Here is a 72,089-nt window from a genome sequence, read left to right on the forward strand (position 1 = left end):
TATGATGCGTTGCTGCAGTGTAACCGTTTCATTGGTGTGGCGTTTCATTCTTACGTGTGACATTGCTGCTGCATACCTGCGGTGTATCTGCGATGTTCACACTGTGCTTGTTGTCATTCATCAGAGTCAAGAAAGCATCATGCCAAGAAGAAGTCAGGACCCAAGAAGGGCAAGGGAAGAGGGAAGACATCAGCCGCATCCACCCAGCCAGCCCCGGAGCCACCTTCATCAGACACATGTCAACTAAAGCGTTCGCACGGCGTAATAGGTGTCTGAGCAACGTTCCTGCTGCATCACTGCTGCGTAGCTTTCATTTTTATGGCATACACGTGATGTATGTGTGATGTATCAAAGCTGCTAACTATGTGCTACAGATTTTTAAGTGCGGACTTAAAAATGCGCCGCACCCTGGCATGCAAGGAAATCGTGTTATGCATCCTAGAGTATTAGCTACGTAAGCTAGCGATGCTGTGACATTCCTTTCTTATTGCCACATATCCTCATAGAGTAGAGTGGGGTAATACGCCCCCGTGGGGTAATACGCCCCCGGCCTGTTTTACCCAAAATAACCACCAGATGGCGCAAAGTTACATTTCTATTGTTGCTTTGGACTGGCTTGACAACGGGGATATACAAATATCCACTGTGGATCGCATATCAGCAACGCAGAGGAGAGAAATCAAATTTCATGGTAAGTGATATAATTTTAGATAGCTGCTATTTCGTCAGATATCACAGCTGTGTATGTGGTATGAGTAGACAAGTCAGTACGTTAAAAAAAATACATTAGGTATAAAAAGTTGAATCACATTTTGAAAGTAAGACCCTTTTTTGTAAAAGTGTAGTCTGTGGGGTAAAACACCCCCTTAATGGCGGGGTAAATGGTCCCCAGGGGGCATCGTTTCCTTTTATCATAATTACTGTATTTCATACATTTCTGAATAGCAGATACATAGTTTTTAATAACATCTTGCTTACCTGGTTGAGTAAAGCAAGTAATTTGAACTTAATATTAAAAATAATTGAAATTTTAAAAAAAAATTTAATTAAAATGCGAAATATAATAAAATAATGCATCTATTCATTAATTCAGGGATATTTTCTTGTTTCTTTCACATTATAGGCTTAAGTAAACACTTTTGCTATCCAAACAGCTTTTTTTGAGTGAGGGGGCCTATTGCCCCACCTCAGGGGGCCTTTTACCCCACTGGGGGGGTAAAAGGCCCCCAATTGGCACAATGTTTGTTTTTGTTAAAAAAAAAAAATTAAGTATTAACTTTAGGCAAACTTTAGGTGGCATTATTGTTCATGTCACTGTTGTCAAAAACTATGATTAAAACTAAACACATGGTTCATTTCAACTTGGAGAAAAACTGAATTTTCCTTAAGGGGGGCTTTTTCCCTCACTCTACTCTACGCCGTACATACGCAAGGCTGAAACGCCAATGTGTGAACCAAGCATAAGACACAGTGTTTAACACACCTGGACCTGATATACTCATCCCACACACACACTACCATGTCAGTGCCACAGCTGTACTGAGAAATAAGATCTGATCTTCAGTAGCCCTGTAATTACTAAAATAAAAATGCTTAGCTACAGTGGTGCTTGAAAGTTTGTGAACCCTTTAGAATTTTCTATATTTCTGCATATGACCTAAAACATCATCAGGTTTTCACACAAGTCCTAAAAGTAGATAAAGAGAACTAGGGCTGCACAATATATCGAAAAAGTATCGATATCGCGATATCATAGTTTGCGATACACATACCGCAAAAATTACTTAAATTTCGATAAAAGGCACATTTTTCTGTGCCGTCCAATCACATTTGAATGTCAACAAGCGCCGCGGGATAACTCCGCCCCCTATTGCAAAACAAGTAAAAGCCTCGTGGTGATGGCGGAAGGTGGGAGCGGTAGCAAGTGTGGTGAGACAAACTTGTGTGAGGAGGAACTGGTTTCCAAAAAAAAAAAATGCACGTCTGCTATTTGGAAGTACTTTGAATTCAGGAGGGATGACGTACTGCAAACTCAGGTACTTTGCAAGACATGTACCTGTAAAACAGTGGTGGGGCGGCTCACTGGGACAAACACTGATGTACAGCAGCATAAAAACATAAAACCGCACTCTCGCTCACTCTCTCTCTCTCACACACACACACACACACTACTGCTCGCTCGCTCACTCACACACACACACCACTGCTCTCTCACCCGCATGTGTTATTAACAGATTGTGTTTGAGTTTATGGTGAATCTGTGTCGCTCACCTTCATCTCCCGGGAGCCGCTGAAATTGCCATTTCGAATGCTTTATGTTAATGTAATGTAGTTTTCAGTTTTTTGTTTACTTCAACTTAAGACATTTTCTGTTGCGCTCACAAAAATTAAGAGATTTAAAGATGATTGATGGACACCATTGCAGGTGTAGCCATGTTTTTCCAATAAAAAATAATGTTGGAATGGAAGCGATGCATTGGGTGTTTTTAAATGCTAGATACAGGGCAGAACGGCGAGTAGAGGTAAGAAAAACAGTATATATTTAATTATCGTGATACATATCGATATCGAGATATTCAGTCATGTTATCGAATATCGCATATTTTTCTGATATCGTGCAGCCCTAAAGAGAACCCAGTTAAACAAATGAGACAAAAATATTATACTTGGTCATTTATTTATTGAGGAAAATGATCCAATATTACATATCTGTGATTTCAAGACCTCGGTCACCATATTTCACGATACGGACCTCCCAGCTGGTAAATAATATATATGTATTTGACTTACTCTTCAGGAGAGTGACTCATAAGTCTGCAAGTATTTTTCAAAATAATGATTTTTTTTATTAAAAACAAACAAGTGTTTTGCTTAATCTTCAGTAAATTGTCTCATAAGCCTGCAAGTATTTCTCCAAATATTGATTTAATAAATAAATAAATATGATTTTCTTTATCCTCAGTAAATTGACTTAGATGTCTCCAAGTATTTCTCCAAATAATGTTTTTATGAACAAGCAAACAAATTAATCAAATCAATCAATAAAATGTGTCTTACTTTATGATAGCTCTGCACTGAAGGATGTTGGAGATGATTTGCGAATGTCAACCTCTGACCCTCAGAGATTCTGCCTCATGGATCGATCTGGGAGCAAATGGTCACTGACACACACACACAGCCGCTCAGAGATGTTCCTCAGTTTATTGTAGGACAAACGTGGGTATATATCCACATTCAAGCGTGTGTTATAGCTCTGTCATTTGATGATGATGACGATTTAAGAAGCTGAGTTGTCTGCGTGACAGAGTCCATCACTGGTTTTGACGAAACTACTTTATGGGAGAAGGACATGATGGACAAGATAACCTTCATGAAGCAGAATGTGGAAGCAAACATACTGTAGATCTCAAGAATTTAACAAACCAAAACAATGAGCACTCAGGACAGTTTGTACCAGAGAAATTTGAACAGTCTGTATCAGATTCGAGCATGAAAAACAGGTATCTTTATCATTCCCCAAATCTCCAAAGATAACTGCCCTCTCCATCATCCTTTCATGTTTTTAATATCTTTTGTTTAAAAAAAAAATTCCGACTTTAGTTCATGAGCAGATTCGGTGATAAACAATTTCATTCATTCATTAGGTACGTTCCCGTGGGAGAATTTATCCAATCACAGAGCAATAAAAGTGATTCACATGTCCTGTTGTTGGATATTTCTCAAAATAACACTAGATTGCATTTAAACAAACAAACAAACAAACAAATAAATATCCGAATATGTATGTGGGTCCAGGAATTTTTTTTGTCTGTTCAGAATCAGAATCAGAATCACTTTATTAATCCCCAGAGGGAAATTAAAATTTACAACCAAGCTCCTGAATCAAAGAAGTAAACATGTCTAAAAATAGAAGATAAAATAGTCTTTAAAAAAACCATAAAAAGTAGTGAAAGGATTTTGATGAAATTTTGAGGAAAGGTGGGCCAAGGGCCATTTAATTAGATGATATTGCAAATCTGGATATGTGGCTTAGCAGAGGTATGCACTCTACCGAGTGCCCTTGGCACCAAGTGCCCTTGCCCTTGGAGGCAGCCATGGCCTAAGAGAAGCAGCCTTGGGCCCAAAGGGTTGCTGGTTCGATTCTCCTGTTGACAGGAAAAATGTGAGGGAGGAGAGTGAATGACCAGCACTTTCCGCTCCCTCTGGATCATGGCTGAAGTGCACTTGATTCATGTTCTAATCCCCAACTGCTCCCCAGGCGCTGTAGCAGAGCTGCCCACTGGTGCGTGTGTGTGTGTGTGTTTGCTGATTCAGATGGGTTAAATGCAGAGGAGGATACATCCATTATCTGTAACCGCTTATCCTGTACAGGGTCGCGGGAAAACTGGAGCCTATCCCAGCTGACTATGGGTGGGAGGCAGGGTACACCCTGGACAAGTTGCCAGATCATCGCAGGGCTGACACATACAGACAAACAACCATTCACACTCGCATTCACACTTACGGTCAATTTAGAGTCACCAGTTAACCTAACCTGCATGTCTTTGGACTGTGGGGGAAACCGGAGCACCCGGAGGAAACCCACGCGGACACGGGGAGAACATGCAAACTCCGCACAGAAAGGCCCTCATCGGCCACCGGGCTCGAACCCAGAATCTGTGCGGTGACAGTGCTAACCACTACACCACCATGCCACCTTGAGTGTACATGTGACAATAAAAATAAATAAAGGCTTCTTCTTCTAGTTGTTGTTAAGCCAGGTTCCAATAGCACCTAGTAGGTTACTAAATGCACTTTATACATTTGGCCACCAGATGGCAGTGCTTTAAAACAGAATAATTCTGTTTAAAACAGAATAAAATCATTCTTTTTTGAAAACTTTTCTCATCTCATCTCATTATCTCTAGCCGCTTTATCCTTCTACAGGGTCGCAGGCAAGCTGGAGCCTATCCCAGCTGACTACGGGCAAAAGGCGGGGTACACCCTGGACAAGTCGCCAGGTCATCACAGGGCTGACACATAGACACAGACAACCATTCACACTCACATTCACACCTACGCTCAATTTAGAGTCACCAGTTAACCTAACCTGCATGTCTTTGGACTGTGGGGGAAACCGGAGCACCCGGAGGAAACCCACACGGACACGGGGAGAACATGCAAACTCCACACAGAAAGGCCCTCGCCGGGCACGAGGCTCGAACCCGGACCTTCTTGCTGTGAGGCGACAGCGCTAACCACTACACCACCGTGCCGCCCTTCAGTGATAATCTAGCTGTTTATTAGGTCTTGTTTATTTAGAATTGACTTGTTTTTGAGTTAAGTTCTGGAATAAACCTGTTCAATTCAAGTGACCAGTCAAACAGACAAATAATAATAATAATAATGCAGACATAATTAGAATAATATGAAGTGGTGACTTCCACCATGGTTACAAAATAAATAAATAAAAACCCTAACCCCTTCAACTTCTCAGAACTTCACCTTGAGAACCACAGTTTTTCTACAGGGTTTGCAACATTTTGAAGCAGTAGTCTGTTCTTTCATCCTGTTCAGGAACATCATGGATATTCAGGAATACTTCAGAAGGATCGGGTTCAACGGGATGTTCGAGAAACCCGATCTGGCCAAGCTCCGCACCATCCACGAGCTGCATGTGATTAGTATTCCCTTCGAGAATCTAAGCATCTATTGTGGAGAGTGGAACACCATGGACCTGCAGATCATTTTTGAGAAGATTGTGAGAAACTGTCGTGGAGGATGGTGCTGTGAAAACAACCTGCTCTTCTCCTGGGTGCTGAAAGTGATAGGCTACAAATACATTACACTGGGCTCTAAAGTCTTCAACCCGATCAAAAATGACTTCAGCCCCTTGGATTCACACCTCATTAACCTGGTGAAGATTGAAGGCAAGCTGTATATCACTGACATGAGCTTTGGAGTATCATGCCAAATCTGGTACCCATTTGAAATGATCGCAGGGAAAGACCAGCAGCAACCAGCAGGAATCTTCCGCCTACTGAATGATGGTGAGAAGTGGACGCTGGAGAAGACTGGAAGGAAGCCACTGGTTCAGAATGAAGCCTTCACCAATTCCAGCCTCATTGACAAACGCCTGACGAAGACAATATACTCGTTTGTGTTTAACACCACGTGGAATTGACCATTTTGTGAGCACAAGCGAGTACCTGCAGACCAACCCTGAGTCTCTGTTCACCCAGAAATCCATCTGTTCCCTCCAGACCCCCACTGGATTCAGAGCTCTGATTGGTTGGACCAACAGTGAAGCCATCTTTAACCCTGAGGAAGACATGAGCATCATAGAGATGAGAGATGTAGCTGACAGTGAGATAGACACTATACTCAAGGAAAAGTTTAATTTCATTTTAGTTAATAATTTGACACCAATAAACAGCAAAGCTTCATATAGACTGTAGGACATTTATATCACATATACCAAAAAACCTCGATCAGGGTGTTACAAGATCTTTGGGCAACCCCAAATGAATTTTCTGCCATCCCAAGCCTTGATTGCTGGACATATTTAAATACATATGCTGGAAAATAAAATACTTTTCATTAATTGTCTTACAGGACTAGCATTAGCATTTCAACATTTTATCATTTTATATGTCAGTAAGATACAGTATGTCTAACCAAAGTGACTGTACGAAAATGAAAGTATGAAGGGTGAGCTTACCTTCCTTGACACAACTTTTCAAAGTCAGGAGGTTTGTTTGAAAGGGGGCATCTCATTAACATCAAGGTTCATGTCGTGAGAATCCGCAAAAATGACCAACCTTTAAAGTGCAAAGAAATTTCTGCAGTCTAGTTTTGCATTGCAGCAAATATTTGTCTGTTTACCAATATGTTTGGAAAGCCATATTCAGTAACTGTTTCAGCCCATGACTGTGTTCATATTGTTGACTCCTGTTGTTCCACTGAGTCAAAGTCATAAGGCTCGAGTGGAGGTAGGTGGACAGAGAAATTAGTCCATGTGTATAGCTGAATTCGTACCCTTGCGCAGCATGTCAGTACAGAGACAAAAATTCAAACAGAATCAGAATCTCAGTATTCACCAGCACTTGTCAGGTCCAGAAATTTCAGTACATGTGCAAGCAGAAAGAGAGATAGTACCTTGCCTCTAAATTTTGGTGTCTGACTAATTAGTGCAGGCTGGATATAAAGTGGTATACAAAGTTCAAATGAGATTCAGTTTGTACCAGAATGTAATGAGTCCAAGAAAGTTTTAATTCCAAACTCAGGAAAATATCTCATCTCATTATCTCTAGCCGCTTTATCCTTCTACAGGGTCGCAGGCAAGCTGGAGCCTATCCCAGCTGACTACGGGCGAAAGGCGGGGTACACCCTGGACAAGTCGCCAGGTCATCACAGGGCTGACACATAGACACAGACAACCATTCACACTCACATTCACACCTACGCTCAATTTAGAGTCACCAGTTAACCTAACCTGCATGTCTTTGGACTGTGGGGGAAACCAGAGCACCCGGAGGAAACCCACACGGACACGGGGAGAACATGCAAACTCCACACAGAAAGGCCCTCGCCGGCCCCGGGGCTCGAACCCAGGAACTTCTTGCTGTGAGGCGACAGCGCTAACCACTACACCACCGTGCCACCCTCAGGAAAATATCAAAGTGAGTAATTTCAAAGGTCTTTTTTTCTTGGATAATTTTTTTTTTTTTTACATTGACAACATAACAAGCTACACACACACACCGGCCACTTTATTCGAAACACCCATCCACCTGCGGTTTGATGCAGTTCTCGAATCAGCCGATCCCTTGATGCATCAAATCATGCAGATACAAATCAAGAGCTTCAATTAATGTTCACAATGTTCAAACATCAGAACGGGAAAAACTGTGATCTCAAAGCGTGACTTTCTTTCACTGTGGTATGGGTGCTGGTTTGAGCCAGATGGACTGGTTTGAGTATTTCAGAAACTGCTGATCTCCTGGGGTTTTCACACACAAACAACAGTCTCTAGAGTTTACACAGAATGGTGCAGAAAACACTGAGTGAATGAGGGACGGTTCTGTGGGTGGAAACAAACACCTTGTTGAGAAGAGAGGTCAGAGGAAAATGGCCAGCTATAGGGCATAGTGACTCATATAATCACTCTTTACAACTGTGGTGAGCAAAAAAGCACCTCAGCATGCAACAGCAATACAGAAGACCACATTGGGTTTCACTCCTGCAGCCAAGAACAGGGATCTTAGAATCAACAACAAGTTCCATATGTATATATACACACATACCGTATTTCTACACATACACACACATACATACACACAATACTCATTATGATATAAGTCATATATTTTTTCACCAGCCAGCCGGACTAGTTCCCTTCCAAAGTAACTCGCCAAACAGAAAATCAACTCACCAAAATTTGTTCATGGATGAATTTTACTTCTGTCAAAAATAACACAAAAGAGAGTAGTTACCACTGTTTATGACTAATGTGCATTTATTTCAAGACCCGAGTATTTTGATACTGGGTTTTTTGCACACTTTACAAACTGGCATTTGCTGTTCCACATCCTCCTCACGATATCCAAAAAAAATGCCGGATGACTGACTCCTTACTAGTTCTTTTAGGAACCAATTCTATTCCATTTTTTAATTTGTCGCTGAAATTGACTGAGCTTACACGGTAGCCTATGCAACACCAGCGATTGCACGAACTGAGTCAGCACCGGGGCGGCACGGTGGTGTAGTGGTAAGCGCTGTCGCCTCACAGCAAGAAGGTCCGGGTTCGAGCCCCGTGGCCGGCGAGGGCCTTTCTGTGTGGAGTTTGCATGTTCTCCCCGTGTCCGCGTGGGTTTCCTCCGGGTGCTCCGGTTTCCCCCACAGTCCAAAGACATGCAGGTTAGGTTAACTGGTGACTCTAAATTGAGCGTAGGTGTGAATGTGAGTGTGAATGGTTGTCTGTGTCTATGTGTCAGCCCTGTGATGACCTGGCGACTTGTCCAGGGTGTACCCCGCCTTTCGCCCGTAGTCAGCTGGGATAGGCTCCAGCTTGCCTGCGACCCTGTAGAAGGATAAAGCAGCTACAGATAATGAGATGAGATGAGATGAGTCAGCACTGTAAACTAAAACCAGTGTTGCCAGATCCTGCTGATATTTTCCAGCCCAAAATATGTTCAAAATGCACTTAAAACCGCCCAAAATGTACTTGATGCCTATCTTCATCTCATCTCATTATCTCTAGCCGCTTTATCCTGTTCTACAGGGTCGCAGGCAAGCTGGAGCCTATCCCAGCTGACTACGGGCGAAAGGCGGGGTACACCCTGGACAAGTCGCCAGGTCATCACAGGGCTGACACATAGACACAGACAACCATTCACACTCACATTCACACCTACGGTCAATTTAGAGTCACCAGTTAACCTAACCTGCATGTCTTTGGACTGTGGGGGAAACCGGAGCACCCGGAGGAAACCCACGCGGACATGGGGAGAACATGCAAACCCTGCACAGAAAGGCCCTCGCCGGCCACGGGGCTCGAACCCGGACCTTCTTGCTGTGAGGCGACAGCGCTAACCACTACACCACCGTGCCGCCCTGATGCCTATCTTGTAAAGTAAAAATATGCAGCTAAAGACCAGTTTACTATTTGCAAATTGAACAATGTAAACAACTTCTAAATGGCAGCATGAGCCCATCAGTGCTGGAGGTGAAAAATCTGCTGTCTGGTACTCGGCTCCGTGTGGTTCAATCAGATTATAACTCTGCAATCATCTGCTGTGTTCTGAATCCTACATGCACCAGTAGGTGACGCACACGCATAATATTATGTAGGCTATGTTAGGCTATGATGCATATCTAACATCTGCATTGCTGAGGTTATTTATTTTTTATTTGCCTTTTATTTATTTATCCTGTTTGTTTTATTAATTTTATAGGCCGAGTTATTCTGCTTCATTTATTTTTGTCTACATCCATGTATTTTCTTTATCTGTTATCCTGATTTTTGTGGATTTGTTAGATTGTACCTGTTTTATATACTTCAATTAAAAAAAAAAGTTAGGCTACGATGCATGGCTGAATGTAACATGAGAAGAGAAAATGGAGAATGGATTGCGTCATTCTTATTTACTAGTTTATGAGTTCAGTTTCTGCACTACATTACACACATTCATATTAGTCGTACAGTTACATCGACATTTTTTTGTTTAAATAATATTTAATGAGATTAATGTTTATTGTTAATGATTAATTTAGGCCAATGCTCGATTTTGGTTGTTTAAAATACCTAAGGGGTGCTGGGTAAACTAGGTCTCTGACTTGCCTCAGTTGACCAAAGAGAGCTGTTTTAACTGATTTCCTTCGCATATTCAAGACCATCATTCAGCTTAGGTGTTTACATTCTCTCCCATCTCTGCTTTCTAGTGGGAGTGAAACTATATAAACATCTGATAAAAACCCGCCGAACTAACGGCAAACCCGCCCAATTTTTGTCAACCAGCCCAAGCCATTTTTTGCCCGCAAAATAGAATCAAGGCAGCCTCTCACTAGGAGGGGGTGTTAGACCAAAAAAATGTTCAAAAAAATTTTCAGATTCAGTCTTCCCAGCCTGGTGCAGGTCTACAGTTTTGTTTCTGGTGTCCTTTGACAACTCTTTGGTCTTGGCCATAGTGGAGTTTGGAGTGTGACTGTTTGAGGTTGTGGACAGGTGTCTTTTATACTGATAACGAGTTCAAACAGGTGCCATTAATACAGGTAACGAGTGGAGGACAGAGGAGCCTCTTAAAGAAGAAGTTACAGGTCTGTGAGAGCCAGAAATCTTGCTTGTTTGTAGGTGACCAAATACTTATTTTACCGAGGAATTTACCAATTAATTCATTAAAAATCCTACAATGTGATTTCCTGGATTCTTTCCCCCCATTCTGTCTCTCATAGTTGAAGTATACATATGATGAAAATTACAGGCCTCTCTCATCTTTTTAAGTGGGAGAACTTGCACAATTGGTGGCTGACTAAATACTTTTTTGCCCCACTGTAATAATTTGAATATACTTAAAAAGTTATCATATGCTCTGTCAATGCTATTCTCTATATAAACTGTTTCCCAGTCTTGCATTAATAAATCATTATTTAATGCAAACATGGCTTCCTCTGTCCTAACTCTTCTATACTTAAGTTTATGGTCTGTCACATTTCTCTTACAATTACAGTCATCAATTGTAAAAACTGGTAGATGATCACTAATATTGATAAATATTCCACTTATAATGTTATTATCTATATCATTGGTAAATATATTATCTATTAAAGTAGCACTATGGTCAGTAATTCTGGTGAGTCTGGTAATTTTTGGGTGGAGACTCATACTGTACATGGTATTAATAAATTCCTCAGTCATACTGTGCTTATTAGGGTTCAACAGATCAATATTAGTATCCCCACAAATGAAGATAACTTTTTTATTATCGACTGTAAATGTCTTTTCTACCCAGTCCTTAAACGCCTCTATACTAGTTTCTGGCGCTCTATATATACAGCTAATGACTACGTTTCGGGGTGGCATGGTGGTGTAGTGGTTAGCGCTGTCGCTTCACAGCAAGAAGGTCTGGGTTCAAGCCCCGTGGCCGGCGAGGGCCTTTCTGTGTGGCGTGTGTATGTTGTCCGCGTGGGTTTCCTCCGGGTGCTCTGGTTTCCCCCACAGTCCAAAGACATGCAGGTTAGGTTAACTGGTGACTCTAAGAGGCTGTCCACACAGCAACGGATTCAGGTGAATCTGATAAAATTGTTTATCGTTTCGGCCTGGCGTCCACACGGCACCGGCATTTTGGGTGCCCCAAAACGATATTTTTTGAGAACGGGTTCCAGAGTGGAAAAATCTGGCAACGGTGCCGTTGCGAAGTCGTCTGGATGAGTAGAACGGATTTGTTTACGATGACGTCACAACCACATGACTAGAACAAGCAGCACTCTCGCTGTTTTGTATGAACCACTGCATTGCATTCACTTTTGTATACAGCTTTTCTTTTAAATAAACAAGTAACTGAACCATTTCTTGAATTTCTTTTTTTACTGGATAAGACTGCTTTTCAAAATGTTCACACACAATATAAAAAGTTATATAAATTATATAAAAATGCTTTTCAAAATGTTCACACACAATAAGAAAATTAAGTTATATAAAACTATGCACACTAATAAAACTAATTTGTACACACAGAAGGCACGATTTCCTCGCGTAGTCGCAGCCATCTTCTTGTTGTTGTGTGTTTGTTCCTGTGAGTGCTTCACGCCGGGTAGAAGAAGGGGTTTATGCGCATGCGTCCTACTTCTTCTATTGTTCTGGTGTCTCCGATGGGACCGTCTTACAGCGCACGTAGAGGTGTGGCATGTGTATTGCATCGTTTTCAGCAAGCGTTGCGTTGCCATATGTACCTGATATTTTACTGATCCGTTGCCCATGTGGACGCGATATTTTTTTAATAAAATCTCGTTGCCGTTGTCGTGTGGATGTAGCCTAAATTGACCATAGGTGTGAATGTGAGTGTGAATGGTTGTCTGTGTCTATGTGTCAGCCCTGTGATGACCTGGCGACTTGTCCAGGGTGTACCCCGCCTTTCGCCCGTAGTCAGCTGGGATAGGATCCAGCTTGCCTGCGACCCTGTAGAACAGGATAAAGCGGCTAGAGATAATGAGATGAGATGAGATGAGATGAGATGACTACATTTCTACTTTTTTCAGTATTAATTTTGATTGTTAAACATTCTAATAAGTTATCAATCACCGTTGTCATGCCATCTATTAGCTTATAATTCAAATTACAGTCCACATACACCGCCACTCCTCCTCCACCTTTATTTTTCCTGTTTATATAATTAAATTCATATCCAGCCAGTTCGAAATCCACTCCTTTCTCCAGGTCAATCCAGGTCTCCAATATGGCAATTATGTTGAATGGATGAGTAAACTGACTTAAGTATGTCTTGATGTGTTTGAAGTTAGTGTACATGCTTCTGTTGTTGAAGTGTATTATTGAATTTCCCCACGTGGACTGATTGTACTGTTCCTCTGTGTAATGGTGGCAATTGTCATTAATGGTTGAGAAAAAGTTATTGTCCGGGTCTACGGTATGTCATTATCTACATCCAATAGTTTATGGTCAGTGAATTCATGTGGTTTCAGTTCCAGGTTTTCATAATCAACAAGCATTTGTGTGAGCCGAGTAGTGTTCCGAGTAATGGATGAAAAAGTAATTTCGGTGTGTGTCTTGGTTGAGTTTAGTGTAGTGTATAGAAACTCATCCTCCAGGACCTTCATGACCTTCATCTTTCATGCAGTCCCTTCTCCCAATTTAAAAAGTAAACTTAAAACGTACCCTTGTTCTCTCAACACTTTTCCCTTTTGTTTTCCCAAATAGTTGTTTTCTTCCTTATTTCTTGCACATGTCAAAGATCTTGGTGAAATTATGTTATATTATTTAGCCTGAATTTATGACATCGTTCTTGGGAGGTATTCTGACATGAGGCTCCATTAAGCTGAGCCTAGGAACAATTTATGAGTTTAAATGTTTCAAGGATTTTGTGTATAATTATCATGAGTTGTTACCATTATAAGGGCATTTTGCATGCCAAACAGAGACTCATTGTGTTGTAAAACTCTTAAAATGCCATGGTAAGAAATATGAGTGGGACTGTTTTATTTTAAAGATAGTGGAAGGTGCTTTAGTCAATGAGAAGCATGTATTAAGCAGCCAACCAGAAGTCTGTGTTCAAACAAAGAAAAGTGATTTTAATAGGAGCCACCATTTTGTTTTGGGGCAGTTCTAGGGTTGGTCTCTTGGAGTGGGAAAAAGCTTTTGGAGCTAATGGTAGAAATTTAGACCTCAGGCTACATCCACACGACAACGGCAACGAGATTTTTTTTTTTAAATATCGCGTCCACATGGGCAACGGATCAGTAAAATATCAGGTTCATATGGCAACGCAACGCTTGCTGAAAACGATGCAATACACATGCCACACCTCTACGTGCGCTGTAAAACAGTCCCATCGGAGACACCAGAACAATAGAAGAAGTAGACGCATGCGCATAAACCCCTTCTTCTGTAGCATCAGCCACATAAAGTTTTGATTATTAATCAGTAGCATAAAATAGTATTTATTGTCTAAGACACTTATTTATATTTCATATTAAAATGTCTATGTAAATTAATACATAGAAAGCCTGGCCAGGCGCTGAACGTTCTTCTGCCTTCACTTTAAGAGAAATTCAGGGTGAGCATGGGCCTAGGTTCTTCCCTGTCACTGTCACACGCACACACCGTCTCACTCCCTATCCTATGGATATAGTCCCTTTAAATCACATGCTCGTTTTTTGAATGGAGACGCGGAAAGAGGAATGAACGGGGGTAGATGGAGAGAGAGGAATGAACAGGGGTAGATGGAAGCCGGTACGCCAACATTCTGAGTTCCTCCAGAATTCTTTAATGGTCCGGAATAAATTGAATGCTACACGTTGATGGATTACTTTGTTCTTCTACACCCTTTTTGAGGAATGTATTGTCGGACTTAAACCAATATCTGAAGAGGTGAGATCGCTCCTTTTTTTTCCCTATTTTTGCTGGCGGGATTGTCATGTGGTTGTGATGTCATCGTAAACAAATCCGTTCTACTCATCCAGACGACTTCACAACGGCGCCGTTGCCAGATTTTTCCACTCTGGAACCCGTTCTCAAAAGATTTCGTTTTGGGGCACCCAAAACGCCGGTGCCGTGTGGACGCCAGGCCGAAACGATAAACAATTTTATCAGATTCACCTGAATCTGTTGCCGTGTGGACAGGGCTTCAGTTCGTGTTCTGGACCCACTCAAGTGCTTGGATTGATTTATACAATAAAGTCACTTCAAGGTGACTTCTTTGATGTAAGCATATTTTTTGTGACTTTTGAGGTTCAGACTTCCATGACAGTGGATATATGATTTATGACGAACCCTTTTACCGATATGCACAATGTTTAGCCCCATTTTTGGCAGTCCATAGCTGTAAATGGTAACACTGTAGACCGCTATTTGGAACAGAAGAACAAAAAAGAACTTTTCAACACTGTTCTGAAGTTTTATTTGTGTGAACCTTTCGTATGATTTGGCTGTGACAGTTTTAAGTGAACAAATGCGAAGCCTAGGCGGCACGGTGGTGTAGTGGTTAGCGCTGTCGCCTCACAGCAAGAAGGTCCTGGGTTCGAGCCCCGGGGCCGGCGAGGGCCTTTCTGTGTGGAGTTTGCATGTTCTCCCCGTGTCCGCGTGGGTTTCCTCCGGGTGCTCCGGTTTCCCCCACAGTCCAAAGACATGCAGGTTAGGTTAACTGGTGACTCTAAATTGAGCGTAGGTGTGAATGTGAGTGTGAATGGTTGTCTGTGTCTATGTGTCAGCCCTGTGATGACCTGGCGACTTGTCCAGGGTGTACCCCGCCTTTCGCCCGTAGTCAGCTAGGATGGGCTCCAGCTTGCCTGCGACCCTGTAGAGGGATGGAGCGGCTGGAGATGAAATGCGAAGCCAAGTTACAACTTTAGTAAATTCAACTGAATTCATGTCCTACAGCTTTTGTATTATAGCCTAGAAAGAAAATGAAATGATAGACATTAAATATTGCACGTGCTAATTCACAAATAAAATGTGGTACATCAGGGTCAGTAGAGATATCTGTGATTTAAAAAAAGACCACATTGTTTGCACATTGTATGCTATATTTGAAATGCAGCTTTGTTGTTTATTGGTGTCAGTTTATCAACTAAAACAATATTGAACTTTTCCTTGAGTATAGTCTCTATCTCACTGTCAGCTACATCTCTCATCTCGATGATGTCCGTGTCTTCCTCAGGGTTAAATGTGACTTCACTGTACGTCCAACCAACCAGAGTTCTGAATCCAGTGGGGGTCTGGAGGGAACAGATGGATTTCTGGACGAACAGAGACTCAGGGTTGGTCTGCAGGTACTCGCTTGTGCTCACAAAATGGTCAATTCCACATGGCGTTAACACAAACGAGTATATTTTCTTTGTCAGTTGTTTGTCAACGAGGCTGGATTTGGTGAAGGCTTCATTCTGAATCAGTGGCTTCCTTCCAGTTTTCTCCAGCGTCCACTTCTCACCATCATTCAGTAGGCGGAAGATTCCTGCTGGTTGCTGCTGGTCTTTTCCTGCGATCATTTCTAACGGGTACCGGATTTGGTATGACACTCCAAAACTAACGTCAGTGATATATGGCTTGCCTTCGATCTCCACCATGTTAATGAGGTGTCCATCAAAGGGGTCAAAGTCATTTTTGAGTGTGTTGAAAACTTTAGAGCCCAGTGTAATGTATTTGTAGCCCATCTCTCTCAGCACCCAGGAGAAGAGCAGGTTGTTTTCACAGCACCATCCTCCACGATGGTTTCTCACAATCTTCTCAAAAATGATCTGCAGGTCCATGGTGTTCCGCTCTCCACAGTGGATGCTGAGGTTCTCGAAGGGAATGCTCATGACATGCAGCTTGTGGACGGTGCGTAGCGTGGCCAGATCGGGTTTCTTGAACACCCCACTGAACCCGATCCTTCTGAAGTATTCCTGAAGATCCATCATGTTCCTAAAAAGGGTGAAAGAACAGACTACTGTTTCAAAATGTATATAACCATAACGAAGGGATACCCTTCTGAAAAATTGTGCTTGCCAGAAAAATCCAGTTTCAGCAGTTGGTAGATGGTCAGATCTTTCTGGATTAAATCAGTAGTATAATAAATTACAATCATAGTCTGTTCGACTGCTTACTTAACACTCTGAGGTCCTGGGCCTGTCAGACACTCTGTGGCAGTCTGATAAACCTTGACATTTTTAAGTATTTCATCTAACTAAAAACATCCATGCACAAGTGACACACATGGTTATATTCTGGACACCCTCAGCAATAATAATATGAGAGTAAAGTGAATGTAATGAAATTTGTTTTTATTTAAATTAAGTGCAAGCACAACCTTACAAAAAACTATTTTCAGAGTCTTCAAACCTTGTAAAAACACACTATAAATATATCTGCACAAGACTTTTGAAGTCTGAACCTTGTAAACATAGGTGTTGGCTACATAAAAGTAAGAACAGCATTCAGAAATGTTATATAGTTTCAATACGAAAATAGTTTTTCATTTCCGTTTCCGGTTGAGAGTACGTCGTGAGCATTCTGGCTGCCGCTTCTCACCAGAGCTTTTTATTTTCTTTCTTTTTTCAATTTTCATTTTATTTTATTGTCTGTGTGTTTGTGTAGTTTGATGTTTGAGTGTTTTGTCCGCCGGTTGTGGTGTAGCTCTGGACCCAGTTTTGGGCGTCAGTTCCCTCCAGGCCTTGGTTCGCCGTGGGTGATGCCTGTGCTCCCAGCTGTGGACTGCAGTGAGCTCGTTGCTCATTTAACATTCGTGGTTGTCCAGCGCTCTGCGATTTAGTGCTTGGCGTGATGTTCCGAGCGATGTTGCTTGGTGGCGTCACGGCGGCTGTGTAGGCGGCTTGGGACACACCAGTGCTCTGCGTGGCGGAGTTTCTCTGCTTGCTTTGTGGATCCATGGCATGGTGTTCGAGCGATGTGGCTGACGGCGTCACGGCGGCGGTGCTGGAGATGTGGGACTCGTTTTCATGCACCTTTTGATGAGACTGTGGCTGCTACACCACTGGAATTACATCTTGACCCCTACTTGGTGGACTTTTTACTTTTATTTTTTATTATTTATTTATTATTTTTTGTTATTTTTTTCTTTGTCTATAATTGTAAAGCGTCCTTGGGTTTCTTGAAAGGTGCTATATAAATTTAAGTTATTATTATTATTATTATTATTATTATACTAATTGTAGAAACTTCAGACTACCTTTGTTTTCTCCAAAGTCAGTTGCCCTTTCAAATGAATATTAATGAGGTAGGTGTAATTCACCTGTAATCCCCCCTCCCCCCATAACTGTCAATAGTCCATTTGTCAAAGACAAAGACCCTGGCCCCTGTACCTCCCTGCCTCCACACCTCTCTGCTTGGAAAGTTACTGCAAAGAAAAGAAGCCCTAAAAGCCAAAGCTATCACAGTCACAGATTAAATATTCTGTCTTCTAAATCTTATAATAAATATGCCCTCTTCAACTGTAAGATACTCAATAAAATGTTCAGTAGCTAGTGATCATCCCTGGATTGCGGCTCTCTGCTGTCAGTCCTCATCGCAGTCCTCATCTGGATGCCAAGCATCATAACAGTTCCTGTCAGGTTGAAGGCAAAGGAAAACATCACATGTTTTGCACTTCCACAGGGTTTGTGTTTTCCTTCCCTGCAACCTGCAGTACACACAGGCTCTGCGACCATCACTGGCCCTATTCCCATTTGTGTTCAGCTCAATCCCACAAACTGGCTTGTTAGCCTTGCCAACTTTCTTCAGAGGAGCCTTTGGGGCCTCAAAACTTGGTGGCGCACCACACAGCTGTGCAGTGAGCTCCTCCATGAAATCCTTGTGGCTCAGGCTTTTCTTCTGCATGTTTTGCATGAGTTATTTGTGGAGGATGAAGGCATTTGTTGCAGCAATGTCCAGGAAGTGAAGAAAAAGCTTCTTGTACCACTTCACAGTTTTGTGCTGTGCTGTGTAGTACTGGATCAACTGGTCAGACAAGTCCACACCGCCCATGAACTTGTACTCTACCACGGGTTTGGGGCATGGAACAGACTGTCTTGACCAGGCACTTCCTCAAAGTTTCTCAGTTGGTATGGAAACAAGTGAACATGTGCACTTGTTTATACCAGTGAAATGGGGCGTGTTCTCACTTCCCCTTGTTACACAATGAGCGAATGACGACACTGATGTTCCATGCGCTTAACATGTGAATAGCTGATGGGTGCATCATTAAGACGCTGCTGCTGGCTGAAGTACTGAAATTTGTAAGATTTATTTTTATTCTCTTTACAAAGTGCTAAAGATAAAGTTGGTTTTAAAGATATATATCAGGGCTCGAAATTCATATATTTTTTCACCAGCCAGCCGGACTAGTTCCCTTCCAAAGTAACTCGCCAAACAGAAAATCAACTCGCCAAAATTTGTTCATGTATGAGTTTTACTTCTGTCAAAAATAACACAAAAGAGAGGAGTGACCATTGTTCATGACTAATGTGCATTTATTTCAAGTCCCGAGTATTTTGATACTGTTTTTTTTGCACACTTTACAAACTGGCATTTGCTGTTCCACGTCCTCCTCGCGATATCCAAAAAAATGATGGATGACTGACCCCTTACTAGTTCTTTTAGGAACCAATTCGTCCACTTCCATTTTTAATTTGTCGCTGAAATTGACTGAGCTTACACGGTAGCCTATGCAACACCAGCGATTGCACGAACTGAGTCAGCGCTGTAAACCGAAACCAGTGTTGCCAGATACTGCTGACATTTTCCAGCCCAAAATATGTTCAAAACCCGCCAAAATGCACTTAACACAGCCCAAAATGTAAAATGTACTTGATGCCTATCTTGTAAAGTAAAAATATGCAGCTAAAGACCAGTATACTATTTGTAAATTGAACAATGTAAACAACTTCTAAATGGCAGCATGAGCCCGTCAGTGCTGGAGGTGAAAAATCTGCTCGTGTGGCTCCGTGACTCGGCTCCGTGTGGTTCAATGAGATTATAACTCTGCAATCATCTGCTGTGTTCTGAATCCTACATGCACCAGTAGGTGACGCACACGCATAATATTATGTAGGCTATGTTAGGCTACGATGCATATGTAACATCTGCATTGCTGAGGTTATTTATTTTTTATTTGTCTTTTATTTATTTATCCTGTTTGTTTTATTAATTTTATAGGCCGAGTTATTCTGCTTCATTTATTTTTGTCTACATCCATGTATTTTCTTTATCTGTTATCCTGATTTTTGTGGATTTGTTAGATTGTACCTGTTTTATATACTTCAATTAAAAAAAAAAGTTAGGCTCCGATGCATGGCTGAATGTAACATGAGAAGAGAAAATGGAGAATGGATTGCGTCATTCTTATTTACTAGTTTATGAGTTCAGTTTCTGCACTACATTACACACATTCATATTAGTCTTACAGTTACATCGACATTTTTTTGTTTAAATAATACTTAATGAGATTAATGTTTTTTGTTAATGATTAATTTAGGCCAATGCTCGATTTTGGTTGTTTAAAATACCTAAGGGGTGCTGGGTAAACTAGTGCCGCTTTTCCACTACAAACGCGGCTGAGCCGTGCCGTGCCGAGTCGAGCTGAGTCGAGCTGAGCGGGGCTGTTGGAGTTGCATTTCGACTACAACCGCGCTGAACCGTGCTGGCTGGAAGTGGGTGGACACATTGGGTGGAGTTAGCGAAAGTGGGTGGACGTCAGGTGATGTCGTTAAGCAGCGCAAACAGTGACATCAGTGACAGTGGCGGAATAAGTCAGAGCCGGGCCGGGGGCGGGGCAAATGACCGGGCATTTTATTAAAGCTTATCATAACATCATTTTAGGCTACAAAATGTCCGCAACTGCGGTGTTTACCAATTTCAACACTACCGGGTGCAACTATGTTATTTAGTACATCAAGTCCTTCAAACGAACATGTAACTCAGAAACAAAAAACATTAGGATACTGTACATGGCTCATAATAAAACATCAATAGCCTATACTGCGCACATTATTTGAAGGGCATACGAATGAGCGCTCAGAGGTTGCAACGCTGACAGGAAGAGTCAGAAATAAAAGGAGGGCGGTGCAAACCTCACTGAATGCACTGTGTTTACCAATTTCAACACTACGGGGTGCAACTATGTTAGTTTGTACATTAAGTCCTTCAAACGAACATGTAACTCAGAAACAAAAAAAACATTCGGCGACATACTGTACATGGCTCATAATAAAACATCAATAGCCTTCTGCGCGCATTATTTGAAGGGCATACGGCGAGCCTTGCGCTCCGCGAACTCGTGCACGATGCTCTGTATGTCACTGATTCAGTGAGCTTTTCAGCGGTAGTCTCACGACCCGAATAGTAAACAATAAACATGGAGGACATGGTGTCGTTAGTGTTGCTGGTCTTGGTGCTGTGGCTTGTTGTCACCGACAACGCCAACAGATACTGGCAAGAGCGTATAGATGAGGCGAGGCGCATAAGGCTTCAGAAATTCTCGTAATTCGAAATTATTCTTCTTCCGGGTTTGCGGTGTTTACAGATCCCAGCGCGCTCGCGGGGCGTGTGTGGGCATGTGAGGACACGCCTCCTCACCAATCAGTGCACAGGGGAGTGTCTGCTCACGCCTCCAGCCTCAGTCGGCTCGCTTTGGCTCGCTTCAGCCCCACTCCAAAACGGTGCGAGTTTTAGGGGCTAAGCAGGGCTGAAACGAGCTGAGTCGTGCTGGTTTTTGGTAGTCGAAACGCGAGCCGTGTCGGGCTGAAGTGAGCTGAAGCGAGCTGAAGCGAGCTGAAAAAGGGTAGTGGAAAAGGGCCATAATAAGTCTCTGACTTGCCTCAGTTGACCAAAGAGAGCTGTTTTTCCTGATTTCCTTCGCATATTCAAGACCATCATTCGGCTTAGGTGTTTACATTCTCTCCCATCTCTGCTTTCTAGTGGGAGTGAAACTATATAAACATCTGATAAAAACCCGCTGAACTAACGTCAAACCCGCCCAATTTTTGTTTAATTGTTTAAAACCTGCTGACACAACAAACACGAAACAAACGCAAGTCGGCAGATGACCATAAAATACTCAATAGTTACGATATAATAATTTTATGTATGGGGCGGCACGGTGGTGTAGTGGTTAGTGCTGTCGCCTCACAGCAAGAAGGTCTGGGTTCGAGCCCCGTGGCCGGTGAGGGCCTTTCTGTGCGGAGTTTGCATGTTCTCCCCGTGTCCGCGTGGGTTTCCTCCGGGTGCTCCGGTTTCCCCCACAGTCCAAAGACATGCAGGTTAGGTTAACTGGTGACTCTAAATTGAGCGTAGGTGTGAATGTGAGTGTGAATGGTTGTCTGTATCTATGTGTCGGCCCTGTGATGACCTGGCGACTTGTCCAGGGTGTACCCCGCCTTTCATCCGTAGTCAGCTGGGATAGGCTCCAGCTTGCCTGCGACCCTGTAGAAGGATAAAGCGGCTAGAGATAATGAGATGAGATGAATTTTATGTACCTCACACAGAATTTTCGGAGCTCTATCGAGTATATTCGATATATCGCACAGCCCTAGTCTGAATCTTCGCTTCATATATATTTTTTATTTTCAACTAGCCAGCCGGGCTGCCTAGTGACAGGAATTACCCGCCAAATGACAAATTAAGTCGCCTCGGGTGACCGGACCACCGCGAATTTCGAGCCCTGTGTATATATATATATATATATATATATATATATATATATATATAAATTTTTTTTTGAAAATTAGAAGATGCAAGGTTTCTAGTGGTGTTACTTGAATGTTTCTAGCACAAAAACTCGCAGACCTTTAGATGTGTGTTTACTAACAGTCCTAAAAGTCCCCTGTGGCGGGTCGGCAACCTGAGAGTGTTAAATTGAATGGATTTAAGGCAAAGCTTAATAACTGAAAAACAATTTGCTTCAAAATCATGTCAAATTGGAACGCACCAGATGTGTTCTGTCTGAAATTTCATGAATATAAAGCTTTATAGCTTCAATAAATAGACAAAATATTATTGCACACCTTTAAATAAACTGCCGAATATCTGAATCATTGGATTTTGACTGTAGAATTTATTTTACAGTTAAAGTTATAGTTCCAGCTGCTAAACAGACATCTAACTGTAAATTGTGCAATGATAAATCACGATACAAACTTATGACGATTCAAACTGATGAAATAAAAACTGAATTGCTATTATTGTCAGTCTGCGTAATCTTAGTTTTTCCTGGCTGTAATTTTGTCATTTAAACAGCAGAGTTAATATGCAATATTATTCTATCCACATTCACTGGATATGAGCAATCACACACTCTGATTAGCTAATCTACTACTATCATCTCATGTACCATGAGTAAAGAAAAACAAAATGGCAGCTTTGTTATCAAGGATTTAAATGAAACAGAAATAGCTAATAGAATATAGGTTTTTGTCTTTCCCCCAATAACGCCTGTTCCAAACTCCAGCCCAGTCGGTGGCAGTAATGCACCTTGAAGTTGATTTGCCAGCTGCCAAAAAAAACCCCTAAAGAAGCAGAAGAAGAAGTAAATGGCAGCGCGTGTGTTATTGGACCAACCGAGGATGAAATAAAAACGCTACTCGAAAACAAAACCCCCCAAAATACAAAAAAGCAACAAAATATGGAATAAAAGAATTTGATGGTAGGAACATTTCTTTTTTATTTTTCAAGAATTATTATGATAGCATTTTTCACAAATTGCTCTGGTCATTTTACCGGATTGTTTCCATTCTAAGCGGATATGATTTTGTCGGACGTTTTGTATAAAGTTTTTATTTATTGAATTTGCAGAAAATAAAAATAAAAATGCTCCGTTTCTCAAAACCCAGTGAATGTGGATAGAATAAAACAGTTATTCCACTCAATCTTGTCGTACATGGCTTATAACCAACTTGGTGCTATGTGCCTCATCGGCTGTTAAGGCCCGGTCCCACTGGCCGATGGACACAAAACGTATGCAAAAAGGACACAGCGGACGAGCAAAATTTCGGGGGTGGCTCTATCCGTTTTCATCCACTCCAGAAATGGACAAAATTGGCGAAAATTTGCGAAAACAGAACGGAAAAGAACGGACGTGGGTAGTATATAGCGGGGATGTTAAACGCATGTTCATAGGAAGCCTAGCGGATGGAAGTGGATGACAGCTCCGAAGGGGTTACCGGTGATAACTGAGAAGCGGACGCATAGCAGAAAGAGCGGATGCATAGCGGATGAAGGGGATACATCACGTACGCCTAACGGAAACAAAGGGGATGTTGCGCGGATGTATATCGGATGCAGACCGTTCACTGCGCATGCGGGGGGTATGAATTGCGTCTGCTCCGCGGATATAAAGGGATGCAGCACGCACGCCGTCAGCATAAAGCGGAAAGACGTGCTGGCGGCTACATCGATACATCTCTACTACATCTCGTTTTTGAAGAAGGCTACATTGATACATCTCTACTGAGATCCAGATGATTTTCTCCCCCTTTTTATACAAAATATCGATTGTCCGCTAGGTGTCCTTCTACATACTCTAGACCAGGGGTGTCAAACCTGATCCATAAAGGGCCTTGTGGCTGCAGGTTTTCATTCCAGCCATGCAGCAGCACACCTGATTTGGCTCATTCAATCAACTGAACTGTCTTCACACAGTCAAATACTTGCAGCCACACCCACCCTTGATTAAAGGGTGGGTGTGTCAGTTGATTGAATAAGCCAAATCAGGGTGCTGCTGCATGGCTGGAATGAAAACCTGCAGCCACACGGCCCTTTATGGATCAGGTTTGACACCCCTGCTCTAGACATACTCCAGACATCCTAAATATACGAGATACATCCCAGATATAAACACTTTGTCCGTTTTGAATACTTTATATACGAGATGCATACGCTTACATCCTTTCTATTTCCGTGCTACTAACGATGAATAGACGTTTCATGTACCTTATCTTTCCTCCCTCTTTCCGTTTTCAGCTGCAGCGGATGTGAGTTGCGAGGATGCCCAGAGGATGCAGAGAGGATACAGCAGACGTTTAACTGATGATAACGGACATAGAACGTTTGTTGCTCGTATATGTCGCGGATTTACATCGTACACGGCGGAAAGTTCATCCGTTCTAAAAGTTTTGTGCAGCTCGAAACTTTTTGCACGGATGAAATCACAGTGGACGGATGCTCGATGGATAGAGCGTATGAAGCACGTATGCAATGAGTACACAACGGATGCATAGCGTTTTCCAATGGATGGCAAAGATTTTTTTACGTTTTACATCCTCTTTGCATCCGTAAGTGCAGTGGGACCGGGCCTTTAGCTTGTGTACGACTTGATTTCGTGGAATAACTGTTAAATGGACAAGAGAGGGCATGCACGTCACATGACTTCGTCATCGACAGAAGTACAGACTGCACAAAGCTAAAGAAAAGAGAAGAAAATGAAGGCAGTGCAAATATGCACCATAAAAGTTGACTAAGAAGAGGCCTGTTTGCTATGACCTCATTTCATTTTTGATAAAATTCATTTTTGATACTTGAGTTAATAGGCAATTATATTTTACTCTCACCTTTGAATGTGGGTGAATAATTATTGTTGGTTGTTCAGAAAATGAAACAAAAGTTTGTTTGTTTGTTTGTTTGTTTTATTTAAAAAAAAGGACTATCTATGTAGACAAAGAGCAGGAAAATAATCATTGCATTTTTGGTAAAAACATTTTCATTTAATTTTTTTTTCAAAAATATTATAGGAAATTCAAATAGTGAACCCGATATTGTGAATCAAATCAAATCGAATCGTGAATTGGGTGAATCGTTACATGCCTGCTGCTGTAAGTTAAAGAACTACTGCTCTGTCAGAACGTCCAAGTGAACAGACGGCTTTCACTTTCACGAGATCACTCACTCAAGTAAAATAGCATGTGAAATCCATCCAAAGAACAAATTCAGCATTTTAAATCATACCTTCACTGCAAACTGTTGACGAACTGCCTACTATAGTCAAGGAGTTTGTTTAAATCGGTGAATCTGTATGAAGACAGAAGAAAGAAAGTAAACAGACAGCGTTAACCCTTGGACCAATGGATTGCAGGTTAAAGTTTACTGTAGATACAGTTGCCATAAAACTCTGTGAACTGCAAACATCATGACTCATATCACAGATAATGTGATTTTCAACATCTGTATAAAGCACATGGACAGATGTAGAGTTTTAATCGACAGTATTTAGCGTTGTCATCTCGTGTGGTTTATTAAAGTGCCCGACATCTTACAATGAAATGTACAGACTTCTTTCAGTGGCAAGTTTTGAATGTTTTACTCTTAATAAACTTAATCAATTTGAAGTTTATCTTAAACCTAGAGAAACTAGATCGATAGTTATAGATCGACTATACAGTTAATATTCTTAAGATTTTATATATAGAGGATATTACACAGTGTCACGAAGATATGAAGTTTATCTTTGAGTGGTGAATAGAAATATTTTTCAACATGAGAAGATACGCTTCATATCTTTAACCCAACGTGTAATGTTCTTTATATTATCTGGACACATCCACAAAAAATATGCAAGTCAATCAAAAAAAATTTGTTTTGTACTGGTTCGCTATTTTGATATGTACACACACACACACACACAGGCCATTTTTATAGGAACTTGTTCTTGAGTCTAAGATCCCTGTTCTTGGGTGTAGGAGTGGAACCCAGTGTGGTGTTCTGTTCTGCTGTTGCATGCTGAGATGCTTTTCTGCTCACCACGGTTGTAAAGAGTGATTATATGAGTCACTATTTCCTTCCTGGCAGCTCGAACCAATCTGGCCATTTTCCTCTGACCTCTCTTATCAACAAGGCGTTTTGTTTCCACCCACAGAACTGTCCTTCACTCAACTCAGTGTTTTTTGTTTTTCACACCATGAGTGTATTAACCCAATTTCCAAGGTTTTTGAGCTTCTATATTTATGATTTTTTTTGTTATTTGAAACGTGTAAGAAATAAGAAAGAAAACAACTATTGGGGAAAACGAAAGGGAAAAGTGTTGAGAGAGAAAGGTATGTTTTAAGTTTACTTTTTAAATTGGAGAAGGGACTGCATGAAGGATGAAGGTCATGAAGGTCCTGGGGGATGAGTTTCCATAGTTTGGGTGTTGTGGTACCAAAGGAGCCCCCTCAATTAGCATTACCAGAAAATCAGAACTGGTGAAGCTAAGAGTCCGAGCAGGGGTATAGGATTGTACTTAAGAGAGAGATCAGGCGAGGTGATGCCAAGTAGTACTTTGTAAACGGAAATAGGATTTTGTGTTTAATTATTTGTGAAAAAGGCAGCCAGTGCAGCTGTTGGAGTGTGAGTGAAATGCACAGTGAATGATTAGTAAGAACTCAAAGAAATTACACAAAAATTGTGCTACCACAAAAGAAGTGGTGGCTCTCTTCAGAGCCCCTAAAGTCTCGAAAGGTGATTTTTAAAATCGTTTATACATTATCTTGTGGGAACAAGTTATTCTTTGTGTGCACTGATATAACTAATTAACTTGTTTACCTGATTTTTGCTTTGTTGTAATTAAAGGTACACGTTTTATAATTATTCTGTCACAGAAAAACAACTGTTCAAAAAAAAAAAACATTGAAAGCCCAAAATTGCCATGACATTCATGTCCATGATGAGTGTATGTAAACTTCTGCACTGTTGCTGATTGGCTGACTCATTTTTTGTTTTATTACGGTAAGTTGATTTTCGATTTGGCTTCCCAGGTTGTTCACTCTCCAGGTTGAAATAAATCCCTACATTTGCATCTAAACTTAGCATTACTTGTGAGAAAACCTGTCTCGTCCCTCTCACAACCTGATAGATAACCCGTTCATTTTCACACACTTCTGAACATTTTCTGTAAATTTCACATTTCATTGTGGCTGTGCACATTTTGAGACAGCAGTCTGCGCTTTCATCCTTTTCAGGAACATGATGGATCTTCAGGAATACTTCAGAAGGATCGGGTTCAGCGGGGTGTTCGAGAAACCCAATCTGGCCATGCTCCGCACTGTCCACGAGCTGCATGTCATGAGCATTCCCTTCGAGAACCTCAGCATCCACTGTGGAGAGCGGAACACCATGGACCTGCAGATCATTTTTGAGAAGATTGTGAGAAACCATCGTGGAGGATGGTGCTGTGAAAACAATCTGCTCTTCTCCTGGGTGCTGAGAGAGATGGGCTACAAATACATTACACTGGGCTCTAAAATTTTCAACACACTCAAAAATGACTTTGACCCCTTTGATGGACACCTCATTAACATGGTGGAGATCGAAGGCAAGCCATATATCACTGACGTTAGTTTTGGAGTGTCGTACCAAATCTGGTACCCATTAGAAATGATCGCAGGGAAAGACCAGCAGCAACCAGCAGGAATCTTCCGCCTACTGAATGATGGTGAGAAGTGGACGCTGGAGAAGACTTGAAAGAAGCCACTGATTCAGAATGAAGGCTTCACCAAATCTAGCCTCATTGACAAACACCCGACGAAGACAATATACTCGTTTGTGTTAGCGCCACGTGGAATTGACCATTTTGTGAGCATAAGCAAGTACCTGCAGACCAACCCTGAGTCTCTGTTCACCCAGAAATCCATCTGTTCCCTCCAGACCCCCACTGGATTCAGAGCTCTGGCTGGTTGGACGTACAGTGAAGTCACATTTAACCCTGAGGAAGACACGGACATCATCAAGATGAGAGATGTAGCTGACAGTGAGATAGAGACTATACTCAAGGAAAAGTTTAATTTCATTTTAGTTGATAAACTGACACCAATAAACAACAAAGCTGCATTTCAAATATAGCATACAATGTGCAAACAATGTGGTCTTTTTTAAATCACAGATATCTCTACTGACCCTGATGTACCACATTTTATTTGTGAATTTAACACGTGCAATATTTAATGTCTATCAATTCATTTTCTTTCTAGGCTCGAATCCAAAAACTGTAGGACATGAATTCAGTTGAATTTACTAAAGTTGTAACTTGGCTTCTAATTTGTTCACTTCAACCTGTCAAAGCCAAATCATACGAAAGGTTCACACAAATAAAACTTCAGAACAGTGTTGAAAAGTTATTTTCTGTTCTTCTGTTCCATCACCCAAATAATACGTGGTCTTCAGTGTTACCATTTACAGTAATGGACTGCCAAAAATGGGGCTAAACATTGTGTGCATCAGTGAAAGGGTTAGTCAGTAATCATATATCTACAAAGTGCACTAGTGTTTGTACCTGATAAAGTGATCATTGGGTGCCTATTAGTGCTCATTCATTCTACTGACTTCAAGCAAATTCAGAATCTGATATCTGAACCAAACATCTCTGAAGTAAGTATGAGACTGAGAACATAAACAATAATCAGCAAAAAACATCAGTAATACTTTTGATGTAATGTGCTTTTACATGTACATGGAACCATGATAATTTCATAAGGTGGAAAATTAATATTCAATTCAATTCAAGCTTGTATTTATGAATTCATAAATTTTTCCCTGATGAGCAAGTCAAAGGTGATTGTGGCAAAGAAACTCTCCCTGAGACAATAGGAGGAAGAATCCTTGAGAGGAGCCAGACTCAAAAGGGAACCCATCCTCGGTTGAGGACAGCACGGTGGTGCAGTGGTTAGCACTGTCACAGCAAGAAGGTTCTGGGTTCGAGCTCAGCGGCTAACGGGCTTTTCTGTGTGGAGTTTGCATGTTTTCCCCGTGTCAGCGTGGGTTTCCTGTGTGTGCTCCAGTTTCCCCCACAGTCCAAAGACATGCGGTTAGAGGAACATGGGGCAGCCATGGCGTGAAGGTTGGGCTGAAGTGCCCTTGAGCAAGGCACCTAACTCCCTACTGTTCCCTGGGTGCTGTAGCATAGCTGCCCACTGCTCTGTGTGTGTGTGTGTGTGTGTGTGTGTGTGTGTGTGTGTGTGTGTGTGTGTGTGTGTTCACTGCTTCAGATGGGTTAAATGCAGAGGAGGAATTTCACTGTGCTTAAGTCTGTGCTTGAGTGTACATGTGATCAATAAAGACTTCTTTTTCTTGTTCTTCTTGAAACCAGAACCTGCTTGCCAGAACCAGCACTAACCACTACACCATCATGCCACCCTGTCTTACATGGTTGTTGTTTTTAATTTTGGGAAATTTCACATTAATCATATAAACTGAAAAAAAATGTCTTGTTCACACAAGTTATTACCTTGTGTACACGAGATAACTTGTTCCCACAAGATGATAACAATGAGCGCACAGACTGTTTCAATAATATGTAAATCTCATCTCATTATCTCTAGCTGCTTTATCCTGTTCTACAGGGTCGCAGGCAAGCTGGAGCCTATCCCAGCTGACTACGGGTGAAAGGCAGGGTACACCCTGGACAAGTCGCCAGGTCATCACAGGGCTGACACATAGACACAGACAACCATTCACACTCACATTCACACCTACGCTCAATTTAGAGTCACCAGTTAACCTAACCTGCATGTCTTTGGACTGTGGGGGAAACCGGAGCACCCGGAGGAAACCCATGCGGACACGGGGAGAACATGCAAACTCCACACAGAAAGGCCCTCGCCGGCCACGGGGCTCGAACCCGGACCTTCGGGTAGCACTGTCGCCTCACATCAAGAAGGTCCGGGTTCGAGCCCCGTGGCCAGCGAGTGTCTTTCTGTGTGGAGTTTGCATGTTCTCCCTGTGTCCGCGTGGGTTTCCTCCGGGTGCTCCGGTTTCCCCCACAGTCCAAAGACATGCAGGTTAGGTTAACTGGTGACTCTAAATTAACCGTAGGTGTGAATGTGAGTGTGAATGGTTGTCTGTGTCTATGTGTCAGCCCTGTGATGACCTGGCGACTTGTCCAGGGTGTACCCCGCCTTTCGCCCGTAGTCAGCTGGGATAGGCTCCAGCTTGCCTGCGACCCTGTAGAACAGGATAAAGCGGCTAGAGATAATGGATGGATGGATGGATGGATGGATGGATGGATGGATGGATGAATGGAATATTTGCTTATTTTTAAATAACTGTTTGAATATTTAAATAACTTGTGCACACAAGTAATTATCTTGTAGAAACAAGTTATTGTCTTGTGCGCATAAGATAAATAATATCACCTTTTAGGATTTTAGGGGGTCCCTGAAATATTTAAATAAATAAGTAAATAAATAAATAAATACTTATTTAGAAAATATTGAACGCTTTTGACATTATATTAACACCATTAAGCCATTTAGTCATGCGCATATCCAGTCCAGCTCGATGTTTCCATATGCGCATATATGTGCATTAGTGACCGCCTTGAACGCACCCGTGGTTCTTTAAAAAGTTACGCAATCACCTTTTGTCCAATCAGAGCAGAGCTTGCGCTGACGCGAGGCCTGGACTGTGTGGAACCGGATGAAGAGCAATGAACTCTCTAGAACAAGCGGAAGGTATTAAAATATCACGCTTTTAAAATGACGCCATGTACATTTGAAAGCATTTTGTTTGCTCGCTGTCCGCGTTTGACTGAAACGCTTTTACTTCATTACTACTCTGGAAAGTTAACTGCTGTTGTCGTGAGCTAATCTTACAGCTAGCAACAAGCTAATTTAACTAACTGATTAAAATTCAGATGTTGTCATGGAGACGGTCAGGAGGTATAATGTTAGCAGTGGGTGTTGGAGATGTGAAGTAACTGTGTGGATTTGGAAACAGTACAACACAACGGCACTCTTCTTTAACGTTACAGCATTATAACATGGGGGAAGAGACAGACACACACACAGAGAGGGAGAGAGAGAGACAGACACACAGAGAGACACACGGGGGGGAGAGATAGAGACAGACAGGGGGAGAGAGAGAGACGGGGGAGAGAGACGCAGAGAGAGAGACACTGGGGGGGAGAGAGAGAGAGAGAAAGACACAGAGAGAGACACAGAGGGGGAGAAAGACACAGAGAGAGAGAGACACAGAGAGAGACACAGAGGGGGAGAAAGACACAGAGAGAGAGAGACACACACACAGAGACAGAGGGGGAGAGAGAGAGACAGAGGGGGAGAGAGAGAGACACGGGGAGACAGGCAGAGAGAGAGACACGGGGAGACAGGCAGAGAGAGAGAGACACGGGGAGACAGGCAGAGAGAGAGAGACACGGGGAGACAGGCAGAGAGAGAGAGACACGGGGAGACAGGCAGAGAGAGAGAGACACGGGGAGACAGGCAGAGAGAGAGAGACACGGGGAGACAGGCAGAGAGAGAGAGACACGGGGAGACAGGCAGAGAGAGAGAGACACGGGGAGACAGGCAGAGAGAGAGAGACACGGGGAGACAGGCAGAGAGAGAGAGACACGGGGAGACAGGCAGAGAGAGAGAGACACGGGGAGACAGGCAGAGAGAGAGAGACACGGGGAGACAGGCAGAGAGAGAGAGACACGGGGAGACAGGCAGAGAGAGAGAGACACGGGGAGACAGGCAGAGAGAGAGAGACACGGGGAGACAGGCAGAGAGAGAGAGACACGGGGAGACAGGCAGAGAGAGAGAGACACGGGGAGACAGGCAGAGAGAGAGAGACACGGGGAGACAGGCAGAGAGAGAGAGACACGGGGAGACAGGCAGAGAGAGAGAGACACGGGGAGACAGGCAGAGAGAGAGAGACACGGGGAGACAGGCAGAGAGAGAGAGACACGGGGGGAGACAGGCAGAGAGAGAGAGACACGGGGGGAGACAGGCAGAGAGAGAGAGACACGGGGGGAGACAGGCAGAGAGAGAGAGACACGGGGGGAGACAGGCAGAGAGAGAGAGACACGGGGGGAGACAGGCAGAGAGAGAGAGACACGGGGGGAGACAGGCAGAGAGAGAGAGACACGGGGGGAGACAGGCAGAGAGAGAGACACGGGGAGAGAGAGAGGCAGAGAGAGATACAGGGGGGAGAGAGACACACAGAGACACGGGGGAGAGAGAGAGATGGGAGAGAGAGAGACACGGGGGGGAGAGAGGCAGAGAGAGAGAGACACGGGGGGAGAGAGAGAGAGAGAGGGGGGGGAGAGAGAGAGACATAGGGGGAGAGAGAGAGACATAGGGGGAGAGAGAGAGACATAGGGGGAGAGAGAGAGACACGGGGGAGAGAGAGAGACACGGGGGAGAGAGAGAGAGGGGGAGAGAGAGAGAGGGGGAGAGAGAGACACGGAGAGAGAGAGAGACACGGGGGGGAGAGAGAGAGACACGGGGGGGAGAGACACACAGAGAGAGACAGAGGGGGGGAGAGAGACAGAGAGAGAGACACACGGGGGGGAGACGGGGGAGAGAGAGAGACACACACGGGGAGACACAGAGTGTGTGGTGTGGGGAGGGTTGTGGACCCTCTGTTATGCCACATCAACTTGCCAGTGATTCCTTGTTGAATCCCTGATGTCTAAACTTAGAAGTACTTTAGATGAAGAAGCAATAAGACACTCAGTGTTGTGTAGTTCTAGGAAAGTCATCAACAGTGGTGTGGCGTGATGAAGGAAAGTTACTCCTACTACTCTGGCTGAAGTCCTTTTACATCACAGCAACCTACCAGTGAATACAATTGTAAAATTAATTAGGATTTATCATTCATTTTTTATCCATTTATAGCTACATTTTAGTGATGTGGAATGACTGACTGACAAGTTATCATTTAGGGGAAAAGGTGGAGGGTAATTGGGTTCTGTGGTGTATTTGGTCCCACTATCCATCCACCCATCTCATTATCTCTAGCCGCTTTATCCTGTTCTACAGGGTCGCAGGCGAGCTGGAGCCTATCCCAGCTGACTACAGGTGAAAGGCGGGGTACACCCTGGACAAGTCGCCAGGTCATCACAGGGCTGACACATAGACACAGACAACCATTCACACTCACATTCACACCTACGCTCAATTTAGAGTCACCAGTTAACCTAACCTGCATGTCTTTGGACTGTGGGGGAAACCGGAGCACCCAGAGGTTCTGGGCTTGACCCCAGAACCTTCTTGCTGTGAGGTGACGGTGCTAACCACTACACCACCGCACTGCTCGGTATTTGGCCCCAGTATTTGTAATGTAAATGCATGAAATTTATCACCAGCGTGTCAGACACTATTACAGATTAGTCAGGAGCCAATCAGAATGTGAGATATTGCAGCAAAATGAAACAGAAATTGAAAGTTAGACTCTTCTGCTTGAGTCATCTTGCCCCACACCAGTAGGGAATCTGCTCTACTGGAGGGAAAAAAAGTTGACTTGTTGGACTTTTATAATTGGATTTGATGCCAGTTAAATTGTAATTGTGTTTGTTGGTTCTAGTACACCGTATATTTATTTTTTAACAAAAAAGTGCAGGGCCTAACGCCCCCTTTTTCCCCAATATTATAGCAGATAAACAGTCATTCCCTCACACAACCCTCACTGCTTTTCTCTCTCTTGAAGTAAATAAGCTTTTTTAAAAAGTGCAAAGTGTAAACTCCACCATCCTGACAACACTGAAGAGTCCTTCTGTAGATGTGGCATAAGGATCTCTGCTGCTGCTGTTAATTCACAATTGTTCACAGAAGGTGAAGTGAATATCGGTGAATAATAAACGAGACAAAGTCAAGGTCGCTGATATTCACTGACCCTGAGGCAGATAATCGTTTTAGTATAAATACACAGGTGATTATTTTAAATTAAAAATCGTATTTTAAAATCTCATTTATTTCAAACTTCAAAAGTGGCATGTAAGTGTAATAACTTTGCAGTGCAGACTTGTCACTTCTTTCCGCCGAGTCACATAAAATACTTTATAGTATTTTATGTGACTTGTTTTAAGCTTAATGTTCACCTGCTTTATCCTCCACAACCAGCTCTGATGCGTGTTTGGGTTCATTGTCCTGTTGTAAGTCCCAAGTCACGTTCAAGTTTCTGATGGTTTATGCTGAAGAATTCTGAGAGAGTTCTCCTTCATTATTCCATCCACTTTGTGCAATGAACCAGTTCCACCGGCAGTAAAACAGCCCCAGAGCATGATGATCCTACCACCACCACCAGCTGGTACAGTGTTCCTCTGTACATGGTGATCATTGTGGTCAAACAACTCAAACTTTTGTTTGATCTGACCATACAGCTTTCCTCCAGAAGGCTTTTTCTTTGCCCGTGTGGTCAGCTTCAAATTTGAGTTAAGCTTGAAGGTGTCAATTTTGGAGCAGGGGCTTATTTCTTGGATAGCAGCCTCTTATGCCGCTTTTCCACTACCAACGCGGCTGAGTTGGGCTGAGCCGTGTTGAGTTGGGCTGAGTCGAGCTGAATGGGGCTGTTGGAGTTGCATTTCGACTACAACCGCGCTGAACCGTGCTGGCTGGAAGTGGGTGGACACATTGGGCGGAGTTAGCGAAAGTGGGTGGACATCACGTGATGTCGTTAGGCGGCGCAAACAGTGACATCAGTGATCTTTTAAGCGGTAGTCTCACGACCCGGATAGTAAACAATAAACATGGAGGACATGGAGTCGTTAGTGTTGCTGGTCTTGGTGCTGTGGCTTGTTGTCACCGACAACGCCAACAGATACTGGCAAGAGCGTATAGATGAGGCGAGGCGCATAAGGCTTCAGAAATTCTCGTAATTCTTCTTCTTCCGGCTTTACGGTGTTTACAGGTCCCAGCGTGCTCGCGGGGCGTGTGTGGGCACGTGAGGACACTCCTCCTCACCAATCAGTGCACAGGGGAGTGTCTGCTCACGCCCCTAGCCCCACTCGGCTCGGTTTGGCTCGCTTCAGCCCCACTCCAAAACCGTGCGAGTTTTGGGTGCTCAGTAGGGCTGAAGCGAGCTGAGTCGTGCTGCTCTGAGGTAGTCGAAACGCGAGCCATGTCGGGCTGAAGTGAGCTGAAAAAGGGTAGTGGAAAAGGGCCATTAGTCCATGGTGATCTGAACTGTAGACAGTGAACCATCAGCTTCCAGTTCATGGCAGGGCTGTACCATGGTGGTTCCCAGGTTGTTTCTGACCATCCAAACCAATTTCCTTTCAGCTGAGGGTGACAGTTTGGGTTTTCTTGAAGCAAAGTGGGTTGTCAAAGTGAATTCACCTCACAATAACTTGGATACGATTGTTTGAACTGACGTTGGAATTTGCAGTTGTTTAGAAATGGCTCCAAGAGACATTCCGGAGTTGTGTATATCTGCGATCCTCTTTCTCAGATCTGCACTGAGCTCCTTGGACTTTCCCATTTTACTGTGTGTTGATCAATTCAATGAGAGCTGTAAACAAACCCTTTTTACGAAGGCACAGAGAAGCTACCAGCTGTAGTCAATCATGGTCACTAACAGGAAATTAAGAGGCCTTGGCAAGATAAGAGACATTTTGGAAGTTTCGGCGCTTCTGAATTAATAATTTAAGTGAGCGTATGTATAATTTTTACGTTGTGTTGATTTCAGAAAACCCAAAGAAAATTAAAACTTGTGCACAATTCTAGGTTTTTTTTTTTTTTAAATTAAAGATGTCTGCTGTACAATCATTCTGCCACAGAAAAAGGACAATTCAAAGAAATTACTGACATCTCAAATATTGCCGTGGCATTCATATCCGAGATGACGTTCGTCACTGTATGTGACCACAACTGTGTGTCCACTTTTCAAATTTGTATATTTCGGATTCTTCTGCTTATTTTATGTATATAGCTACGTTTTGTCCTTGCTAAATTCTTCTATCTTAACTGTTCAAGCACCAATCACCAAAGCAAATTCCTTGTATGTGAGAACGTACTTGGCAATAAACTTGATTCTGATCTCTCGACCAATCGGCGCACGTCTCATCTCATCTCATCTCATTATCTCTAGCCGCTTTATCCTTCTACAGGGTCGCAGGCAAGCTGGAGCCTATCCCAGCTGACTACGGGCGAAAGGCGGGGTACACCCTGGACAAGTCGCCAGGTCATCACAGGGCCGACACATAGACACAGACAACCATTCACACTCACATTCACACCTACGCTCAATTTAGAGTCACCAGTTAACCTAACCTGCATGTCTTTGGACTGTGGGGGAAACCGGAGCACCCGGAGGAAACCCACGCGGACACGGGGAGAACATGCAAACTCCACACAGAAAGGCCCTCGCCGGACCCGGGGTTCGAACCCAGGACCTTCTTGCTGTGAGGCGACAGCGCTAACCACTACACCACCGTGCCGCCCCCAATCGGCGCACGTGATTATTATTTTTTTTTTTCTATAATCGCCTGCATGTTCATACTTCAGAAAATGAATCGACGCCTTCTGACCAATCAGAATCCAGAATGTAGCAGCATTGTGGTATGAAGGCATAAACTTAAACACATTTACAGGATATTTCTTCATTCCCACATGTAATGAAATGGTCGAATGTTGTATAGGAGTTGAAATAGTCGCAGAAGGGAAGGGCTAGTAGAAGTTTTAAGCTTGCAGCCCATCTGGCCCATTGTTTTGTTTTTTGTTTTTTAATCGCATATATACAGTACATGAAGCACCTTGATATAAATTTTTCTCATGTGTGTGATGATATCAGAGATGCCTACTAGTACGGATTGGCCGTATTTTGTACGGAAAAGTTACGTAAATACGATGTTACGGCAAACAGTGTTATTCTGTACGGAATTATTATAAAGTCTTAAATTCCAGTGAATTGTTTTTAAATGTCCAAGCGACTTTTCCAATCCATGCGCGATTCACGGCTATTTATTTTTACGACAACCACACATGCTGTGTGTGACATGCGCAGATTCCGCACATTTGTTCGCGCTATTTTCGATACGGTAGAATGGCCGTGCATTACACCCAGTCAAAAGGGCAATGGATACGCGCACTGCAAACTGTGTAGAACTGACATTAACATCACTCATGGTGGTCGCGATGACTGCACGCGGCATGTCAACTACAAAAAAACCATATGGAGTATGCTGAAATGGCGAGTCAGGCGGAAAGTAAATCTGGGGGTATCCAGCAGTTTTTTACGAAATCTGTGGATGAAAAGACACGGAACGTGATGCGTGCTGAAGCGGTGATGGTTGACCTATGCTTGGAGTTGAACTTGCCAATTAGTGCCATGAAATGTGAGTTAAACTTATTCAGTTTCTTTTTACATGTCTGATTTTTATTCACTGAAATATCAAACTTCTTTAATTCAAAGTCTTTTCAGTGTTGCAAGTGCAAATGTACATGTAGTCTGATCAAAAACAGAATTTTATGATTAGTGCTGTTGGGATTGTGGCAAAAAATTGATCATTCCACTGTTTTAAATACAATTATAAATGTCATTTTATTCAATGTCTCTTCTGAAGCATTATACTGAAGTATTTATATATTGGGACATTAAGATAACAATGTCGGACTCTCTTTGGCATGAAATAAGAAATTTTTTTTTTATTTTATTAGAATCCGTTAACAGGTAGAACATTTTGCCAGGCAATATAATATAATACTTTTGAGGAGTTACATTCAATACCAATGATTGGTAGTCAACCGTAATGTCTGCAAACAGGGAACACTATTGTATTTAGAAAAATGTGATCTATTGTATGCTCTAGAAATTTGTTGAGTGGAAATTCAGTTGAGATGGCTGCTCGCGTTTTGTTTATTCAATTCACACAAAACAGTTCTTTTTAATAATTTAAATGTTAAACATATTGGTATATACGCCTCTTTATAATGAAAATGCGCATAAATTAATGTTACTGAAAGTCATTCCAAAATACTGAAAAATGTTTTCAAGAATACTGAAATTCAAAATTTGGGGTAGGCATCTCTGTGATATGGCATTTGTTTGCGTACGTAAACTACATTTTATATAGGAATCACCCTGTCTGTCTGTCTGTCTGTCTCTGTGTGTCTTATAAGCGCAACTCCTCCGAAACGGTTTGCTGGATCTTGATGAAACTTTCCACAGTTGCAGTATACCACCTGAAGTTGTGCACAAAGGAAAATAATCCCAGTCCGATGTTTCAAAAGGGAGCTAATTCAACTTATTCCCTTACATATGGCAATATATGATGACAGGCCAGTATTCTATCATGAGTTTACTCACAGTTCTGGTTTTAAATTGTAGTAGGTGTGAGCGCCCCTGTAGGAATGGACCAAATAAACGATAAATGTTCTTGCACCACATTATCTGGTTCCTGTTCTGTTTATATGTTCATCCTGACTTTTCTTCTCCCACTTCTTCTAGATTTGAAGGCTTTCGAAAGGAGACTAACGGAGTATGTATCCTGTCTGCAGCCAGCTACAGGCCGGTGGCGAAGTAAGACACACCATCTCGTTTTAATACTTTTTCAATTTTCAATGTTATTTTTCATATCGGTGGTGAAAAGAAATACTTCACTGTTGGCATTACGTTTTCCCTTGCTTATTGCATGTTACTGCTACAGAATTATTGGCACCCTTTATTTAAATATATAATATACCGCACAGTCCTGTGCAAAAGTCTCCCCCCCCCCCCCCCCTTATTTATTTAAATTCATACAAACTTTGATATTTTATGACTTCTACATTATCAAGTCAAAATGTTATAAGAACATTTTAGAGTTCTAAACGTACTGGGCTTTTTTCCAGCACAAAATTAAATGTTACAGGGGAAAAAAAAAAAGTTTGTATCTGAGCAACATATTACATAAGAGGGCACTTTTCAGATTAAAAAAGAAAACATAAAGAAGGCTGCTGGGTTTTGGTGCAAAATGAAAACGTGAGTGTGACAAAGTGTCCAGAAGAACTGTGGCTGGTTCTGGAAGATGCTCAGTAAAACCTACAGCTCATTTCCTTGTAAAACTGCACTCGTTCGACCTGAGACTTTTTTTTTTTTAAGCAAAGGGTCATCTTGCATCAATTATGGACTTTGTTTCATTTATTATGGCTTACTGAAACATTTCATAATTTTTTTAAGCCATTTTTGGCCTACAGCATTTCTTAAAGGTGCAGTACGAGATTTTTTTCAGGAGTATTTTTTACCATATTGCTTGAAAAGCTCCTCACACCCATGTTGCAATCAGTACAATAGAAGGTTTGACCCAAAACCGAAATATTTTAATCCAGTCTGCAGTGTAAAATAAAGGAAAAACGCCATCAAATCCTATCGAGGTAACCGCCTCAAAATGATTGGATACTGACACGTCAATCAGACTGAAGCCCGCAACCCCAAACCCCAAAGTTTTTCCATGGTATTTATTTCATTCATACAAACGATTTGTTAGCTTCGCTGTATGTGGCACAAACGATAACTCTTATTTATTGTTTTCTTAGTTATGAAGGCATGGCACAAGCCAGTTCGACACCAATGAAGCATGGGTTTTTGAAACCACCTCGTGAAGTTAGCAAAGTTAGGATGAGAAAATCGCCTTCAAGATTCGTCAGTAACATAATTCCATACGGACTGTAATGTTAGGTCGGTATATGTATGAATTGGGACTGTTCCGCGAAAAAACAATAGTAAAATGCAGATTAGAGCTATCAACATGAACCTTAGCCATGAACACTGCTTGGGCTAGGGCGGTGACTGCTACAGAACCCCCGACATATCAGTCTTACTACAGTTAGATTAGGTATAACAAGTATGAAAACAAGTGAAAAGGGCGGGCGTGTTTCTTTTCAAAATATGGCTTGCGGGAACCGTTATTCCAAAATCTCGTACTGCACCTTTAACACGTACCTAAGACTTTTGCACAGAACTTGGAGAAAGTTTTCCTTTTTCTAACCATCCTCCTCACTGTGCAAGAGGTGTGAAACACTCGCGTCCTCTTTCAGCCAGGTCCACTCCAGCTCCAGTTCTTTTAAACTTCTTAATAATTGTCCTAACAGTGGATATGAGCATTTTTTTTTAAAATATATGTACAGTAGCTGTAACCTGTCACACTTTCTCTTTTTGTTTATATAGTCTCTAATAGGGATGTTAACCGATGACCGTTTGACCGATGGTTGACCGAATCAACGTCAACTGGTTAATTTTTTTTTTTTTTTGGTTGTCGGTTAAAAAAAAAATCAATCGTTTTGAAGCTGCCGATTTTGGAGCGGAGAACCTGGAATTCTGTGTTGTAAACGCTTCAGGCATGCCATGCGGTGTAAGGACAACAGCTGACAAATCAGAAACACGCATTCAGTCATGTCCCGCCCTCCCGCCCCAGTTGAAAACAGCTGCCACTCGGCAAAAGAAAAGTGTAGACACAGGCTTTTTAGCTTACAAATTACTATTGTTTTTTTTTTAAATTATTATTAGAAGGCACATCGAGTTTAGTCCTGCCTTGGACAGTGCATTCTGAAAGTATGTTTCGGTCTGTAGCCAACAATGCATGTTATTGCAGATCAGATCTCTCCACACAAACTAAAGGCGCAGATGCCGACTTTTTCACGGCTGAATCGTGCAGATCCAATTTTTTTTTTTTAGGGGGGGCGTTGGAGTGTCTGAATAATTTCATCAGAGTAAATTCTGTATTAAAATTATTAAATAAGCAAATGCCGTTACAGTCCATGAAACATAGGAAGTATGAGAAGAAAACAGTAAATCAGAAAGCTGCGCACATTTGCGCAGCTTCCGCGAAAACGTGCGCAGCTTTCTGATTTATTGTTTTCTTCTCATACTTCCTACGTTTCATGGACTGTAACGGCATTTGCTTATTTAATAATTTTAATACAGAATTTACTCTGATGAAATTATTCAGACACTCCAACGCCCCCCCTAAAAAAAAAAAAAATCGGATCTGCATGATTCAGCCGTGAAAAAGGCGGCATCCGCCAAAAGGCGCGCCGTTTGCATCCCTGTTTAAATTCCTAGGTTAACCGACTTTAACCGGCTAATGAGGCTCGGTGGTCGGTCAAGATTTTTTTTTTTTTTTAGTTTTTGCCATCCCTAGTCTCTAATCCTGGCCTTTTTTAAAATAAAAACGTATCTTGATCAAGGGTGCCAATACTTTTGGATCTGACTCTGTTATCAGTATTGGTTTTTAAGATACAAGTGTCAAAGCCATTCCCAGCTCTCTTACAGGCACGTTAATAACCTTCGACTCGCACACGGTTTTGTTTTATCGCAGTGATTTTAATCGTGGTGTCAGTTTGCACAGCAACCGGAGCTTGGAACTGGTTAATAGACCCAGACACCCAAAAGGTGAGAAGAAAGGTCAAGGTAATGTTGAGAGTTGTCGTTTTCTCCTCGCAGAAGTAAAGTGATTTGAGTTCCCTCTTCTCCACAGGTGTCCTTCTTTTCATCTTTATGGAATCATCCGTTTTTCACCATCAGCTGCATCACTCTCATCGGCTTGTTCTTTGCCGGAATACACAAACGTGTCGTCGCACCATCGATGTATCCTTATTTAATTAATCTCACACGCCAGTGTTTAAACCAGAAGTTATATATTTATAATGCCACAAATTAAATTGATGCTACGCTTCTGTAACAGTCACAGTTGTGTGACGAGTGAACGGACTTTTGCACGGTACTGTACAAATACTGTCACCTCTGGCTTGTTCACGAGGGATCTGGGTTTCTGTGAAGCTGCTATGTGACATTTCTCTACTCTTAATAGAGCTGTACAAATAATAGTATTGAACAGGAAGTAGAGATTGATTTATTTATTTATGTTGTGCTCCAGTGACTGCAGCTTACTGATAGTGCTCTGCTTGTTCGCTACGCAGCTGTGAATGAAAAGCCAGTAGTCCAGATGCTTATTTGCTCTGCCTCACTGCACTGTTTTAAAGAAGTTTTAAATGATTAACGCTAAAGTCACACATACCCCTTTTCCACCAAATCAGTTCCAGGGCTGGTTCGGGGCTGGTGCTGGTTCACAACTTGTTCAACTTGCGAGCCAGCTGAGAACCAGTTTGCTTTTCCATAGCTCGCGATGCCACGTCATTATGTCGCTGTATACGTCAGTTACGTTGCTACGTTTGCTTAAACCTTGGCGTGAATATCGAAGCAAAAACAACACGGAAGAAGCAGCAGCAACAACAACAATAATAATAATGGATGACTTCGCGTTTGTACAGCTGCTGCTTCTCGTCGTTTAAAAATGGCGACCTTTCGCGGTCTTATTGTTGTTGGTCTTAACAACTCCGCCCCCCCCGCTGACGTAAACGATTCTTTCCTCTGGCCCAGCAGAGAGTTGGTGCTAGCCTGGAACCGGTTTTTCTGGCCCCAGAGCCAGTTCTTTGTCAGTGGAAACAGAAAACCCAGTTCCAAACTAAGCACTGGCCCCGAACCAGCCCTGGAACTGCTTTGGTGGAAAAGGGGCAACAGAGCCAGTTGATCTGTGAGAACCATGGCTGCGGCTACTGTGGCCAATCCGGCAGATTTTAGAGGTGATCTGTCACAAGTGTGGGCGGAGTAAATATGCAAATGAAGCCACGGTAGCCATGACGCAAGACGCCAGTAAAACCAGTGGCAGCAGTGATGTATTGCTGGGTTTCAGTCATGTGACTTTTCTTAGTGGTTTTACCGGAAGTGAAATAGCTGGTGGTCTAAACGGCTGCCGTAGTGCAAACACCTAGCGATAACTTATCAGAGTACGCTCGTAATCTAGAAGCCACTGCTGGCTTTAGATATATTCAGAAGATCGCTATGTGCAATGGAATCGACCCCTACAGTCTGGGAAAGAAGGATTTGTCATCCGATTTCGAAAACTACCCTTCAGTCGAGTTCCCCGACATCTCGAATTATCTGGTGTTGCAGACGTCCTTCTACACCGCAAAACAGATGAAAGCGTGGAAGAGTATGGAGGCTTACAACTTTTTTTTTTTGTATGTGGCTGGGTAAAGGACCTCGGGATCAAGTCGCTGCCGAACGAATCCTGCATTGTTTTTGCCCACGTAAATATGGGTTGTTGTGGGGGTTTTTTAAGCTTTTCATTTGCGTCTTTACAACAAAGCGCTGCAAGCTGAAGTGTAAACAAACATTTCGCTTGAGTCACACTTGTGTTGGCTCTTATCTCTCAGCTAAATCATTCACAAAGATCATCAGAAACCCCTTTAAAGACCTGGATCTTAGTTAAACAAGACGGAGAAGTGATCACGGCGCATTGTAACTGTACGGCTGGTGAAGAATTTTGTCGCGACCTTCATGCATATGGACTTTGTGAGGAGGAAACAAAGAAACGGCTGGAGACTTTAGCGCTTTGTGACTAAAAAAAGTACCGTAAAATAACGACACAGCACGAAAAGTGCTTGGGAAAACACTAATGATATACAAACCTTTCACCCAGTGATCACTGCAAACTCGAGCACGCTTCGACTCGGCTCCCTTCGATTTCACTGAGCGGTTCAAAAGCCACCTTTCTCCACGTCTTTTTTGTGAAATCCTGTGTTCGTTCACCCTTTTTTTAGTTCACGGGGAACCCTGAAGAAACTTTGATCAGTTTCACGGTTTGATCGAGTCGTAAAAACCTAAAACAACGCAAGCGTAAGGCATTTTTTTTTTCATGCGAGCAATGCACCTTCTCCATACAAACACTGTCGGCTGAGTTTTGGTCGACCACCAGCTAAAGTTCTGAATAACTAATGCGGCGGATGTGACGTCACGCGAAACCCAGCAATAGTAACGCATGACCTCAGGGCAGTGTGTGCTTTTCACAGCTACAGTACGGCATAGCCATGGCGTGACAATATAAGCCATACCCCCTAGGCAAGCTCCCACACACGCGCACACTTTCTGCAGAATGTTGTTCCGTGAATGAATGTTTTGAGCTCGATGGTTGTGACGGAATGCTACGGTAATTCCCGGTAGCCCACATATGCCTTCACGGCTGCGACTGATGAATTCATCCGGCGCTTGACCCACGGCGATTTAACACGACAAAACTTTCCAGGGATGGAAGCTACGCCCTCCCGATTATACCAAGGTAGCTCCCCGGTTCTCACGTATTCCTGACGGAAGGGCCCGGAACGTTTGCCAGTTGACCCCTGGAAGGTTTGAAATGATCTCCCGGCGTGTACCCTGAAGTGATTCCGGCTATGTGAGACCTTGGCGTAAGACGTATTTTATATCCAGTACATACAGCAGCTCTTTCATTATTTTTATTTCCTTCTTTGACTCTGACGCAGTATCGCTGCACGCTGCCGGACAGTGCTAGCAGAATACAACATGTCCTGTGATGATGTGAGTGATCAAGTGTCTTGTCGTTTTATCCTTCACGACTTGTGGATAAAAATCATGATCTTTTATTTCGATATCTCTTTCTGCTTCATTCCAGACGGGGAAACTTATCCTAAAACCACGGCCTCACATCCAGTAGCTGATATGGAGCTGAATTTCCCCCCCCAATCCGGTTTTGTTTGAAGAATATAACTGCTACCTTTTTAAACACCCCTCCCACACACACACTTTTACTTTACACCATACATTAAGTGTCTGTACTTCTAATCCTGTTCTTTTATTGTGTACCCCGTGGGAACTGTTTGCTATTTTCAGCAAATGGCTTAACACAGTAATTTATGAAAACACACAGATCTCTTAGAGAACTTTATACATCTGAAAGAGACTCTGTTAGAATCAGGAGGTTTTGTACCATAAATGTCATTGCGTAACTATAACTACATCTTTACAGAGAAGAGTCTTTTAAATTGTAGATACGATTCCCTGAATTTGATTTTATGCATGTATACATTATTTAAAACCAGACGTGCTGCTTTGTTTTCTATATTTGTAGGTTTTGAAATTATCTTTCTGATATCAAGAATAAAACGGCGTCCTTTTTGTGATCATGTCGTATACGTCGAGTCGGAGTGAGTTCATGTCTTACAGCTCTGTGGATTTTGTAAAAACTCCTACAGTATTAAATATTCAGTGCAAAATTGTAGCATCTAATCAGCTACTTCCAATTTTCCAAGATTCTTATTAAATTATTAATGAAGTCTTGGTGTGGTTTAATTAATATTTTTAGAATAAGAAATTGTATATCGAGACACACTATCACAATATTGGTATTGTATCGTCATATCACCCAGCCCGAGCATCGATATCTCATCTCATCTCATTATCTCTAGCCGCTTTATCCTGTTCTACAGGGTCGCAGGCAAGCTGGAGCCTATCCCAGCTGACTACGGGCGAGAGGCGGGGTTCACCCTGGACAAGTCGCCAGGTCATCACAGGGCTGACACATAGACACAGACAACCATTCACACTCACATTCACACCTACGCTCAATTTAGAGTCACCAGTTAACCTAACCTGCATGTCTTTGGACTGTGGGGGAAACCGGAGCACCCGGAGGAAACCCACGCGGACACGGGGAGAACATGCAAACTCCACACAGAAAGGCCCTCGCCGGCCACGGGGCTCGAACCCAGGACCTTCTTGCTGTGAGGCGACAGCGCTAACCACTACGCCACCGTGCCACCGCATCAATATCTGGTTATTTTAAATGACTTAAGTCATAATCATTACAAATTTGCTCCTTTATTTAGTCATATATTGTGTAGATTGGATAATATTTCATATTTACAGTCTGTCTTACTGTCCATTTTTCTGTGTAAAAACTAATTTCTAGTTTGTCCAGCTTTTATAATGAGTTAAAATGTTCCGTCAGTGTCCGTTTTTGTATCGATGAGGAAATTTCTTGCTGCGAGATCTCGAGACCGAGTAACCCGAGCGGGATGGAAGGAAGTCCCGCAGCTCTCCGGAGAACTTCTTGAGCTGGTCAATATGGACATAACCTGGAGAGGAACCAAACAGAAAACATAAATAAGCTCAACCTTAGAAGAGATTCTAAACAAGTCCTGTTCTAGCTGCAAGTACTGTACATCCATCTAAAACGTAATCAGAGCAATGAAGCATTTTATGATTAACTCTTAAAGGAAAATATCTTCCTTCAGATTCAGGGTGGGAACAGTAACGCCATGTGATTACACCACCCCGAAATTGATTAATTTCCAATAACGGCGCACCTCATCCCGTTTACTTCTCTACCTTTAGGACAAAGCTAGCCTGGGCCCGCCCATCCTAAGCGTGACGCAACACGAGGGCCTGTTGCGAGCTTAGTCTGGCCAGGCAAGCTATCTACGGCTCTTCCAAGCTCCCGAAAAATCGGGAACCAATCAACTTTGAGCATCTCCAACGGCCCTGGGTAGAGGCGTGTTCAAGGCACTGACGTAGTAGAACTGCGACCGGAAGCCATAGATTGTTTACAGAATCTATGCCGGAAGCGCTTCATTCACGCTTCCGCATCTATTACGCATAGATGCTGTATTGAAAGCATTCAACGGGAAGTTCTCATTGAAAACGGAGCAAAGAGCAGCCCTGGAGGTATTTATTGAAAGGAAGGACGTTTTCGCCTTGCTCCCGACCGGCTTCGGTAAGAGTTTAATCTACCAGTTAGCCCCGTCGCGTCACATACGTCAGAGGAAAGAGTGATGTGATTGGTTTAAGCTTCGTCACAGCCTTTTCTGGCTTCGACCAGTAGCAAACTGAGGCATTTCAGGGAGGCGGGTCAACCACAGGCTCTGGGAAACGGTTGGGCTTAATATCTTGGCCAGACTAATAGCTCGTAGAGCTTTGTCGCGTTAGCCAGACTAGGACAAAGCTGGATGTGGTAACCTGATTCGTGAAAATGAACAATCAAAAATTAAAGTAGAGAATAGGGCTGCACGATATCAGAAAAATGCGATATTCGATAACATGACTGAATATCTCGATATCGATATGTATCACGATAATTAAATATATACTGTTTTTCTTACCTCTACTCGCCGTTCTGCCCTGTATCTAGCATTTAAAAAAAAACACCCAATGCATCGCTTCCATTCCAACATTATTTTTTTATTGGAAAAACATGGCTACACCTGCAATGGTGTCCATCAATCATCTTTAAATCTCTTAATTTTTGTGAGCGCAGCAGAAAATGTCTTAAGTGGAAGTAAACAAAAAACTGAAAACTACATTACATTAACATAAAGCATTCGAAATGGCAATTTCAGCGGCTCCCGGGAGATGAAGGTGAGCGACACAGATTCACCATAAACTCAAACACAATCTGTTAATAACATGCAGGTGAGAGAGCAGTGGTGTGTGTGTGAGTGAGCGAGAGAGCGGTAGTGTGTGTGTGTGTGTGTGAGAGAGAGCGCGGTTTTATGTTTTTATGCTTCTGTACAGCAGTGTTTGTCCCAGTGAGCCGCCCCACCACTGTTTTACAGGTACATGTCTTGCAAAGTACCTGAGTTTGCAGTACGTCATCCCTCCTGAATTCAAAGTACTTCCAAATAGCAGACGTGCATTTTTTTTTTTTTGGAAACCAGTTCCTCCTCACACAAGTTTGTCTCACCACACTTGCTACCGCTTCCGCCATCACCACGAGGCTTTTACTTGTTTTGCAATAGGGGGCGGAGTTATCCCGCGGCGCTTGTTGACATTCAAATGTGATTGGACAGCACAGAAAAATGTGCCTTTTATCGAAATTTAAGTAATTTTTGCGGTATGTGTATCGCAAACTATGATATCGCGATATCGATACTTTTTCGATATATTGTGCAGCCCTAGTAGAGAATTTTAAAAAGTCATTTGCACAGGTGAGTTATGAGCACAGATTGTCTCCGAAGACAGACTCTTTGTTAATTCATAAACTTTTTTTTTTTTTTAAATCATGCTGTTTGGGATATAATCAGCTTAATGACCTTTTAGTTAGTAGTCCATCTCTGAACCCTAGGAACGTTTCACATTATGCTTTATTAGCCCTAATTACTGATGTAACAATACTTTTTTTTTTTTTTAAAGAAAATGTACAGTATGTCCACTCACCGACCACTTTAAATAGGAACGTGTTCTTGATTCCTGCTCTTTCTGGCAGGACTGGAAACCAATGTGGGCTTCTGTTTTCTGTTGCATGCGGAGATGCTTTTCTGCTCATCATGGTTGTAAAGAGTGATTATATGAGTTACTGTATCCTTCCCGGCAAAAAAGCTCGAACCAATCTGTCCATTTTCCTCTGACCTCTCTTATCAACAAGGTGTTTGTTTCCACTCACAGAACTGTCACTTGTTCACTGTTTTTCGCACCATTCTGTGTAAACTCTAGAGACTGTTGTTTCTGTGAAAACCCCAGGAGATCAGCAGTTTCTCAAAGACTCAAACCAGTCCCCATGCCGCAGTGGAAGAACGTCTCAATCTGAGATCGCAATTTTTCCTATTCTGATGTTTGAGCGTTGTGAACATTAACTGAAGCTCTTGATTTGTATCTGTATGATTATGCTGCGGTCGAGGGATCGGCTGATTAGACACCTGCGTTAAAAACAGCAGGTGGATGAAGGGGTGTTCCTGATAATAAAGTGGCCGGTAAGTGGTATTGACTACGGAAAAATGTCAATGTGGCTTGAGTTCAGTTCTAACTTTCATCTAGCACTCCTGATTTGGATAAGCAGGTTCTTAATTATTCGTAATTATTTCTATATTTGATTATAGTTAGAGCGAAGCTGTGTATGAATACAGTGCCTTGCAAAAGTATTCATCCCCCTTGGTGTTTGTTTTGTTGCATTACAAGCTGGAATTAAAATGGATTTCTGGGGGGTTAGCACCATTTGATTTACACATGCCTACCACTTTAAAGGTGTGCATTTTTTTTTTTTAATGATAAGATGAAAAAAAAAAACAAATCTGGAGTGTGCATAAGTATTCAGCCCCTTTCGTATGAAACCCCTAAATAAGAGCTGGTCCAACCAATTCACCTCATGAGTCACACAATTAGTTGATTAAGATCCACCTGTGTGCAATCAAAGTGTCACATGACGTCTGTATAAATCAACCTAGTCTGGAAGGACCCTGACTCTGCAACACTACTAAGCAAGCAACATGAAAACCAAGGAGCCTCCAAACAGGTCAGAGACAAAGTTGTGGAGAAGTATAGATCAGGGTTGGGTTATAAAAAATATCCCAAACTCTGAATATCCCACAGAGCTCCATTAAATCCATTATAGCAAAATGGAAAGAATATGGCACCACTACAAACCTGACAAGAGAAGGCCCTGCCCACCAAAACTCTCAGACTGGGCAAGGAGGGCATTAATCAGAGATGCAACAAAGACACCAAAGATAACACTGAAGGAGCTGCAAAGATCCACAGTGGAGATGGGAGTATCTGTCCATAGGACCACTTTCAGCCATACATTCCACAGAGTGGGAGGGGCTTTATGGAAGAGTGGCCAGAAAAAGAAGTCATTGCTTAAAACATCATGTTTGGAGTTTGCCCAACAGCATGTGGCAGACTCCCCAAACACATGGAAGAAGATTCTGTGGTCAAATGAGACTAATGCCGCTTTTCCACTACAAACGGGGCTGAGCGGGGCTGTTGGAGTTGCATTTCGACTACAACCGCGCTGAACCGTGCTGGCTGGAAGTGGGTGGACACATTGGGTGGAGTTAGCGAAAGTGGGTGGACGTCAGGTGATGTCGTTAAGCAGCGCAAACAGTGACATCAGTGATCTTTTAAGCGGTAGTCTCACGACCCGAATAGTAAACAATAAACATGGAGGACATGGAGTCGTTAGTGTTGCTGGTCTTGGTGCTGTGGCTTGTTGTCACCGACAACGCGGACAGATACTGGCAAGAGCGTATAGATGAGGCGAGGCGCATAAGGCTCCAGAAATTCTCGTAATTCGTAATTATTCTCCTTCCGGGTTTGCGGTGTTTCCAGATCCCAGCGCGCTCGCGGGGCGTGTGTGGGCATGTGAGGACACTCCTCCTCACCAATCAGTGCACAGGGGAGTGTCTGCTCACGCCCCCAACCTCACTCGGCTCGCTTTGGCTCGCTTCAGCCCCACTCCAAAACAGTGCGAGTTTTAGGGGCTAAGCAGGGCTGAAGCGAGCTGAGTCGTGCTGGTTTTTGGTAGTCGAAACGCGAGCCATGTTGGGCTGAAGTGAGCTGAAGCGAGCTGAAGTGAGCTGAAAAAGGGTAGTGGAAAAGGGCCATAAAATGTAACTTTTTGGCCATCATGGGAAATGCCATGTGTAGTGCAAACCCAACACCCTGAGAACACCATCCCTACAGTGAAGCATGGTGGTGGCAGCATCATGCTGTGCGGATGTTTTTCATCTACAGGGACAGGAAAGCTGGTCAGGACTGAAGGAAAGATGGTTGGCACTAAATACAGGGCAATTCTGGAGGAAAACCTGTTTGAGTCAGCCAGAGGTTTGAGATTGGGACAAAGGTTCACGTTCCAGCAGGACAATGACCCTAAACATACTGCTAAAGCTGCACTGGAGTGGTTTAAAAGGAAACATTTAAATGTCTTGGAATGGCCTAGTCAAAGCCCAGACCTAAATCTAATTGAGAATCTGTGGCATAACTTGAAGATTGCTGTACACCAACACAACCCATCTAACTAGAAGGAGTTGGAGCAGTTTTGCCTTGAGGAATGGGCAAACATCCCAGTGGCTAGATGCGCTAAGCTAATAGAGACGTACCCCAAGAGACTTGCAGCTCTAATTGTCGCAAAAGGTGGCTCTATAAAGTATTGATGCGGGGGGGATACTTATGCACACTCCAGATTTCTGTTTTTTCATCTTCTCATCTCATCTCATTATCTCTAGCCGCTTTATCCTGTTCTACAGGGTCGCAGGCAAGCTGGAGCCTATCCCAGCTGACTACGGGCGAAAGGCGGGGTACACCCTGGACAAGTCGCCAGGTCATCACAGGGCTGACACATAGACACAGACAACCATTCACACTCACATTCACACCTACGCTCAATTTAGAGTCACCAGTTAACCTAACCTGCATGTCTTTGGACTGTGGGGGAAACCGGAGCACCCGGAGGAAACCCACGCGGACAGGGGGAGAACATGCAAACTCCACACAGAAAGGCCCTCGCCGGACCCGGGGCTCGAACCCAGGACCTTCTTGCTGTGAGGCGACAGCGCTAACCACTACACCACCGTGCCGCCGTTTTTTCATCTTAATTATTGTTTGTCACAATAATAAAAAAAAAAAACCAATGCACACCTTTAAAGTGGTAGGCATGTTGTGTAAATCAAATGGTTCTAACCCTCCAAAAATCCATTTTAATTCGAGCTTGTAATGCAACAAAACAGGACAAACACCAAAGGGGATGAATACTTTTGCAAGGCACTACACGCTATACCAAGAAGCAACTCCCAAGACCTCAAAATACAACATAATCGTCATCTGATTACACAAATCGTCATTACATACCTGAAACCATGTTGTTCACTGGATAGAGCTGCGCCTCGCAACAAACTGATTTCTCCGTGAATGGAGATGTGTTCATGCAGTTCTCCTGCCTGAGAGATGATGCATTACCATCCAATTTAACATACTACACATCTGTCCAGAGGTTTACAACTTGGTATTGGTGTGTACCATTATATGAAACACCTAAACGCTGGATTATAATTACAGAAATTATAATATACATATGACACCCACCTAAGAAAGTCTTGCATACCTTTTCTTTCCTTTCTCTGACTGACTTCCTGTAGCATCAGGCTGAATGTTCAGGCTCTGCTCAGTGCTTCTGTTTCCACATGGCATCTTTAATAAACGAGACGTGAAAGATTTAATAAACCAATACTGATCAAGAGAAGTCATGCCATAAAAAATAAAACGGCATCCTCACATGCACTCCTAGCATCTCATCCTGCTCCCAGATGAACCTTCCGATCTTGGCTTTCACCTCTAAACACAATCGGGCACAAAAATGGTGCAGTAATTTTCAAATCCTAAGCACTCTATTCTCTAATACACCTGACTCCAATCATGAGCCTGCTCTTTATGGGATTTGCATGAGCTTTGTGCTGGAAAGAAGTAATCGACTTAACCAGGACTTGGTGATCACTAACGTAATTCAGCTCACCTCTTTGTACAGAAACAGGAGGCAGTAGATAATGACCGAGAGGCACGGATTTGGTGCTGTGCCGCAGCCTACAGGTGGACAGATAAGTGCTGTGAAATACCGTGGCTCTGTCCGTCGCATACTCTTCACTCGTATGGATTCTAAAACAAAACGAACAGACTTTTTAAAATCACATTTGTCACAAGTGAAGCTGGAGGACATCCTACACACTCAGTTTCCAGCTTATTAGGTACAACCGGTTCATAACGACGTTAATCAGCCATTTGAGTTTCCACGTTTTCCCTGCGTTTGCATGGGTTTCCTCCGACTGTCTAAAAAGCATGCAGGCAGCTGGATTAGCTATGCTGTACCCTAGCCTGGGCCCGCCCATCCTAAGCGTGATGCAACATGAGGGCCTGTTGCGAGCTTAGTCTGGCCAGGCAAGCTATCTACAGCTCTTCCAAGCTCCCGAAAAATCGGGAACCAATCAACTTTGAGCATCTCCAACGGCCCTGGGTAGAGGCGTGTTCAAGGCAGTGCCGTAGTAGAACTGCGACCGGAAGCCATAGATTGTTTACAGAATCTATGCCGGAAGCGCTTCATTCACTAGAAACATTACGAACATGGAGCAAGTTCTCATTGAAAACGTAGCAAAGAGCAGCCCTGGAGGTATTTATTGAAAGGAAGGACGTTTTCGCCTTGCTCCCGGCCGGCTTCGGTAAGAGTTTAATCTACCAGTTAGCCCCGTCGCGTCACATACGTCAGAGGAAAGAGTGATGTGATTGGTTTAAGCTTCATCACAGCCTTTTCTGGCTTCGACCAGTAGCAAACTGAGGCATTTCAGGGAGGCGGGTCAACCACGGGCTCTGGGAAACGGTTGGGCTTAATATCTTGGCCAGACCAATAGCTCGTAGAGCTTTGCAGTTGCGTTAGCCAGACTAGCTGTACCACATCCACACTCGCACTGAAAACCGTTTATCACTATTAGACTCACTGTCCACTTTAATAAGAACTTTGTTCTTGATTCTAAGATTCCTGTTCTTAGCTGCAGGACCGGAACCTAATGTCGTCTTCTGTTGTTGCATGCTGAGGTGCTTTTCTGCTCACCACGGTTGTAAAGAGTGATTATATGAGTTGCTATGTCCTCCAGAACCATCGCTCACTCAATGTTTTTTGTTTTTTGCACCATTCTGTGTAAACGCTACACACTGTTGTGTGTGAAAACCCCAGGAGATCAGCAGTTTCTGAAATACTCAAATCAAACCAGTCCATCTGGCTCAAACCAACACCCATGCCGCAGTGAAAGAAAGTCAAACTTTGAGATCACAATTTTTTTTTCATTCTGATGTTTGAACAATAACTGAAGCTCTTGATTTGTATCTGCATGATTTTATGCGTCAAGGGATCAGCTGATTAGAGAACTGGATAAAACCGCAGGTGTTTTTTTTATGGGTGTATCTAATGGAGTGGCATGAGGTGGTGTATTTTATTTAAGAATGTCTTGTGGGAATGGGAGCAAAACGGTAAAGTTGAAACATTAAGCCATCCCCTGGTAACTCTGCAACATTAACGATCATCTGTTGTCATGGCTCCAGTGGGAATCAGAAACGTTGGATTAACGTGTTGACACAGCTGGTGGTGACGTAAATGATCAGGCAGTGATATTGTGACAGAACTCCTGAGACCGTCATCATCTGAAAACTCATACTGCCTCAGTGTAACATCGGCAGATATTGCTGGATATTGTAATGAGTTATACGTCATATCTGGTCTTGCGTGTTTTATATTTTTGGTCGCATCCCATTAAATACAGTCAGGTAGGAAAACACGACACCCATGGATTTACTGTTATTGAAGACTTGAGTGGGAAAGAAAATGTATCTGTCCTGTGTTGTTTTTATCTGATATGTTAACGGGTGGGGCGGCACGGTGGTGTAGTGGTTAGCGCTGTCGCCTCACAGCAAGAAGGTCCGGGTTCGAGCCCCGTGGCCAGTGAGGGCCTTTCTGTGCAGAGTTTGCATGTTCTCCCCGTGTCCGCGTGGGTTTCCTCCGGGTGCTCCGGTTTCCCCCACAGTCCAAGGACATGCAGGTTAGGTTAACTGGTGACTCTAAATTGACTGTAGGTGTGAATGTGAGTGTGAATGGTTGTCTGTGTCTATGTGTCAGCCCTGTGATGACCTGGCGACTTGTCCAGGGTGTACCCCGCCTTTCGCCCGTAGTCAGCTGGGATAGGCTCCAGCTTGCCTGCGACCCTGTAGAACAGGATAAAGCGGCTAGAGATAATGAGATGAGATGTTAATGGGTTTTGTATTTGAAAGGGGCTCCTAGAAAATTGCCCCTAGGTGGGTGAGAGACAGAGAGAGCGAGTGTGTGTTGCCCTGTGATGGACTGGTGACCTGTCAGTGTTAACTGAATCTTACTGAATGAATGAAGGTAATAACTGACTGTCTCCCTAAAGTCACCTGTATGCCAGGTGTCAGTTACCTGAGAAAGTAAATGCCTAAGAATTCCAGTTTCATCTCCTGCAGAAGGTCGAGACCAACACACTGGTGTTGGATATAACCTAGATTTAGCATCTTAACCTCGAGAAAACCATAATAAAGCTGTGACTGTGCTCCAGGAGAGAAAGCCCTCTGTGTACCTCTCGGTGTCCGGACAGGAAGCGTCGTCGCTGAACAGGTAATCGGCTGTTTTCCAGTCGGACAGAGCGCCTCCCTGAGACCCTGAGGAACAGCACGCTTTCATCACTTACACGTTTCTGCGTAATTTCTATGGAACTAGAACTCGTTGAATACAGCGGTGGCTGTTTGTGGAAACGATAGAATATGCTAGCTCGCTAATACGAATAAAGAATGTTTTAGCTTTAGCTAGCAGGCTAATCACTCAACTAACTTACCCCAAAACCTGGGAAAGTCTCTCTTTACACTGTCTGAGAACCAAGCTGATTTGTTTTTAAACATATTTCTGCACTAAAATGTGTTATCTAACAGTTGTTCATTTCTAAATAATTGGTTTTGACCGTCAATATTTACTTCAGGTAAAGTATTTACAGCGAGCTGCTCGCGCTGACCGGGTTTCTACTGTCTGAGAGAGGAAACGCCACAGTTACTGCAGGGCTTTAGAGAGAGAGAGAATATTTTACTTTACCCAGAGAGAGAGAGAGAGAGAGAGTGAGAGTTATACAGAGTTTAGACAGCATAAATGAAGAAAGTGATGGGCAAGTTGATGAATATTGAGAAATAAAGGGATAGATAGATAGATAGATAGATAGATAGATAGATAGATAGATAGATAGATAGATAGATAGATAGATAGATAGATAGAAATATATGAAAGTGATGGGCAAGTTGATGAATATTGAGAAATAAAGGGATAGATAGAGATAGAGACAAATAAATGAAGAAAGTGATGGGCAAGTTGATGAATATTGAGAAATAAAGGGAGGGATATAGAGACAAATAAATGAAGAAAGTGATGGGCAAGTTGATGAATATTGATAGATAGATAGATAGATAGATAGATAGATAGATAGATAGATAGATAGATAGATAGTGAAGGGGGTTATACAGAGTTTAGACAGCATAAATGAAGAAAGTAATGGGCAAGTTGATGAATATTGAGAAATAAAGGGAGGGATAGATAGAGAGAGAGACAAATAAATGAAGAAAGTGATGGGCAAGTTGATAGATAGATAGATAGATAGATAGATAGATAGATAGATAGATAGATAGATAGATAGATAGATAGATAGAAATGAAGAAAGTGATGGGCAAGTTGATGAATATTGAGAAATAAAGGGATAGATAGAGACAAATAAATGAAGAAAGTGATGGGCAAGTTGATGAATATTGATAGATAGATAGATAGATAGATAGATAGATAGATAGATAGATAGATAGATAGATAGATAGATAGATAGATAGATAGAAATGAAGAAAGTGATGGGCAAGTTGATGAATATTGAGAAATAAAGGGATAGATAGATAGATAGATAGATAGATAGATAGATAGATAGATAGATAGATAGATAGATAGATAGATAGATAGATAGATAGTGAAAGAGGGAGGGGTTATACAGAGTTTAGACAGAAATAAATTAAGAGAGTTATTGTCAAGTTGATGAATATATTAAGAGAGAAATAAAGGATAGATAGATAGATAGATAGATAGATAGATAGATAGATAGATAGATAGATAGATAGATAGATAGATAGATAGATAGGAAGGCAAGGAGGGAGTGAGAGAGGGGTTAAACAGAGTTTAGACACAAAGGAATTCAGAAAAAGATGGGGGAATGCATATATTGATGTGGAAAGAAATGAAGAGGGAGAGAGAGCATGCTCTCCACAATTAATGGCACCCCGGTAAAGATTAGTACAAAAAAGGGTTTGGAAAAACCCACCTTTAAGTGAAGTTGCTTTATCTCACTGAAAAATGAGAAAAATCCAACCTTTTAATAGAATTTTTTTATTTAGCTCAGGATTCAGCTCCTGCACATAGTAAGTCATTAACTTCCTTAAAACTGTAAATTGCAGTCATGGGGAAACTTCTAATACAACAGTGTAGAGACAGAGATCAGCTTCAACACCATTGCTGTTTTTAGATTTACTCTGTTTGTGTGTGCATGTAGCCAAAGTGTCTTGCTCCTGCCATAATGCATGAAATATGTTCAAGTCAGTATACAGGTGAGTCTCAACAGGGAGGCATTAAACAGGTTAAGGATGCTATAGCATCCTTAACCTGTTTGTATACAAATTTGTATTTGTATACAAATTCATGTGTTTGCAAAAAAAAAAAAAAGTCCGATTATATCAGTGTTTAAACAGATTGCTTATATTCCCCACGTGATGCTTGACAATGTTTTCATGAAGTAGGGAAGTGGTGAGCATTAACAGATGAGCATTTAAACAGGCAAGGAATCCAAGGAAGATCAAACCAAACAGTTTCAACAAATGTTCTTCCAAAAGTTCTTGTTTAATGCTTATGCTTCTTGGATAGTGCTTGAAAAATGGGTTCAAGTCAAGCAGGGAACAGGTGAGCATTCACAGGTAAGGAAGGTCAGCTACCATCTCCTAAAAATCAGATCTGTGTTTAAACCTCTTAAATTGATACGCTAACTTTGTCAAATTGATTACTGTCTGTAGAACACAGTGAACATGAACAGCACTCATTCTTTACACAGGGTCAGGACCATTTACAATTAATCATTTGTTGTTTATTGGGATTTTAGTCCCAAAAACTGAAGCTTTTAAGTGATTCTGGAGCGCAATAACAGTGGTGTGTTTATTGTAGTGTGCATGTAAAGCCTTTAGATGGCGCTGTAGCATATAGTTTCAAAATGTATAGACAGTGTTGGTAACTGAGCGTGGTTAATTTATACACACATAAAATTCATAAGCATATAAATATTCTTTGAAAACAATTAAACATACCTGTTCTTCCAACATTTTTATTTTTTTTCCTACTTGGTCCTTTTTCTATCATACAATAACCTTGTGTGTTAGAAAGGTGCTACATAAATGGATTATTATTTAAGGTTTTTAAAATTTATTATTATTATTATTATTATTATTATTAGCCAACTTTTGATTAAATACAAAGTTAGAAAACTATCTATTTAAAGTGCATTACACTTATTACACACATTTTCACTGTCAGGCCAAAAAAGGTTGCACACACACACACACACACACACACACACTTCACCGCCTTTATCTTTTAAAATGGTGCACATTCGCTGTGGGATTGTTTCAGCTACCTTATACAACATCACACCGTTTATTTCCATCCAGATTTACATTAATTTTTCACCAAGCTCTTGTGTTGACAAAGGGAGAAAATGCTGAACCACTCTGTAAAGTCTTCTCCAGCATCCCAAAGACTTTCAGTGGGCTGAAGGTCAGGGACTCTGTGGTGGTTAATTCATGTGTGAAAATGATTCCTGAACCACTCTTTCACTATTTGAGCCCTAATTTTATTCTTGTGCTATCATGGAAGAAAAACATCCACTGATGTGGTGATAACCTGGTCATTCAGTACATTCAGGTCATCAGCTGACGTCATTTTATTGCCCCATAACGTTATTGAGTCTCGACCTGACCAACTGAATCAACCCCAGATCGTCACACTGTCTCCAGAGGCTTGTACAGTGGACACTATACATGATGGTGCATCGCTTCATGAGCTTCCCTTCTTACCCTGACACGCCCATCACTCGGGAATAGCATCAAGCTGGACTCAAGTCACATGACCTTTTTTCATGTCACTTGTCAGGTCACATGACCTTTGATATCAGGACAAGTGAGCTTGATGATTTTCAAACTCGTAGGATTCACTGGACTGAGTAGAAAAATAGAAATATAGAAAATCTAAAGTGCTAACTAATATCACCTTTAGATCGTTCTTAACCATTTGGAGCATTTACATCACAACGCTATTGAATTCTCAGATCTGAAGGTGTGGATTAATTCTCTATAACAGCACAGCTGTGACAGTAGTTACTGTTTCTATGGTAACAGCTCATTCACAGGGACATGAATGGTAGAAGGGCCACATAATGTAAGGCTGATTTGAAATGGATTAAAGAAAGTGGTGTTATTGAACAAAGAAAAGATATTTAATCACTGTTATGATGAAGTTTTCTTTTGTTTATTTAACATGAATGGAATGTCTTGGGCGTCAACACTTTGTAGCCGTCAGTAAGTTTTCCATTATGGAAAAGACTTCAAGCAGGACAGAGGGCTTTGCATTTTCTAGTTTCTCTGTAACATAACAAGCTGTGTGCTTTTGTTTTATTAAACTACTGAGAGAAATAAAAAGAGAAGCTCTTTTGTCTTCCTGCCATTAAATCTGGATATCATAATGACTATCATGACATCAGCCTTGTTGATCATCTCATTTCTATTCTTATCCGATTGTGCAGTTAAGAGCGGATGCAAAGAGGACGGCAGATAATTTTGTTAATTTCCATCCAATAATAGATTACAATACAATACAATGTACACAGATAAGTGACAGATTAAAGGAAAAACCAGAGGCTCGATCATGCTGTGGAGGGCATTTATTTAAAGGTAGACTGCCTTTCAGATTTTTCAAGTGTAGGTCATAAAAAGAATTTTCCCCGACACCCAATTATTTTTGTTTCATGGACTGTAAGCTACTGAATTCGAATCACAGACTTCCAATTTTATTCGGGTTTTTTTTTAATAGAACAATTAATGAATTTAGGGCCATGTGGCTCAAAATTCTCCGCTATTTTTTCCTGCTTCACCATGACCCAATTCAAGATACTAAGTCATGCATCACATGGTGGGCTTGCCCCGTTCGCGCAAGGCATTGTGGGATACAAATTTGAAACAGGAGAGAAAAACGTTGGACGTGAGTGTGCAAATGAAACATGGAACACCGACTACAGTAACAGAAAATGAGAAGAAAAGACGTTATGTTGCGAAGGAAAGGAAACGCAAGACCAAACTAATAAATATTGGCGCTCAGCGAGCACCTCGGTGTGATCAGCTGTTCGTTTAGCGACAGAATGATGGAACTGTCAGTGCGCGCTCAAAGGGAAACCTGCGCATGCGCACACACACGGACTTCCTCTGTCTGCTTGACTGCGCGAAGCGAGCGATTTCATGCACATTATTTGCTTTAATCCCCTCAAATTAATTAAATAACTTCCCAGCCACAGAATGGCCTGATATTTTGTGAGATATTACAGAAATAAACATACATCACAATGACCACATATCAGAGGGAACTAAATTTCACCGATTTTATGAAGGCCATCTAGCTTTAAAGGAAAAACTAAAGGCTTTATCATGTGGTGGGGGGCATTTATTTAAGTGACTTGCATTCTTTGGCTCCACTTGCTTCCTTAAATGGAAGCATCCAACTGATCCACTTTATCGGATGATGTAACCTTTCTATCCTGATGGACATGGTCTCTTCCAGAATGACTCCGCCCCTATTTACAGGGCACGAGGGCTCACTGAATGGCTTCATGAGGATAAAAATGATGTAAATCATAGGCTTTGGTCTTCACACTCACCAGATCTTGACCTCATTGAACGATAATTAGATTGAAATTTTGGAGAAATGTGTTTAGCTCCACCACCAACACCAAAACACCGATGTAGGAAAGATCTTTTGGAAGAACACCATTCATCACTCCAGTACCAGAGTTCCAGAGACATGTATTATCCATGCCAATGCCCTTGAAGCTTTGGAGAAATTCTGTATAAAACATGACAACAGTAGAAAATGAAGAATATGTACAGAATTCAAAGAAGAAATTTAAACCAAATTAAATACTTGAAGGCAGTATGTCTGCTTATGATCCTTCACTGGCAAATTTACATTTTTGTGTCATGATTGCTTTGTACAGGGAATGCTGGTTGTCCTATTTGTAGTTTGACATGACTTCAGACTCGATGGAAGACCCACTGGCGAGCAAAAATAGATTGACTCCAGTTACCCACTAGCTATACAGCCTGCGTATTCATTAATGATAAATTAGTTTGTCACCAAGCCGGAAAGCTGTCATTCCATTGGATGCCAGAATAGATGAAGCAGGAGTGGTATTAGACTTTTTTTTTATTGAAAAGAAGTAGATAAAGTTTAAGGAGTGGTGATTGTGCTGAGACGTGAACACTGACAAAAAGATGTCTCGGTTTTCAGTGCTCATTCATCTAACGGAGGAACCAATCATTAAGTCAACGGTAGGGGAACACTGCCTCCAACAGTGGGGAACTGCGCCTGTGAGAGTCCTGGCAAGTCATCACAGTATTTCTGCTAATAGAAAACATGATGAGTACAGATAATAGCTCCACAGTTCGAGCCCGTGCTTCTATAACGAAGAAAATCAATAGCACAGACACTCGCATGCCAAGAAAAGTCCAAAACGTTTTTTTGGAAGGTGCATATCACAAGCAAGGCACCTTACGGGTCAAATCCTTGCCTTTTTGACACCATAAGGCACCGGTGGCTCGCCTTAGCTGGGCACGTGTCAAGACAGAATGAACCTGCTGGTAGAGTTCTGCTATGGACCCCAGATGTGCGTAGATGAGTAGGGTTACCAAACATCACTTTGTAGAAAGTCCTTGAGAAAGACACTGGTTTGGAGGGAAAAGAACTTCATACGGCTATGTTGGACAGGGTGAGCTGGAGGAAGAACTTCATCATGTCACTGGCTTCCATCGGATGTGGTTAAGGCAAATAATAAGGCATAAAGTTTAAGGTGGTCAAAATAGGCATGATTTTAATGTGTGTTCAGTGTGGTTTTAATTTGATCTCATGAAGTTGTCTCTCTTTGTATTAATTTATTCATCTCATTCATCTCATTATCTCTAGCCGCTTTATCCTGTTCTACAGGGTCGCAGGCAAGCTGGAGCCTATCCCAGCTGACTACGGGCGAAAGGCGGGGTTCACCCTGGACAAGTCGCCAGGTCATCACAGGGCTGACACATAGACAACCATTCACACTCACATTCACACCTACGGTCAATTTAGAGTCACCAGTTAACCTAACCTGCATGTCTTTGGACTGTGGGGGAAACCGGAGCACCCGGAGGAAACCCACGCGGACACGGGGAGAACATGCAAACTCCACACAGAAAGGCCCTCGCCGGCCACGAGGCTCGAACCCAGGACCTTCTTGCTGTGAGGCGACAGCGCTAACCACTACACCACCGTGCCGCCCGTATTAATTTATTTTTTGACAAATTCCTGCAAAGAGTCAAGATCGAGTTTTTATTTGGTTTGTGATTTTATTCAGTAAACAACTGGGGACATCTTGATACATGTGCTATCCTGCTGGATTTCCAACCATGCTGGAGATCAACTGAGAGAACAGATCATTGTGAACTTTCCAGCACAAGTCACTGTCTGAATGCCTAAAGAAAGTAGTTGTGATTTAGTATAAATGTACAACACCAGTTCCAAAAAAGTTGGGACAAAGTACAAATTGTAAATAAAAATAGAATGCAATGATGTGGAAGTTTCAAAATTCCATATTTTATTCAGAATAGAACATAGATGACATATCAAATGTTTAAACTGAGAAAATGTATCATTTAAAGAGAAAAATTAGGTGATTTTAAATTTCATGACAACAACGCATCTCAAAAAAGTTGGGACAAGGCCATGTTTACCACTGTGAGACATCCCCTTTTCTCTTTACAACAGTCTGTAAACGTCTGGGGACTGAGGAGACAAGTTGCTCAAGTTTAGGGATAGGAATGTTAACCCATTCTTGTCTAATGTAGGATTCTAGTTGCTCAACTGTCTTAGGTCTTTTTTGTCGTATCTTCCGTTTTATGATGCGCCAAATGTTTTCTATGGGTGAAAGATCTGGACTGCAGGCTGGCCAGTTCAGTACCCGGACCCTTCTTCTACGCGGCCATGATGCTGTAATTGATGCAGTGTGTGGTTTGGCATTGTCGTGTTGGAAAATGCAAGGTCTTCCCTAAAAGAGACGTCGTCTGGATGGGAGCATATGTTGCTCTAGAACCTGGATATACCTTTCAGCATTGATGGTGTCTTTCCAGATGTGCAAGCTGCCCATGCCACACGCACTAATGCAACCCCATACCATCAGAGATGCAGGCTTCTGAACTGAGCGCTGATAACAACTTGGGTCGTCCTTCTCCTCTTTAGTCCAAATGACACGGCGTCCCTGATTTCCATAAAGAACTTCAAATTTTGATTCGTCTGACCACAGAACAGTTTTCCACTTTGCCACAGTCCATTTTAAATGAGCCTTGGCCCAGAGAAGACGTCTGCGCTTCTGGATCATGTTTAGATACGGCTTCTTCTTTGAACTATAGAATTTTAGCTGGCAACGGCAGATGGCATGGTGAATTGTGTCCACAGATAATGTTCTCTGAAAATATTCCTGAGCCCATTTTGTGATTTCCAATACAGAAGCATGCCTGTATGTGATGCAGTGCTGTCTAAGGGCCCGAAGATCACGGGCACCCAGTATGGTTTTCCGGCCTTGACCCTTACGCACAGAGATTCTTCCAGATTCTCTGAATCTTTTGATGATATTATGCACTGTAGATGATGATATGTTGCAATTTTACACGGTCGAACTCCTTTCTGATATTGGTCCACTATTTGTCGGCGTAGAATTAGGGGGATTGGTGACCCTCTTCCCATCTTTACTTCTGAGAGCCGCTGCCACTCCAAGATGCTCTTTTTATACCCAGTCATGTTAATGACCTATTGCCAATTGACCTAATGAGTTGCAATTTGGTCCACCAGCTGTTCCTTTTTTGTACCTTTAACTTTTCCAGCCTCTTATTGCCCCTGTCCCAACTTTTTTGAGATGTGTTGCTGTCATGAAATTTCAAATGAGCCAATATTTGGCATGAAATTTCAAAATGTCTCACTTTCGACATTTGATATGTTGTCTGTGTTCTATTGTGAACACAGTATCAGTTTTTAAGATTTGTAAATTATTGCATTCCATTTTTATTTACAATTTGTACTTTGTCCCAACTTTTTTGGAATCGGGGTTGTAATTTATTTACAGAAAAAGCAAATATATAATAGGTTGGTTAACACAAACAAAACTAATTTTGTGAACATATGTCAAGATATATCTTTCACATTGCCTTACTTGTCAAGTTTTAGTCAAGCGATTGCTATTGACTGAAGAAACTTCTTAAATCCTAGATTATTGAGTGCATAACACTGTACTTCAACCTCCTTTTCTACGCTTTTCCGTCACTCATCTCTTACTGCAGAACAGATAAGTCAAGATCTAACAGAAGTCCCATGAGTGTTGGCAATTTTGTGGGTTCAAATCACAAGTCTGCCAGAAAGCCACTGTAGGGCCCTTGATTTGAGCGCAGTCATAAAACTACTCACGTCACCAGTCCTGAATGGAACTTAATGGTCTGACAATATTTTGAAGTGTCCATGACATATTGTTGATGATCTTCACATACCTACTGTAGACCAGCTTTATCACACCACTGTCTAATGCATTTCTGCCCATCTCTGTGTATAGACTAGTGTTTGTTTCAAATGGAAATGCAATGCCTCCTTCTCTTGGAACATTTGCTGGAACATCAGCTTGGTGAACCACTTCAAAGGAGTCTCTTTCATGGCAGGTGTTTTTGGATTAAGGCCACTGTTGGATCGTTGGGTCTGATTTTTTTTCCCCTCTCCTTCACCTTTGAAGTATCATCATTTCTTTCACCTGCCTTCTTTTCTGTTGTAACTCTTCTCGGATCAAATTCTCAGCTCTAGCAGAGCACCGAAATAAACATTCTATTTTAAACCACAAGTGAGATATGTGGGAAAGGAAGTGTAATGCCTTACACATGTACAGCTCAGAGTAAGGTGGGAACAACTGTAGTGCCAAAGCATGGATGATAATCTACTAAATGAGCCTGGTTTGGGAATACATCTGTTTTTATGATAAAATCTTTCAAGAGAGAATTAAATGTACTTCAAATGGCCATTGGCCTTTATGCTTAAATATCATATGTAGAAATGACCATGTGTTAAGGGTACTGTTATTTTCGGATGTGATCTCAACTAGATGTGTGCCAGGCCTGGTTTTTAAATCCCACTTCCACCCACTCCCATAGACACTCTTGACGAATCTTCCACAGATCTTCTTTCGGCTGCTCCCATGAGGGGTCGCCACAGCGGATCTGTTCTGCATATTGAATTTGGCATAGGTTTTACACCAGATGCCCTTCCTGATGCAACCCTCCCCAATCTATCCAGGCTTGGGACCAGCACTAAGTATACACTGGCTTGTGCAACCCCAGTGGCTGGGTATGTTATCTAACCTGCATGTGGGGGGAAACTGGAGCACCTGAAGGAAACCCATGCAGACATGGGGAGAACATGCAAACTCCATACAGAAAGGTCCCCATCAGCCATGAGGTTCGAACCCGGAACCTTCTTGCTGTGAGGCAACAGTGCTCACCACTGTGCCACCCTTGGCCAATCTTGAAAAGTGCACAAAAGTGTATTTTTGAGGACACTTCCTAGTTGTCTCTGGTGACAGGTTTGGCATGACAAGGCACTTTTTGCTCTGACTTGAGCAAGCCAATCTTTTGCAGATAATCTTGACCAATTCTGCCTGCTCCCACAGATACTCTTGACCAAACCTCCCTGCTTCTGCAGACATTCAGGACCAATCTCACCAGTCCTGCAAAATGTTTTACCAATCCTGACAATTCCTGCAGACACGCTTGACTAATCTCACCAACCTTTCCAGTTCCTGCAGACACTCTTGACTAATCTGCTTCTGAAGACACTCTTGAACAATTTCAACAGTCCCACATTTTACCAACCCTTTGGCTCCCACATTCACTCTTGACCAATCCTGCTGGTCCTGCAGAAACTTTGACCAATCCTCCAAGCTGCCAGCAATACTCTAGACCAATTCCTATGATTCCCACAGATACCTTTGACCAATTACATCCACTTCCACATGCACTCTTGACCAATCCTGCCTGCTTCTGCAGGCACTCTTGGCCACCCCACCCCCACCCCAGTCTCTCAGACACTCTAGACCAATTCTGCCAGCTCCTACAGATGCTCGTAACCAACCTTGCTCGATCCTGTAGACACCCTTCACCAATCTTGCCTGCTTCCTTAGAATATTTGACCAATCCTACTAGTTCCCAAGGATTTTTGTCAGGTTCTACAAGGAATCCCAGTCTCAATATATACCTATAGACATAGACTTGCCATTGTAAACAACAGGAAAAGTTTTAATATATAGGAGAAGATTTCAAGGGCTCTAAGTAAACACAAGGCAACCCAAGGTCATCCAAGGGAACACATTTTTTTGGAGATTGGGGTAAAGTTTATTAACCTGTCACAAGGCCCAAAGTTCCTACCAGAGTCATAATATGGCTCTTTGACAGGAACCAGTCAGGCTATAGCATGGCATTTTGGTCACAAATTTTGAGATGGAAAACGGCAAAAAGAAGAGTTAACGGTCTCAGATTGTCAGCATTAATAAGTATGCTGTTGCTTCTTACTGCAATGTGGGACCAAGAAGACCTTGTTAGGATGAATGTAGGTTGGGAGAGGACCCCTGGCTAGCCAGAGCAGTTAGCACAAGGCATGGTGACTACAGTATGGGGAGTAAGGCTGTTTGGACCGTTAAAAGGAAGTCACTGAGGTCACTGAGACACCTCTCCTCAAGGCCAGATGATTAAATGTGTATGTGTAAAGGGATGAGTTGGGGTACTTTTGAGGACACTTCTTGGTTTGGCATGACGAGACACTTTTTGCTCCAACTTGAGCAGAGCAATAAAAGGCTGTTGATTATTCAGTCATTTTAAAATAATGTCAGGCTAAAACATGGTTGTTAATTGTAACTGTATGACGTAGTTGTTGCATAAACAAGGCTCTTTGTGATACATGAATGTTATACAGTTTCCCTTCACAGTATGGGCTTGTCATGATAATAAACAGAAATTAGCCAACTCTGTACTCACTTTGTACTAACTTCTCTTCCTGTTCCTTGGCCTATAGACAGGCAGTAATATATCAGGATGTTTTGCAGCATCTGCTTTTATTCATCTTAGACTCCAACACAGACGTCTGTTTCTTTTTAGGCCTCTGTCTTATCCAAACACACACAGACCCAGATGTACACCACCCAAACACTTCTCATAATACTTTCTTTCTTATCCTGAGTCTAAATCCGACTTTGTTTGTTTGTTTGTTTGTTTGTTTGTTTGTTTGTTTGTTTGTTTGTTTGTTTGTTTTCGTACCACAATGGTAGCTATACTGTGTTGAATATTTAACCTAGCGTTTGAGACCAGGCAATAGAGAACTTTTAATTCTTGCAGTTTTTTATATCTATGATTATTCTATAGTCTTGGCTAGTTTCAGGAAGAACACTTGAGTTACTAATGGTCAAGAACAAGTGAAATATATACAGTATATAACGGAAAACATAACCATACATCATTTTGAACATTTAAGCTTGCAAGTTAAGTTGAAATTACTTGGCCCTCATTAGTTTCAGTTGGATATCCATGAGGAATTAGATGAGAACCATCAAGCTATGTTAATATTTTCAGTCATAACCAGTGTTGCCAGATTGGGAGGTTTCCCGCCCAGGTGAGCGGTTTCAAGTGCATTTTGGTGGGTTTTGAACATATTTTGGGCTGGAAAACGTCAGCAGTATCTGATGCTGCTGAAGTTTTCCAGCCCAAAATATGTTCAAAACCCACCAAAATGCACTTGAAACTGCCCAACTGGGCGGGAATCCTCCCAATCTGGCAACACTGGTCATAACCACAAGGTCAAATAAGAACAATATAAGAAAATAAGAACTTTCTGACAGTCATCTGAAATTTCAGACAATGGTTAAAGCTATTATTTTATTCAAAGTCATCTTGGCTCTGCATACCATAACTGTCAGCTTTAACAATGTTTAATAGAACAGAAATCTAGAATAATGTTAATATCAGACTACATGATATTTCTGTCTTTCACAATGGACACTATGTCAGATTAGGCAATCTTAGTGCCATAGATTCTTGCCGTGTCTTGGTTGGGAGACTGGCAAGACTACAAATTTGACCCTGACCAATCATCATTCGTGCCATTGGGAGTGAAGGTCAGGAAATTGTCAAACTAGGTGAGAAAATACAAAAATTCAGACAAGCTAGACTTTTCTTTGGAGTGTCATCACTGTTCTTCAATTATGTCGCATTCGTCTTTCCCGATGTTCAGGCCCAAAGCTGTAAATTTGTCAGCCACAGCAAAATCATGTCAAAATTAGGCTGAATATGTGCACTCTGAGCTTGGCACAAGTCCAAACGATCATGAAGCCCCTCACAAGGCCATCGTCTGCACGGAGAACAGACTCTTAAAATTCTGTTGTTCTGTACTCCAAATTGACCGCAAGCTAGCCTAGTGGTTAGTGTGTCCGCTTCTCAACTGGCAGATTGCGAATTCTACTCGTGGTTGGGTCATACCAAAAGACAATCATCAAAATGGTACCTACTGCCATCTGGCAAGGCACACTGCAATACAGATGTGAGTAGGGAGTCAAACTCTCACAGTTACCAGAGGACTAGCCCTCCACTGTAACCCTAGCTGTATAGGCAAGAGGCTATAGAAATGGAGATTGGCGCCACACCCATGTGCCTCAAGAGCTGGTAGGACTGGGACAGGAGACTGCCTGGGAAGACCAGATCCTGATGTGGAAGGGACTTTGAGACGCCAAATAAAAATTATATCAGACACCTGTCACTGTCTGTAGAAGCTTCTTCTGCCAAGCAAGCAAATGGACAGACTCAAGCCAGTAGCTGGGTTTCCATCGCAGTGTTGTGCAAAATAGAAGCAATTTTTTTTTTAAATCAACAAAACAGTCTCTGTTTCCATTGAGTGATGTTATATGATTTAAAGCTGGATTTTCTCCTCTCCAAGACCTGATATTTGGCAAGAGATTTTGATTGCACCCACTGCAGTAGCTGTGGTAGTGTGTAATTGAATGCAAAAAAATGTGTTTCTATTTAAATTTTGCTAAATATTGCTAAATCATCTGAAAAACCACCTCATGAGGGTGCATAAATGTTTTTGTGATATTTCAGTTTTTCAAAATTAATGTGTTTCCATTACTCATTTTCAGTTTGAAATTTTAAATTGGCGGCGTGGTGGTGCTGTTGTTGCTTCACAGCAAGAAGATTCCGGGTTCAAACCTTCAACGAGTTTGACAAGGGACCTTTCTGTGTGGAGTTTGCATGTCCTCCCTGGGTCTGTGTGGGTTTCCTCGAGTGCGCCGGTTTCCCCCACAGTCCAAAGATATGTAGTTAGGTTAACTGGTTACTCTATATTGTCCATTGAGCAGGCTCGGAGAGGGATGGGCTCCACCAAGTTTAAATGCCCTAGAAACACCAATGATGGACAAGAAGAATTTCAAATTGTGTATTAAGCAGGTTAGCTTGCTAGTGACATGGATGTGGTTCAAAACTGAGACCTAAAAAAAATTCGACAAACCAAAGAATGGGTTTAATATTCCTGAGATACTTAAAACTATTCCTGGACATTGCCAAGAAGGGAATGCTGCCTAACGACATTCCAGAACATTTAAGGCTTTGATTTAAGAAAATAATAATAATAATAATAATAATAAAAAACAACTTTGCCCTGAGGAATTGTGTGTTTGCAAGTTATTTCAGAAAATCAATTACTGGTTCAGTGGCCAAATTGTCTAAACTTAAAGCCAAACCTTATATTCTTGACAAGACATTAACAATATTCTTTAATAATGCTAAATTTGTGGCCTTCACTAGTATTTTAAAGCAAGGTAGCTTCACTCTCCACTATCATAACCTCTCAGTTTTATAAGTGGCCATAAGTGCCAGTGTTTCAAATAAATAGAAAAGTGAAATAGCTTTTCAGCAAAATAAATAATCTCAGCTGGTGGATGTTTATTCATAAAGTAAATGCCTACATATATCACCTCTCTGTTACTTTGGTAGGTTAGAGCCTGTAATTCGTAAACAGTGCATTTTTGTGCAATGTACTGGAATACAATTGAAAGGACTTTAAAACTGGATACTTTGTCCATTTTGGATATTTAATTAAGACTCTAGTTGTGTTATTGGAGAGAGATCACAATGTTGTTGTCTTGTTTATTGGTTAATGCAACTGCACAACAGAAAGAGAAGCTACACTGGCAAAGTATGGATGGAAAGATATTAATCTACAAAGATTACTACTGTTAGGAAAGCTTTTAATGATATTTTTCCCCCTACACTCTGAGTATGGGATATGCACTCACACTGCTGTTCACCTCAGGTGAGGATCATCTGGAGCTTGATCACGATTCAGAATTCATGACCGAAATTTCACTTGATGACTCATTGAGGTGCAGTTCATGGGGTATCAGCTTAGCCATGGAAAAAGTACATGCCATCTCTGACTTTTCCCAAATAAACCACAAAAAAAAAACAAATATCTACTTTCAAATAATTCATAATGTAACAAAAATTATGATTAACTTCAGCTTATGAGCTGAATGACATGGTTGGCAAAGTGAAGTAACCTTATGCAAGCAGAAGACTGTGTTTTGTAGACAATGTTGATCAGCATTTGATAAGGGTTTGATAAGTGCCTTCAGGTAGGTGGGGTATGTTTTTGGCAAGGCTCAGTGGTTTAAATCTGATATTGGCAGCTATAGGAAGTCTCATCTCATCTGATTATCTCTAGCCGCTTTATCCTGTTCTACAGGGTCGCAGGCAAGCTGGAGCCTATCCCAGCTGACTACGGGCGAAAGGCGGGGTACACCCTGGACAAGTCGCCAGGTCATCACAGGGCTGACACATAGACACAGACAACCATTCACACTCACATTCACACCTACGCTCAATTTAGAGTCACCAATTAACCTAACCTGCATGTCTTTGGACTGTGGGAGAAACCGGAGCACCCGGAGGAAACCCACGCGGACACGAGGAGAACATGCAAACTCCACACAGAAAGGCCCTCGCCGGCCACGGGGCTCGAACCCGGACCTTCTTGCTGTGAGGCGACAGCGCTAACCACTACACCACCGTGCTGCCCGCTATAGGAAGCCGGTGGAGGAATTGGAGAATGTGAGAACTTGGGGAGATTGAAATGTTGTGTAGATCGAAGGTGTGCCAGGATGCACTGATGCAGTCTTAAGATGACCAGGTACTGAACAAACACCTGAGTGGCCTCCGAGAACTGACAGGATGATCCTAATGGTGTAAAGGAGAAAGCTGTATAACCTGAGGAGTGAAGGATAATTAGTTGTCCAGAACTACACTAAGGTTGCTTGTGTTGCCAGATGGTGTGTCTCCAGGGAGATTATAAGAGTTTGACTTGAGCATGCATGTCCAGGGATATTTTAATGGGATTCAGTTTCAGGTGATGAGCTGTTGACCATGCTGAGACTGCCTCCTTGATCTTGAGGAATCCTTCATCCAGCCCATTTTACCAAGCTTTTTCTCCAGGGATGAGGATTCAGTCATGTTTATTGGTTCAGGCAGAACAACAGTATGCTTCTGTAGAGTGAAGAAAAACACTGGGTGCTTCTGAATACTCAACTGCTGCTTCCTTAACTTCTTGATCCTACTTCCTTCAGCCCAACTGATGCATTCTTTGCTTCTCGGTCTGATGTTTTTCAATCTGTGATTCCAAAACTGATCCAAACCCACCATATTTAAGTGTGTATTTATGAACTAATAAAGATAAATTAAGGACAAAGAAGAGAGTAAGCTTTCAACGTGAAGATGGACAACTGGTTTTGACATGTACAACTTTTTTAATTGTAGCATAATTCTGATCCTGGCTATGTTGTATTTCTGCGTGTGTCTAGATAGAGTATTTGTACAACCCCAATTCCAAAAAAGTTGGGACAAAGTACAAATTGTAAATAAAAACGGAATGCAATGATGTGGAAGTTTCAAAATTCCATATTTTATTCAGAATAGAACATAGATGACATATCAAATGTTTAAACTGAGAAAATGTATCATTTAAAGAGAAAAATTAGGTGATTTTAAATTTCATGACAACAACACATCTCAAAAAAGTTGGGACAAGGCCATGTTTACCACTGTGAGACATCCCCTTTTCTCTTTACAACAGTCTGTAAATGTCTGGGGACTGAGGAGACAAGTTGCTCAAGTTTAGGGATAGGAATGTTAACCCATTCTTGTCTAATGTAGGATTCTA

General features: G+C 42.2%; 4 protein-coding genes and 1 pseudogene across 4 annotated transcripts; 3 read left to right on the forward strand and 2 right to left on the reverse strand.

Annotated features, from left to right (window-relative positions):
* The first annotated feature begins 5,563 nt into the window (after positions 1-5,563).
* LOC132874924 (arylamine N-acetyltransferase, pineal gland isozyme NAT-10-like) lies at positions 5,564-6,437 on the forward strand. The gene is given in 2 exon segments (XM_060911417.1): positions 5,564-6,142; positions 6,144-6,437. Coding segments are annotated over 2 exon segments (873 nt in total).
* Positions 6,438-15,732: 9,295 nt separating this feature from the next.
* Positions 15,733-25,664, reverse strand: LOC132874877 (arylamine N-acetyltransferase, pineal gland isozyme NAT-10-like). Its single transcript, XM_060911346.1, has 2 exons — positions 25,622-25,664; positions 15,733-16,612 (listed from the first exon to the last, which is right to left on the reverse strand). The coding sequence occupies exon 2, from the start codon at positions 16,606-16,608 to the stop codon at positions 15,733-15,735; it is 876 nt and encodes a 291-aa protein (XP_060767329.1). The 5' UTR covers positions 16,609-16,612; positions 25,622-25,664.
* A 1,949-nt stretch (positions 25,665-27,613) lies between these two features.
* Positions 27,614-28,489, forward strand: LOC132874938 (arylamine N-acetyltransferase, pineal gland isozyme NAT-10-like; annotated as a pseudogene).
* A 2,530-nt stretch (positions 28,490-31,019) lies between these two features.
* On the forward strand, positions 31,020-45,467 carry cnep1r1 (CTD nuclear envelope phosphatase 1 regulatory subunit 1). The gene is made up of 6 exons (XM_060911209.1): positions 31,020-31,095; positions 38,810-38,881; positions 41,658-41,731; positions 41,817-41,926; positions 44,659-44,713; positions 44,808-45,467. Exons 1-6 carry the CDS (start codon positions 31,071-31,073, stop codon positions 44,847-44,849), a joined length of 378 nt encoding a protein of 125 aa, XP_060767192.1. The 5' UTR covers positions 31,020-31,070; the 3' UTR covers positions 44,850-45,467.
* Positions 45,468-46,027: 560 nt separating this feature from the next.
* Positions 46,028-55,467, reverse strand: terb2 (telomere repeat binding bouquet formation protein 2). The gene is made up of 7 exons (XM_060911888.1): positions 55,288-55,467; positions 55,033-55,114; positions 52,413-52,552; positions 52,176-52,234; positions 52,005-52,090; positions 51,752-51,840; positions 46,028-46,269 (listed from the first exon to the last, which is right to left on the reverse strand). The coding sequence occupies exons 1-7, from the start codon at positions 55,349-55,351 to the stop codon at positions 46,139-46,141; spliced, it is 651 nt and encodes a 216-aa protein (XP_060767871.1). The 5' UTR covers positions 55,352-55,467; the 3' UTR covers positions 46,028-46,138.
* Positions 55,468-72,089: the final 16,622 nt, after the last annotated feature.

The sequence above is a fragment of the Neoarius graeffei genome, chromosome 27 (genome assembly GCF_027579695.1).
Source record: "Neoarius graeffei isolate fNeoGra1 chromosome 27, fNeoGra1.pri, whole genome shotgun sequence".
NCBI lineage: Eukaryota > Metazoa > Chordata > Actinopteri > Siluriformes > Ariidae > Neoarius > Neoarius graeffei.

Bases quoted from the DNA above. Each gene is read 5' to 3' on its own strand.
- LOC132874877 (XM_060911346.1), bottom strand. From the start codon at position 16,608: ATGATGGATCTTCAGGAATACTTCAGAAGGATCGGGTTCAGTGGGGTG.
- cnep1r1 (XM_060911209.1), top strand. From the start codon at position 31,071: ATGAACTCTCTAGAACAAGCGGAAG. The intron at 38,882-41,657 runs GTAAGACACACC...GTTTTATCGCAG, and splicing joins AGCTACAGGCCGGTGGCGAA to TGATTTTAATCGTGGTGTCA. The intron at 44,714-44,807 runs GTGAGTGATCAA...GCTTCATTCCAG, and splicing joins ACAACATGTCCTGTGATGAT to ACGGGGAAACTTATCCTAAA.
- terb2 (XM_060911888.1), bottom strand. From the start codon at position 55,351: ATGTTTAAAAACAAATCAGCTTGGTTCTCAGACAGTGTAAAGAGAGAC. The intron at 51,841-52,004 runs GTATGCAAGACT...ATCATCTCTCAG, and splicing joins TCAGAGAAAGGAAAGAAAAG to GCAGGAGAACTGCATGAACA. The intron at 46,270-51,751 runs GTATGTAATGAC...GTTCCTCTCCAG, and splicing joins AGTGAACAACATGGTTTCAG to GTTATGTCCATATTGACCAG.